Below are 53172 nucleotides of genomic sequence, written 5' to 3'. Positions count from 1 at the left end.
TGACTCCCCCATTCCTTTTCTTGAAAGGCCCAGCTGGGCCAGCAGAGTCTGAAGGCCTTTAGGGCATCATCCTCATCCTCCAGGAGGTGGGAGAAAAGGGGCTTGGGCTGCCCTTTCCCAGCGCACCCCCCTCCCCACCTCCGCCCGCCTCTCGCCTCCCTGGCTCAGAGGACTCCCGCCGGCTATCTAGGCCATGGGGGCGCCATCTGTCCCTGGCAAGATTATGGGAGATGAAACAAGAAAAGTCTTACCCAGAGATTAAATATTTAATAGATGTGTTTATTCTGTCGAGAAGGGTGTTCCTCCAAGCAAGAAGGGAGCAGGTCAGCTGGCCGGCCCTCGCCTTCTGGAGTGGGTGCGGATCTGGCCCTTTTCTGCCTCCCTTCGCCTCCAACAGGACAGATTCTGCCTTTAGCGCTCCTGGCAAGCTGGGCTGCGGAATCAACCAGCCACTGATTTCCTACCTAATCAGCTTGAAAACGTCATCTCCTCCGATTGGTGTCTAGGAGGGATGCAGGTTAGCACAGCCTGCTCAGGGATGGAACTCTGTGCACGCTCAGAAACCCTCTGTATGGGTGTACCCGCTGCGCAACAAAGCAGTGGAGGAGCCGGGGAAACATTCAGGACCAAGGGTTGCTCCGATTTAACGTGGACCCAGAGAGGCAATCCTGGCCCATTGTTGCAAGCGTGGTACTATATGTATTGTTAAATCTTTTGGTGGGAAAGTAAAGCCTTAGATATTTCAGCAAAAGCGTGAGGACCGCTCACTCCCCTCCCAAGGAGGTCGTTGGTTCAACGGTCGTTCCCAAAGCTGGCTTCCTGTTGCTTGAGCCCATTGCTGCGTGTCCAGCACTCCAGAATGAATGAGACGTACATAAGGCAGCACCTTATCTAGCACTTCAGATTTGGGGGGGGGGGGGTATAGAGACTTTTTGTCCGAACAGACTCTTGCTTTGAGCACAACCATCATCTCGTTATCCAGTCCATCTAAAGGTCTCCGGCAGATTTGCCACCAACGCTTGGAGATCCCCCAGGCCCATCTTCTATAAGCTATAAACACTCACCTCCTCCTCTTGTCTCCTTCCCTATTTCTTAGTACCTAATGTTCAACAACCTCAGAGGAGGCTTTCAAAACGATGTAGGCACATGTTGAAAAGTTTTCTCTTAAAGTTAGAGCGTTTACCTGGCTTGTACGAACCTTCGTTCCGACACAGGGTCAACTCTAGTGAGGAAGCTGCTTCCTGGTGCCCCGGCCAGCGTTTCCGGGAAGGCAAGAAGTTCAGGGATTTGCCTGCTGCTTGCAGTTGGCACTAGTGGGCACCAGAGCATCATTTCTGCAGCTGTAAAGAGGCTTGGCCGCAACCGAGGTGCCATCATTGGTTCAAGCCCATCCACCCTGCAACTGGGGCTGGGTGGGTAGGATGATTAAGGTTAATGAGACATGGAGGGATGCAGGCAGTGCATCTTGAGTCAGACCCCTGATCTATTGAGCCCTGTGTTATCAACTCCAAGCACCGGCCAAATTTCTCCAGCCTTTCAGGCAGGGTCCTTGGCCCACCTTCCTTCTTGTTGTTGTTTAGTCGTTAAGTCCTGTCCGACCCTTCGTGACCCCACAGACCACAGCATGCCAGGCCCTTCTGTCTTCCACTGCCCCCCGGCGTTGGGTCAAATTCATGTTGGTCGCAGAGAAAAGCCTTTCTTTCTCCCTCAAACTAGAACCCACAAGAACATCCAGGGGCACATTGAGGGTCATCTCCTCATCCCACAATCTTGTCCCCCCAAACCATCCCAAATTCCCAAAAGTCAATGCTTTCATTTTCAAGACACCGTTACCGAGAGCTCATTCCGGAGCAGCCGGAGTACTTGTAGACATTCCGTGCTCTCACTGCAGACCAGCCCATGACTGAGAACTGTGTTTGCAGCTGGCATGAAGTCCCTTGCCTGTCACCTACCTGTCTATCCACGGGAGGAAATAAAACAGTGGGCCTTGATTGGTGCGAACTGGAGACAAAGCCGGCCTCCACCAACCTCTTTTCCTGGGCTCTGGATGGAGAACAGAGAGAGTATCTCTGGGTAGACACAGAGTGGGTCTCGGCTACAGTGCCAGCATGCACCGGTGCGGAGGGGAGGGTTTCAGCATCTCCGCCTCTTGTTTGATCCTAGCCCCTGGGGACTTGTTCCCTTTGCCTCCAGCATCCTGCACACAGCCTGCCTCTGGGGTTTGGTACCTAGGCCCCATGCACGCGGCTGCAACACTCTGCGAGAAGCCACCACCTCGTTCCCAGACAGGCGCGTCGGCCCCTTTGGACTTGATCCGGCATGTCGGTCTCATGATGGCGGCGGCGGAGAAGCCCGGAGGCGAAACTCTGCACTGAGGCTGCCAGTTTCTGTCCGAGGGTTTCCCCTCTTGCTCCAGGCTCCTTTATCCCCAGAGGAGAGCGCCTGAGTTTGCAATTAAAGCTTTTCATCAGGATCCCTGGGGCCGAGCCAAGCTTCACAGGAGGAGGAGGGGAGAGAGAGAGAGAGAGAGAGAGAGAGAGAGAGAGAAGCCCTCCTGTCTCTTCAGAGCCAGAGTGAGCCGACCTGTTCTTCCACTCCTCCCTGGATGCATCTGGAATTTTTTGCTGCAGAGAGTCTGGCGGTGGGAAAACCCAGAGGGGAGAGACAGCCGGCAAGTTGGTCGGGTGGAGGAGAGAAGGCACTGGAACGTCACCTCCGGTTAAACAGTGAGATTGACCCATGAGACAAGAACCACCACCCTAAATAGGCTCCAAGATAAAGACATTTTTTAAAAAATAGATATTCTTTATTTGTTCACTCACTACAACTTCCAGAGTGCACGCGATTTGAATTCGTGGCCTCGAAGGCTGTAAGGAAAGGGGCAGGATCCGGGGAGGTCATCTCTTCCCTTCCGTGCTCCTTCGACGCAGCCTCCCTCCTGACCTCAGCATGGCTTGTGCAAGATCCGTGGCTCCCAAACTCGGTTAGCCCAGGTGTTCTCAGACGGCGACTCCCGGAAAGCCCGGCTGGCACAGCGGAGGGTGAAGGCGGCTCCCGGGAATCGCAGGCCAAGAACATCTGGGTGACCCGAGGTTGGGAGCCCCTGGGCTGGTTGCCTGATGGAGGTCTTTGCTCACCTCCACCGAGAGGCAGAGGTACTTTGACAGATCCCATTTAACACCCCCCCCTTTTTTTTTTAACTGCTGCCTGCGAGGCAGGGGTGAATGGTGGAGGTTCTCCAGCCCTTTCCGGAGGGCAAATCCCCTCCTCGTCCCAGCCAGCACAGCTAAGGGCGAGCCGCAGTCCGGCCACATCTGGAGCATGACTCTCAGGCCCTCCCTGTATGACCAGTCAGGCTCTTAAACCCCGTTTGTCTAGAAATGCAAACCCAGAGGTGGTTGTGTTTTCTCTGCCCGTGCCGGGGCAGCTCCCCACCTTTGCTTCAAAGTCCGCAAAGCAAGACAACTGGGCAACCCTCTCCCTCTCTCGCCTCTTCTCCCAGCTCCTTCCTTCCAGCCAAGATGCCAAATATAGTCCCTGGGCGCAACTAGAGAACAGGGTTTCCAGGTGCGCTGTGATTTCTCTTCTGCCGGCAGCTCCAGGAACCCACCACCAGCCTTGATTCCGCCGGGCACAGCAGGGCAGAGACAGGCAAACGAAAAGTAAAATTTCATTTCAGTTTGGAGGAGAGCTGGCCGGGACTGTGTTCCAGCGGCCTCACCAAGAGAAGGTTTGGCCCTTGTTTTGTCAACAAGGAGACGTTTCCTAGGGTGAGGGTGCAGAGAGTCCTTGACACACACACGCCTTGGGCACGCATGCCAAGTAAGGAAATTAGGGACCTACCCACCCTAACCCCCTCCGGCTCGTGGCTGCCTTGGTTGAATTAAAACGCCCTCCCTCTTAGACCTCTGTGTTGAGCAGGTGACTATTTTTATGGTGCTCTTGCCACTCTGCCTTACTTCCCTTTGAGAAGGACCAGCTGCTGGGGACGTCACCCAGCTCATCAACAACAGCCAAATGGCACGTCAGCCTCCATTTCTTTCTCCCCTCCCGGCCATCTGCGTCACTAAGAAGGAATCCCCAGAGGCTGGCCAGTTTGCCTCTCTCCAGCCCAGCCCCGTTCTGGGGGGTACAGAGGTTGCCAGATCCTGGGGTGCATTGCTGAGGTCTGAACTCGCTCTGGTCTCTGGCCAGAAGCATCATCTCAGGACAAGCATCCCTGGAAGAAAAGGGAAGGGGAAATCTTATCTGTGGATCTTATTTAACACTTGCACATCCTTTTTCTCTTGCTATCCACTGATCCTAGGGCACTGAGCATATCCTATTTGTTTCAGAGGTCACACCGGAAATCTGCGGGTCTGTCTCTCTGTCCGGCACACGCATGCATCCGCATACCTATTATTTTGCAACAGGTAAACCAAAACCCGCCCCCAGTCTCAGGGTTTGGCTCCGGAAGATGTGGGGACAAGAAGGTGTAGACCACTGGCCGTTTTCTGGGGGGCGGCTGCCCCAGGTGTCTATGAATGGCTCCATCACACCTTCCACCCCCTACAGCCCTTCGTCCTTAATCTCTGAACCCAGAGCTTCTGTCCTTGTGAGAAGCGAAGGAAAGCACTCTTTTTGCAAAAACAAAAACAAAAACAAAAACAAACAAAGCAAAGAGGATTTGGACGATAATTGAAACACTGCACAGGAATATATTGGACTTCTACCCTCCTCCTTTTGAGAAGATGGATTATGGATGGATGATTTAAAACTGAAGGAACGAGTGAAATAAAGCAATGATAACTCTGGTTTTCTCCAGCTTTCCTGCACGCCCGTCCCTCTCGCTGACCGCTTAGCCCATCTCCTCATTTGAGTCCTTCGTCTAGAATCCCACCCCTCACGTCAGAACGTGAAGAATTTTGCTTCCGGTCCTTTCTTGTCTCCACGCAAGGGCGGATTTTTTTTGTCTTTGTGGGCGCAGCGTTGCTTCGGCAAAACCCAGCTCTTGCCCATGAGCTGAAGGTACCGAGCTACGTTTTTCAGACCGTCCGGTCCTCCTTGCCATGAGCCAGCTACGCCGGGGTCTGCCTCTTCCTTGCCTCTCTGCCTGATCTCTCTGCTCCTTTTTCCCCCCTGGCTCTGGCAAGGAAACGGCCAGGCCCTTGCGCCGAGCCAGGCCTACTCCCGAGCAGGACCGCCGCCATTATTTCTGCCTCCGTGTATTGATGATGCCCTGCTGGATGGGGAAGGGAAGACAGACAAGGGAGCTTTCTGAGCCCCTGAATGGTTGCCGTGGAAACCGAAGGAAAAGGTTACCCCGGTCCCCATGGGAACGACTGTCGTCAGACATCTCTCCCCCTCCCCAAACCGGCTGCCAGAGCCCACCCCTCTTCCTCCATCCTGCCAATTGGAGGGGGGGGGGTCCCTTGACAGCCGGGAAGAAGCAGAGAGCAAGAGAAGGAGGCAGATTCCCGCATCAAAGGGGGGAGAGGGGAGTGGGGTGACCCTGGAGGTTTCAGCACGGAGGGGGGGCGTCCCTGGCAGCTTCCTCTCCCATCTCCAACCCAAAGGCCCGCTCTGGGAACTGGACAGTTTTGATGCACTTTCAACACTGCTGAGGTTAGGGGGTGTTGGACCCCCATGTAGTGCAAAATCTGTGTATGGCACTTACACTCCCACCCAAGACGTATCTAAAGCCCCGCTCAGAGGGGGAAATCGAGGCATGCACTCTTCTCCTCTTCCCTCCCCGATGGAGCAGTGACCTGCCTTGACCCCGCGTCAGCCTCCCGACATCCCCAATGCCTTCCCTGGCCATGCCAGGAGATGGGGGGGGGATGTATAGACTGCCACCCTCAGAGGGGGGGAACCCACCTCACCATCAACCACAGGGGCCTCGGTCAACCCGAGAGACCCCCGTTCTCAGGATACTTCCTGGAGACGAATGACATCCTGGTAATGTATTGGGTCTCTTTCCGTCTTGGCCTCCTGCCCTCGGGTCCCGGGTCCACGCCTTCCACCACTGGCACATCTCGCCCGCCCGCCCGCTCGAGGCTCTTCCCGGTGCTGCAGAGCCACCCGGGATGCGCTCTGCGCTCAGGGCTGCTGCTGAACATCCCTGGCGAATAAACCACATCTCGGTTAAACCAACAGGCCTTAAGCCTTTAATTCAGGTCCCCATCTTCCCTCCCAGGGGATCACTTCACAGCCAGGCATCCACCCACCTTTTAGACGCTAATTAGATTCTTCCCATCCCTTCCCTCTCTCTCACACACACACACACACAGACACACAAACACACACATATGGAAACGCCCATCATTTCTCGTCTGCCTCCTTTGGCTGGTGCAGTCCTTTGACCCAGAAAAGCCCTTCCTCTGAGCATCCTCTGTCGCCCCCAGTTAATGTCCTTTTGTCTAAATGCAAGGGGACACACGGGAGGAGGGGAGGAGCGGCAGCAGGGTGGCGCGCAACACCACTCAGACACAAAGCTCTCCTGGAAAGATCGCGTCTTTACCGGCACCCACTCCACTCTGCCAAGCCTAGGGAAAGAAGGACAGCCGGAGGCTGGCGAGATCCATCCTTCCGTCCGTGGGAAAACACAAGTGATAACAACATTGACAAGTTCAAACAGAGTTTATGCAGCTCTGGTTGAAACTGACCAGGCCTGGGAGAGGTGTTCTTACGAGGGAATGATAATAAAGCAGGAGTGAGTTTTTAGTGAAAGATGGAGAGGAAGGTCTTTGGAGGCCATATTAGTCTGGGGGCAACTACGCAGTGATTTTATCCCCCATCTTGATGTGCTGAGAGCACAGGAAAGCTCGATCTAATTTTAAGTGATCAGGTAACACGACGCTAATCTCCGACCAGACCCTTTCCATTCCTACCTCGGTGGTTCACCAGCTGGGGCTGCTTTTTAATTCTTATTACAAGTGGGAACGCTCCAATTTGGTTTGTGTGCTCATGGCTCTCGCTCCGAAGTCTTGGCGTTTCTGAACGAAAGGATAGGCTTCCAGCGTGAATGGAAAGATCGTTACCGCAGGGAATTGAGCCAATTTAGCCCGACCCGAACCAGTCCATCTTCCCTGTGCGGACAAGCCTTCTGTTCAAAAGTGAACGGAGGGTCTTTTTTCAAAGCTAAGACATTTTATTTGGCATCGGTAGCCCACGTCTTTGGAGGCAACTGAAGAAGTAGGCAGCTACTCATCAGGGCTTATAATAAACAAAATGTGTTAATCTTTCGGGTGTCTGAGGTCTCGTTTCAGTTTCCGGGGGGGGGGGTGGAATCTTGAGCAATCCCAAATTCAAGGCTGACAAACTTATTTCAGTGTGAGCCAAAGGGCCTGAAGTGCTGGACTGTGGGCTACGAAAGTTCACACAGAGATTCTTTATTAATGATCCACGGATCTGAGCATGGACAGGAGAGGGGGCCTCCTCACCCCAAACATTCAGGCGGAAGCGACCCTCCTCCTGGTCACGAGTCTCCTTCGGTCTGGAAGAAGGGAAGTTCACATCTGCATTCCATGATACCAGAACTTGGGGGCTCACCCTAGGATGGTGACCAAATCACAGCAAAGCCAAACCCAACATTCAAGTTTCAATGGGATTCCTGTCTATGCAGTGACGATGGCTATGAAGCGTACCTATTTTGTGAAATCAGGATTAGAGAGATGAATAGAGTAGAAGGCTGTCTCTCAACAGCTGTTACTCATGAGGGTTGCCTCCTGTCCAGAGGTCGTCCGTCTTTCAAAAGGCTCGAACCGGGAGCCTCCTTCAGGGTGGTGTGGCTCCTTTCTCAGGGAAGCTGTCTCTCTCTTGCTCACCTTACCTTTCGTTCACCCCGCCTAGCCCCGACGGGTCTCCTCCCTCGTCCTCACCTCTGCTCCGAACTCCAATCCAGCAACTTTTACTCAACCGCCTCTCCTCGGGTTTGTGGGGGAGACACAACTGCACCGGCTGACTCACTTCCCTTCTTTGCATTGTTCTGAGTGCGAAAAGAGGGGTCAGGCCTGGGTTTCACAAGGCTGGCCCCTCTGGCTTGCCCCTGGCTTCGTATAAGCGGGCCACCGCAGTGGTTCTGGATTTCAAGTCCCAGCATTCCTTCTCGCCTCTGTCTAGGGATGGAAGCCACCGTCCGAGCATTGCCTTCTCCTGCGACGTTAAGATGGGTGGGAATCCTGGCAACCTTTGGGACCCATGCTCCTCGTTTCTACTTCCTAGGGGTGGAAACGAGGTCCAATAAGTCATCCTGCTGCTTCCGGCACAGGCCAAAAGTGGTGCCACTAAAGCAAGGTGGAATTTGAGAGCTTTAGTCTGGGAAAAAAACACACATTTTCCCAGCCTTGCACCAAGAATGACGTTGAATACCTGTCTACTCTTGAGAACGGCGATCATGCCTCCCACCCCACCTCTGTCGACACTCTGTGCGTTGCAACATCATGACCTCGGCTTTGCCAAGCCCTGCCACGCCCGGGTCCTTGACTGACAGAGAGGTGGAGGTGGGTGCAAGGGAACAGGAGATGATGAAGACCTGGAGTGAGAAGAAACGTTTTCTCTCTGAAAGATATTGTGAAATGTTCTGCTCATAAGCGGAAGGATGACCTCTCCTTGTATACACAATGATTAAGGTCTGTTAGGAGTCAGCCTTCCACACGTCCCACCTAGGGATTTTTTGTTGTTTTTATGGACTACAAAACCCATGATTTCCCCATGCTGGGAGTTCTACCGGACTTGCACACACTTTGCAGACAACTAAATGTGACTCGCCTGGGAGGAAAGGCCTAAACCAGAAGGCTTTCAGGCTGAGCTAGGCCTAGCTCTGCCTGAACTTCCTCTTCCTGCCCCAGTACTAGCTGGGAGCTTCCTTTCTGAACAGGACGTTAGGTGGAGCTAGGCCCAGCTCAGCCTCAAAGTCTTCCCATTTAGGCCTTTTCAAAGTGTCTGTCTGTCAGGGACAATACCCAGAAGGGGGAACGGTGGGATTTGTAGTCTGAGAGAGAAAAAATTCCCCTCCCTAGCTCCACTGCATGGAGAAGCAGCATCGGCGCGTGATCTGCAAGGAATGTTGACAACCAAGCCGAGTTGGGCTCGCTTAGTACTTGGAAGAAGGACCTTCCTGCTTCATTCTGCTCCTCTGTTTTTAATTTGGAATCCTGGGAAGGGTTATCTTTAAATAAGTTTTATTTTCTCCTATTCCTGCACTGTCCCCAAATTGACTTTTAAGGTGTGTGCATTACTATTATTCCCCAGGGAAATTATTTCCTTTTCAAGATTTAGTAGTTCAGATCAGCATTAGCCCGCTGCAGCCCTGCCAGTACAAAGAGCCGAGGAGATGATCCTGGCAGGACTCAGTCTCTGGGATCTGCGTCAGACTCGGAGCATCAATGTGCCACAGTTTTTTCCCACGAGGGGTTTTCCCCATGGGTCGCTGCAGCCTCCCGAGCTGCCTTCTTAGTGGAGAAAGGCTGGGGTGCAGGATACAGTGGGAGCAGCCAACATACAAGACTGCCCAGTGCCTTTTGTCGGTGCTTGGATGCCAGTAAATGGCTTTGCCTCGGCTTCTTTCTGTCTTTTCTTCCCTTTGCCTCTTTTTGGATTGCTCGGGGGGGGGGGGGGAGAGAAAAGAACCAGTCCCTCGAAACTCTGCTGCCAACTGGTTTTCTCTGCCTCCTCCACCCCCTTACTTCCTCCTCGGCTGGGAGAATCTCTTTTTCCGCATTGAGCGGTTGACGGGCTTAACCCTCGGAGTCGGCCGGGAGTGAATCCTGAGGCTATGGGGCCTGGCACTGAGCATGGCTCTCTCACGGCTCCCGAGCTTCCTTTGCAAAGCCTTTTCAGAGTCGTCCAGGCCACCGGGAGCTCCTGTGGGGAACTCTTTGCGCCGTGCATTTTCCCTGGGCTGCGCTCTGCGCACACCCTCGGTCTCCCACGGGCAGAGAGGGGCTGTACAATCCGCAGGCAACCCATTCACCCATCTTGGTGGGATGGTTTGTCCCATAACGGAGGGACTTGATGTGGAACAATTCTCACCAAGGAACACACATAGCTCATCAAAAGGGGTTTTGTGTGTCTGCGTGTCTGTGTGCGCGCGCGCTCTCCTCCTGTCTTTTCTAGCTCTGTGTGCAGATTAGAACTCTTAGGCGTTTCACTTCCTGCTTCTTTTTGCTCCTCTGTTTTTAATTAGCTTCAGAATCCTGGAGGTCAGCACTCAGGGTGTCTAAATAAATATATTTAGAGATCTTCTCCTGTTCCTGAGATTGGAAGGGGCTATTTCTGGACAACTCTTCCCAGAATGTCAAATAACATGACTGCAGTGATGATGACAGTTTGGGAACCTCAAAGGTCATCTTTAAAACTACTGAATACCACGATTCATTCCCCCCCCCACGCACGCCAGATTTTTAGCTTCTTTGTGGTTTGAGACTACAGTGACCATCTTCCCCCAGCCACCCCAGCCACTAGAGGGCACCAGGGGACAATAGGCTATATGGGGGACAAGAGGAGGTGCGCTCTCCAGGTCTCACGGAAAGGTTGCGCAAAGGAAATCAACCCAAAAGCCTCCCGACACACACACACACACACACACACACACACACACACACACACACACACACACACACACACACACACACACACACACACACACACACACACACACACACACACACACACACACACACACACACACACACACACACACACACACACACACACACACACACAGGTTTTAATTGTTCTCACAAGTGGGGAGAAAAACAGCCGGGCTGCAGATCAGGAGAGCGAAGACTGACCGACCGACGGGGTTTCCTTCTTCCCACCCACCGGCTCCCGGCCGCGGTTTGTGCTCCCAGGTTGTAACCCATCCTGCCCGGGCGCAGAGGCCATGCACTTCAAGCTTTGTGTGGCTGTGATCCTGAGTTGACAAATCTCTTTGTCTCTGGAAGACTTGTGTGTGTGTGTGTGTGTGTGTGTGTGTGTGTGTGTGTGTGTGTGTGTGTGTGTGTGTGTGTGTGTGTGTGTGTGTGTGTGTGTGTGTGTGTGTGTGTGTGTGTGTTCCCAGTTTTCATGCTCCCGGTGCGCTGATCTGTGCGCCTGACTCAGGCCCAGAAAGGCCATCCTCATCAGGCAGGAGCAGCAATTACTGAAATGAGATTTTTTTAAAAAACACACACAGACAAAAAAAAAGAGAGGCTTAACGAGCGAATGACTCCGCGGTTTCTGCACACCTCACAGGGAGAGCGCTGCCCCCCCCCCTCGCCTTGACAAACCTGTCTGACTGGAGACCAAAAACATAAAATAAAAGAAGGATGGGTTGCAAATCCTGGTGTGCCACAATCCATGGCGTAGCAGAGGAGTCGTTCATCGTAGGACCAGGATGCTCGGCCTTTCCTTATTATTTCTTTATTTATTTCGACTTCTCTACGGCCCATCCGGCTACAAGGCCCGAGTGGCCTTCAGAATGAAAATCACAGCATACAACCGCAAGTAACCGAAACGACATCAGCACATTTGCAACCCATGGCGTCCAGCATGCACGCGCACACATATGCGCAGCCAGCCAGCCGGGTAATTTCTCAGCTCTGCCAGCCGGGAGGCCAACAAGCTGTCCAGGAAAAGGTTCAAGGAGGCAATGGACAGGATGATGGCTACAGCCAGGGGCCTCCTGGTCTCACTGGGGCTCACGTCTGCAGTGGGCAGGTGGCTGGGGGGGAAATGTGTGTGTGTAATTGTCTGTGTGCGTGGACTCATCGCTGAGGCTGGGCGCATCCTCCTGTGCAGCGGAGCAAAGAGAGGAATGTCTGGAACCAGACGTGGTGGGAAGAAGATCGCCACGGAGAGGAGAGAAGAAAGAGAGAGAGAGATTGAACCAGCAATGCTTAGCAGCAGCAGCCGCGACAGCCAGAGAAGCGCACGGGGGGGGGGGGGTTAGACCTGCCCTGCCCCCAGCCTCGTTGATATTCTGCGCAGGAAGGGCTGGAGTTGCAAAACGCCATGGTTATGCATGGCTGGGGACATGGCGGCCGGCACGTGGGCCTCGATTCTCCTCCACAACTCGGTTCTTTCTCTCTCTTTCTCTCCCCTGCACACCTGCTTTTCATGCCAAAAGTGGGCTGTCAAGAAATGTCCAGTTACAGCGATGTATTTGATGCTGCTCCTCAAAAAATCGGGGACATTTCCCTTGCTCCCCCCCTTTTTTTATTTGCCCAATTCCAGCTAGTTTAAGAAGCTGCAGAGGTGGGGGGGGAAGCAGTTTGATGGGGGCGTAGCTTTCTGAATCCCCCCTCCCGCGCACCCGCGCGCCAGGGCTGAAGCCCTCTAGGCATTCTGCCATCCAATATAAAATAACTTTTCCTATCCATGGGAAAGGGTCGGTGGCAGCTAGGGCTGAGAGAGGTGCCCTTCCAGAGCATCCAGAGAGCTGCCTTTTGCCCATCTCGGCTGTAAAAAGACAAAGTTTAATCTGTTGTTGTTCCAGGGTGTCGGACCACCCCTCTCTGAAGGACAGTGAGGGGTTGGAGAGCACCTCCTGCCAAAACCCACCTCTCGTCGCCGTCCCTTCTCTCGCTGGCTGGCTGGCTGGCTTCCTGATTGTTTGGGCCCTGGCCCCCATGGAGGACCGCTTGCTCCCTCCAGGATCTTCTACATTACATCCCCTCCTTGCACCCCCACCCAACCTCTTTCCTTTGGCTTCCCCTCCCTCCCACCCTTCTCCTGCCACCTGCTTCAGCCGACTTGAGTGTCCCTGCTCGACTTGAATGTCATGGTTCATCTTCCTCTGGACCCGGCTTCTTTGTTGGCCGGGGCTTTGGATCCAGACTTGTTCCTTTCTCCTCCCCAACCTTCTTTGGTCCAGCCCTACAAATAAAGCTTAAGCATCCCCAGGCAAAAAGGTCTTCATTGCTCAGGGCCGTGGACCTCCGGCACCCCCCCAAGGGATGGGGAGGCAGCTGTTCTGAGAACATCAAGGGCTGCTCTTTGGCATGGCGTGGTGCATTCTCCTTCCCTGAGACTTCAGGCTCCTTCTGGGGTCAGGAATGTGACTTCCTAGTCCCCCGAGGTGCTCACTTCAAAGGCTCTTCCATCCCTATGCAGACAAGGAAGGAGCAAGGAACGGCACACGCCTCTCACACCCGCGCGCACACACCGACACACTGGCCCCAGAGGGGCAGAATCTCAGATGGGTCAGGGATAGAAATATACACCGCCTCCCAGAGACAGAAAAGCAGGCGCACAGCGCTGGCAAGGTGAGAAAGAAAGAAAGAAAGAAAGAAAGAAAGAAAGAAAGAAAGAAAGAAAGAAAGAAAGAAGAGAGGGAGGGAGGGAGGAAAAGGAAGCAAGGAAGAATTGGGATATTACCACTTATTTCCCTTACATTAATCAATAGATTCAACTCCAGATTTTAATTCCTTCTGAACTCCTCCGTATCTCGGGTGCAGACTCCACTCTCACCTGATGGGTGGAGAATACCTGCATCTGGACCCCATATTTCCCTCAGAAGGGCTAGCCCCACCAGAAATCTGAGTTCTGCATCGTTTTGCTCCCTTTTCTGCAACTGCTTTTCTCAGCTTTGATTTCTGAACCCCTTCCCTGTGTCTTCCCCCCCCACTGGTTCAAAAGGCCTGTCTTCTGCAGATGCTCAGAGGCACTGTTGTCTTCGACCTATACATTTCAAAGCTAAACCATGGCTTTGGAAACAGGCCGCTTGAGCTGAGCCGTCCCATAAAGGAACGCGTCCCCTACCACGGCTCATGCGATACAGGGTATGGGGTGCTTTGTCATAAAGAGGAAACCAGACCGTTTTCTTCCTTGATTTCAACAGAGGGGTTTCCCCCTTCTCTTCTGCCAGGAGCTGCTCGGTTTCCTTTTCCCGGGCTTTCCCTTGAACTGCTCAACTATTTTTACCAAAAAAAGTTCCGGTTCTGCCTGGCCTTGCTGCCGGCGGTGCGGCTTCCACCCTTCCGCCTGCTTGCCAAGGCCCTCTGGGGAATCTCCCTCTCCCCCACTTTCTGTTTCACGGTGAAGCTTTAAAGGCCCCCCGTGTGTTGTGTAAGCCATGCGGTTGTGTGGCTCAGCTGTCCACCGTGGCTTTTTGCTGCGCTGGCAAAAGGAGAACCAGGAAGCGTTGGCTCTTTCCCGGCAGAACGTGGGTTCCTGTTGACAGAAACCCGGGGGGAAGCCGGGAGGAAAGGAGAACAGAGCCATGGGGCTTGAGAAAGAACCAAAGTGAGCATGAGTAGTTCAGTGGGTCAGGTCTCTGGCCGTGGAGCCGGAGGTTGGGAGTTCGATTCCCCCACTGGGCATCTCCCGGGAGAAAAGCCAGCCTGGGCAGCCTTGGGCATGCTGCACAGTCCCAAGATGTCCTCAGAAGAAGGGAATGGGAAACCATGTGGCTTTCCTCTGGAGAAGCCACCGGGGATGGAAAAGGAAACAGACCATCGTCGGCTGCTCCGGGCCATCTGCTGGGGTCTCTATAATCCCATGGATTAGTGGCTGAGCGGCAGGAGCCGGTTGGCTGCAGGTAACCGGCAAGGGAAGGTTAGGGACCTCCGACTGCAACCAATTACGGCTAATCTTGCACCTGTGTCTGACCCAAGGGGAGAAAAGGGGGAGCCAAGCCTAGTGGGGAGAGCCTGGTCCTCAGGCCGCTTGGGTGACACAAGGTGGCTCCGAGGAAGTGCCCGTAGCAGTCAGACTTGGGACTAAAAACTTAGATGGGGGACGTGGACCAGCATCCCTGTCTTTCCTCCATAAGCGGCAGTTGCTAGGAAGTGGCTTCATGATGTAGAACTTCTCTGCAGGGTCCTTAGCTGGAAATCCAAAAAACAGAGGAGCAGGGGGAAGCAGCCTCTGCTTCGCTTGCGAACGGTACCCTCCAGGTCTCTAGGTATTTGGAAATAAAGAGAAAGAAGCAGAAACTGCTGTGTTGAAGAAGACAGAGAGAGAAACACCCAGAGAGAGAAAGATGATTAAGGAGTTCTGTAAGCTAAGACATTTCAGGGGGCTGGTGGCTCTCCTGAGATGATGTGGAATCGGTGGTCCCGCTTTTCTACTGGAAGATGTGAAGGCACCTTCATAAATTCGGTCCTTTTAAGGAGAAAGGTGGGGTAAAAATGTTTTAAACAAATAAGTACACACTCCATCCGTTTATATCCAGAGGAACGTCACAAAAGGCTAATCGTCCATCACACGAATGCTCAGAAGGAGGGAGCGTTTGTTGTTGGGCATGTCTCTGTGGAGGGGCTTGTGGGCCAAGGAGCCATCAAGAATGAAAAACTCTTACTAAATAATAAATTAAGAAACCATGAGCCCACTGCGACTTCCTCCCCGAGGAAAACTGGATCTGGAAACTGGAAAGTCTCCCAGCTTAGGAGAAGTGGGTTGAAAGTAGAAACACACAAACAAACACATGCATGCAGACACACTGACTTAATGTTCAGATCCGTGCTGTCCTCAGCTCAGCTGCTACCTGGGCGGAGGGTCTTTGGGCCAGACCAGAGGGACTATAGCTTTTCAGAGAAGGCCAGACCTTTGAGGCAGGAGCTATTTCTGCCAGGGGGGCAGGCAAGGCTTTTAAAGACAAGCGGGTCACAGCCTGGATCTCTTGACTTGACTGGGAAGCCAGGAGCTGAGCGGTCCCTCCAGAACTGGGAGCAGGCAAGCAAGCAAACAAGCAGGGAAATGATGTTTCCTCAAACCTCCCTTTTTGTGGTCAATTACATCCTGGCTCGGTAGGTACGCTCACTCGCTGTCTTTTCCTTAGGGCAAGGGGACGGAAGGCAAGCAAGCCTGTCTGTTGACCAGCATCTATCTATACGGGTGTGCATGGTGGGCACACAGGTGCAGAGGTCTGGCTGGGGTGGATTTGGGGCCTTTGGTTTTCCCTTGGGATTGATCCCCGGAGAATCAGACTCCGTTTCTTTCTCTTTTTTTGGAAACCACTATTTCCAATTTATTTTATTGTACACCTTTGGTGAGCACCCCAGATTTAACCCAGGGGGCTCCACTCGTGCGTTCAACCGAACGGAAGGCTTGATCAGCTGAGACCTGTAGCCCATGAAAAGGGTTTTTTGAAGATGATTTGTTATTTAGCCAATCCAGATTTGGAGGGTCCCCTCTGTTTTTGAATGGAGCCCCCCAGCTCCTGGTGAATCAGATCTGCAGCTTTGGGCGGCTTCTTCTCGACCTTTCCTTCTTCTCTCCTTAATGTTCGGGTTGCCCACGGACAGGCCTGGGTGGGGGGGCATCTAAGCAGAGATGGGCTATTTTTTGTTTTTATGGACTACATGTCCCAGAATGACCCAAGAAGAGTGGCAAGTAACCTTGCCCTTTTCTGTGTCTCAGCTGGACCCTCGCAAGATTACTGTGTGGAACCTCCTTTGAAAACAGAACAGATATTGCAGCTGGGGTAGAATGCGAGAAGGGATGCCTCTGGATGAGGCCTGGGACTTGCAGGATATTTTTTTAAATTTTATTTTATTGCTGGGCTACCCTTCTCCCAATCACACAACCCAAGGCAGGCCACAAATTGTTACAAATGTTTTTAGAACCTTTTAAAAAGAGCCGTGGTTTCCACCTGCGGAGAACCGCCGCTCATGGTGGCTCACGCCTAGGACCTTCTCTCCTCTGTCGCAGGAGGCCACGGACCCCTTCTCCCCCTCGGGTCCTCCCGGAGATGCCATGGAAGAGGCTGGTCAGCCTCCACCCAGCTTCCTACTCCAGCCACCGTGGCCTGCAGGACTACTGGGTGAGCCCCCAGAGGCGTTATCCGGCCGGCAGTACGTGGCAGTCTCCAAGGAGGAAGCTGCTGGTCCTCCCCGGGAGCACCGGCGTGTCCGAAGTGGAGTCCACTCACTGGCCGAGCGCAGGTCAATACAGGCACAACCTCATGTGAGTAAAACTCTTAAGGGTGGCAGCGAGAGCCTCCCCAGGGTGGGATGGTGGGGGGTGGACGAGGAGGCCACGGGGCGTTTGGGAGAACCGGGGAGGGCAGCTCTGTTCTTACCGGGCTTTTTGCCCCTGTTTTTCGATGACACTTGAAGCTTCCTCTCCTTGGTCTTGGTGGGAAACCATTAGGCTTCAGATTACATCCCACTTCAAAGTCAGACGTGTTCAGTTGGAGTTGTCGGGGCCAAGAAGGATAAGTTGACTCATAGAAAGCCTGAACCATCGATCCTTCGGGCTCCGTCTTACCAACTCCGCTGTTGTGATGTGTCGCCAGATCACCTCCAATGTATGAAGGAGTGATCTCCAAAATGCCCTGTCCTCAACAGCTCCTTCAGCTCCATGACACTCACCCACCCCCTAAGCAGTCTAGCTGAGGAAGCGTCCTTCTTTGGTTGACCAAAAAAAAATCCTACAATTCCCCTTCTAGGTGGCCTTGTTGGTCAGAGGAGGGGGATGCTGGTAGTTGTAGTCACAGAAATGAATATTCCCCTGGTCTCAGAACGAGCAGTCTGGGAAAAGGTTGCAGAAGGAAGAGTTTATAAGGCTGTAAATTTCAATGGGTTAAGTCTCTGATTGTGAAGCTGGACATTGGGAGTTCGATTCCCCACTGTTCCTCCTAGGAGAAGAGCCAGCCTGTGTGGCCTTGGGCAAGCTGCATGTTGAACCCAGGATGCCCCCAGAAGAAGGAGCTGGCTGGCTAGCTCAGTGGCTTAGGTCTATGGCTGTAGAGCCAGAGGTTGGGAGTTCGATTCCCCCACTGGGCATCTCCTGGGAGAAGAGCCAGCCTGGGTAGCCTTGGGCCAGCTGCATAGTTCCTGGGCACCCCCAAAAGAAGGGGATGGGAAACTACTTCTGTACTTGAAAAATCCTGAAAAGGGACACCATAAATCAGAGTTGACTTGGTGCCACAATTATTCTTCAAAAACACCAAGCGCAGTCAATCAAAATTATAAAAACATTGACTGGTATTATATAACCCACAGAGATTTTAACCAAAAACCTAAGTTCCTGTTAAATATTGGCACAGTATGTACGCTGTTCCTAATATTGCAATTTTTTTGTAGCTCTGATGGTGTTATTGCTGAGATATGCAACTGCTTATAATATTGTGTGAAATTTCTTGATACAGCATTGTTCCCAAAGCCCCGATGACTAGGGGGACCACTAAAGTGTGTTTCATCCACAAGCGAGACGTTTCAATTGCCAGGTCTCCGTATTTTGTTTTTCCAGTTCTTTATCTTCAGCTCTGGCATCTCCTGGAATTACAAATGTCCATTATCCAGACATTTGCTCATTCTATCACTATTATGTCTGGTGTGTTACGTTCAAGGTGTCTGTCTTTTGGATCCAGAAATCCCACAAGATCTTGATTTCCTCGTTTTCTGACACCTTCTCTAGCTGACGTTCCGATGGGTTTTTGAAGGCTGGCAAGTTAGATTTTTTTTGCACAATGACCAGTGCACTAACTTTGCCACTCTGTCATGTCTAATTCTGTAATCTGTTTGTGCAATCTTTGGACATTCGCAGGCGAGGTGTGACACAGTTTCATCTTTTTCTCGGCAGAGTCGACATTTGCTGTTAGCACTAATTCCTTGGATCTTAGCTTGCCTCACGTTGGTTTGGATACGCTTGTTCTTGTGCAGCAAAAATCAAGCCTTCAGTTTCTTTCTTAAGGGTCTCTGGTTTTTATTATATTATTATTATCATTATTAAAGGACAAGTGAGAGAAGGGGCTTGAGGGAATCCAAGGAAAGGCTGTTCCAAGTGCAAACTGTTGCCCAGCAAATGACACCCATACATCACACACACACAGAGAGAGAGAGAGAGAGAGAGAGAGAGAGAGAGGCTGCCAGCTACCCCAAGGAAAGAGCAAATTCCATCTTCACAGTTGCTAGGTAACCGCATCCTGCCTCCCGCAGGCCCCTCAGCCAATGGGTGCTTGTTCAGGTGATGTCATGCTCTTTGCCCACACATCATTGGCTGGGTCCTGAGCTCTCCTTTTCATCTTCTGCCAGAGGATGCTGGCGAGTTACCTGGGAGAAGTCCAGCCCTCCCACCAAAGAGAAGGGCCGGTATCTCCCGAAAGGTCACGATTCCCAGACATCCCGGATCCTCCGCAGACAGAAAGATTCCTCAGGCCCGGTCCATCTCCACGGGAGAGGCTGTGGCCCTGCGGCTGCATCTCCTGCCCAGGTGCTGCTACCTGTGGACGGAGAACCTTCAAGGTTCTTTATCTTTAAACCCAGCTGGCAGGCAGTTCCAGGAAACAGAAGAAGGCACTTTCCGAAATGCCACCAGCCGCTTGCCACACGTCCGAGAGCTCCCTCTCCTTCTCTCTCTCTCTCTTCCCCTTTCTCTTCTCCCCTTCTTCTCCCACCCCAGGGACAGAAGAGGTTAAAGAGGCTGACCATTCAGGAGAGGCACCCAGGCGAGGAGTTTTCCCAAGCCCTTTGACACCTAAAAGGAAAATGATCTAATAATAAAGCCAGAAACAGGTGGCCGGCCCGCCTGACGTTTGGCCAGGGCGGGGAGGGACCCAAATAAAGCCAATGGGGGGGGGAACCCTCCTTGTCAGTCCCTCCTTTGGCCCCTGCTGTGTGTTTTTTCGGCTCCTTCCTGCCCCTTATTCCACCCTCTCCATCCCTCCTGCCCTCCCCTCCTTCTGCTGTTGTCTTATTTTAGACTCCCCTCTTTGCTCCCTCCCCACCCTCGGCCCTGTAACAGGAGCCTCCTCGGGCTTTTCCTGCAGCCGCCGGCCTGCTTTCAGATCCCCAGTGGATTTGCTTTCGCCGTCTGTCCCCTCCTTCCGCTGAGCCTCGAGAAGCTGCCAGGGCTAGAAAGAGAATGGGGCTGGAAGGAGGTCTGGGGGAGACGGCGGTTGGGGGGGAGAGACAGCTAGAAAGGGCCCCCTGGAGAACCCGGTGCCACAGGGTGGCCACTCTCACATTGCCAAAATAAAGTCTGTGTCCAGCCACATGCTCCACTCTATACCGGCTGCTGTTAAGTGGCTTCCAACTTACGTCCCTCCCCCATAAGAGACCTTCAAGAAGTGGTTGATCATTCCTACCCACCAGTGAGTCTCTGTGCTTGAGCGGGGATTTGAACCCAGGTCCCAGTGTCCTACTCTGACTCTCTGAGTGGGTTGGAGTCTCCAGTTGCAAGACTCGCTCTCAAGTCGGACTTAAGCTGCACCAGTGATTTGGCTTGGATTCAACTTGGTGGGGTTTTTTTCCCAGTACGTGATTTGGAGTTGACTCAGAACCCACTGGGGAGGGGATGCTTTTTAATAGGGACCCGGAGGTAATAGACTTGGAAAACAGCACAAAGTGGGGGACACGCTTTTGAGAAAAAAAAACCCACCTTTTCTGATTCCTTGGCTGAGAGAATGTGCTTGGCCAGTTAGGGGGGTGATCAGGGTATGGGTGGACGTGGGAGGGAAATGCGCTTGCCAACTGAAATTCTGGAATGGCTCAGTGGCGCATGCGGCTAGGTTGACGCCAATAGAGCGAAGCCATGATCCCCCTGATGCCCGGCTCGTGCGCACCTGTTTGCCTTTCTCAGACACTGCCTGCTGTGCATAGTTGCGCAGCCATGCTTGGGGGCCCCACTGTGTTGTCTCTCTCTCTCTCTCACACACACACACACACACATACACAAGGCTGCAATGCCGTGGACTCTCCACACCCTAAGAAGAAAGCGAGACCTGGAACAGGAGCGACGGCTAGCCGCCATGTCGGCTACGAAAACAGCACCCAAGCAAAAAGTGTGCGGCAGGGAGAGCAGATGGCTCTTTTGCCGAATGACGGGCCCCCGGCTCAAGGAGAGGAGCAGATGGACTTGAGTGGGAGACGCGTAAATAGAGAGGGAACTTGGCTAAGCTAAGCCAGCTCCTGGCGTTCCCTATAAATACTTAACAACCTCCCAGCTTTCTCCTGTTACGAAACCCGAAATCGTTAAACGGCCTTCAGCTCCTTCCGCGACAGGAAGAAGAAGAGCCGGGGTTCGTTTTCTTTGTAGGGTGGAGTTCACCTTTATGGTTCATTTTTTTGTTGGGGGGGGAAGCAACTTTTCTGGGTTGTTGCTGTCGTTGCTATGCTTCTACTGACTATTTCAGGAGCAGAGTTTCTCATTTCAACAGTCGGGGAACCGAGAGATTTTAGGAGGGTGGCTTGGTGGGGTTTATAAAGGCATGCCCTTGGATGTATTCAAGGTTAAATGGGATTTGGGGGGAACAAACCCCTCCATGGGCCAATGCCTGGTCCTGGGTGAATGCTCATTTCCAGAGACCCATGACACCTGCTAAGCTGGGACTCGGTCAAGTTGAGTCGCCTTTGGCAGGAGAGAGAGGACCCAGAAGTTGGGAGTTCGATTCCGCCCCATGGGGCTTCCTTGACAGGGGCTGGACTGGATGATCCAGAGAGGATCCCTTCCAGCTCTGCCGCTCTAAGAGGACGATGATGACGACGACATGGTCAACAAACAGGCAGGCCCACTGCCTGGCTTCGGAGACAAGGGGCAGAGCTCACAAGCCGTTTGGGTGGGGTGGGGAGAAAAAAGGCCCCTATGGACAGCCACCCTCCTGGGCAGAACTGTAGCCGTGGGCTGGGATCCCAAGCCAGTCGGAGACGGGAAGGGAAACCCAGTTGTGCTATGCTTTAAACGCAAAACATACAATGTGCTAAACCACCTAATATGCTTAATATCTTGCAGAGGCAGCTTCCCCACCAAGGGGGGTGTGCTGGGTTTTGAATAAGAAAACCACAGCGACAAAAGCAGGGGTGGGGAATCCAGTTCGTTCCCACAACCCGTGGACCTTGTCTGTGTGTTGGCCACACGTGTCTGTCTCGTTCTCGCCCCCCCCCTCCGGTGCCCTTGCGTCAGCCGCTCTGCGTTGGCAGCTGAGGACTCAACCCGCTAACCTACATTCTTCTTCGTCACTTTCCCCGGAATCAGTGGTTTCTCAATCGCCGCTGAAATGTAACTGTCGCTTTTGATATCAAAAGAGCTTTGAAAGGAAGAGCCAGCCTTCAGCTTCACCTGCCCATGCTACAGCTGTTTTTTTTTTAAAACAAAGGTCATTGTATGGAGATTTTTTAGCAATCCATGATTGAGGTCAAGACTGGGGTCACCCACTGCCCCACTTGTGTTTACAAACAAACAGACAGACACAAAGGCTTTCCTTAAATTTTCTTGTCGGCCATGTCAAGGGGGAATCGCAGGATTCCAAGGGTCATTTGGTCTACCCCACTGCCTGCGGTGGCCGGGAGAAAGACAGAAGATGACATGACACAGAAATCAGTCGGATGAGTAAGGGGATATTGGAGAGTGCCCCTTTTTTTCACTGGGTTGAGAATTTTTTTGGTAAATCTTCTTTTAAAAAAATATTATGGAATTCCATCTTTTATACATCTACTAAATATGCACATTTTGGCAAGGCTGGGAACCATGCCTGACTGCTTCCAGGAAAGTTGCAGGTAAAAAAATCTGGTTCAGAATGGAAACTCTTGTCCCGGCTGCTTTTTGCAGAGAAATCATAGAATTATAGAAAAGTGAAGTTGGAAGGGGAACGTTACGGCCATCAAGTCCAACTCCCTGCTCGTGCAGGAATACAAATTAAAGGATATCTGTCAGTTTTCCTCAAAGGCCCTCCAGGGTTGGAGCGCTCGCTGCCTCTCGAGGTCATTGATTTTGTTGTCGTACCGCTCTAACAGTTAGGAGATTTTCCTGAGATTCAACTGAAATCTGGCTTCCTGTCACTTGAGCCCATTCTTGCGTGTCCTGCACTCTGAGATGATGGGGAACAGAACTCGAAAAATGCATGGAAGGCTTGGGGATTCTGGGCATTGTAGTCCACAAGAGAAACACTGCCAACCTCTAGCACAATGGTTCCCAACCATGGGTCCTCAGATGTTCTTGGACTACAAAGCCCAGAAATCCTGGCCAGCACAGATGGTGGTGAAGGCTTCTGGGAGTTGAAGTCCAAGACCATCTGGGAGTCACTTCTGTAGGACAGTGGAAAGATCTAGATCCGGACTAGCGCTGAGCCAGTGTGAGGAGACCCAAGGGGGAATAAGTCTTTTCATCTCTTCTCCCCTCACTCCTCTTCCCCTGCTCCTGTTTTTAGAAAGCCGGGGTCATGCCTGAGCTAAAATGGAAGTGAATCAGGTCCAAGGATTATGGATATAAATAAGTCTTCCACACACACACTTCCCCACCTCTTTGGCAGCCCACACCTTTTTTCTTCATCCTCCAAGCACTGACTCAGCCCTGCCCGGGTGGTGACCTGCCAAAGTAAACACGGCCAACCTGTTCCATCCTTTTGAGGCAAAGATCAGGATCAGGCCAGGTGCTTGTAGCACAGAGAGAGAAATAAATATTCCTGTATGTGTAAAGTCCCAGGCACCAAAACCAACAGGCAGCCCAAAGCCTCTCCGTACACAGTTTGTGCTGACACTTTAAACCGACCGGATTAGAACGGTCCATTTTCCTAATCTATATCTTTGTTTAATTTACTGGCCGATGCCCCATTCATGAACTCCGCCAGGCCCCGTCCTCAACAGACCCTGCTCAGCTTTTGGAAACTTAAGGTTGTGGCTTCCTTGAAGGAGTCGATCCATCTCGCGTCAGATCTTCCTCTTTTCCTACAGACTTCAACTTTCCTCGGGATAATCTACTTTTCCAACGAATCTCCTCGCAAGGTGCCCAAAATATGACTACATCATTTCACTCATTTGAGCTTCTAGTGAAAGTTCAGGCTTGATTTGATGTGGGAAACCCCTGCTTTCGCACTATGGGGCAGTACGCCCGTTGAATAAATAAACAAACAAAACTACAGAGCCGTTACAGAATTTACACTGCGGTGGAAATTGTGTCCAAAAAGCAATTCTGCCAGTGCAGCTGTGGGCCACCTGGGCCATTGCCTTTATTTCACCACCGAGTTAAAACCTAGCCATCCAGCCCAACCTTTGAGACCTACTGGGATTAAGGCTCAGATTTTGTTACTTTTGGATGGCATTTTCCCCCTCATTTGTCTTAAAATGCTTGTTTTAAAATGACCTTGCAGCTTCTGCCCAGCCCCTAGATGTGTTTACACAGGACGTTAAAAAAAAAACCTTTCAATAAATCACATCTATAAACTATGCCTCTTTCTTCCCCACCCCTCTCCTTTTCAGATGGAAATACCGCTGGCAGTACCTGAACTATCATTACCTGGGCAAGAGGCCACATCGTTTCCTGTCGCTGAACTTCTGAGCTAAATCCCCAAAGATGATGCAGGTAGGTAGAAGAAAGCTCTGCCTTCAGTTGCAACAACCCCCTGGGGGGGGGGGGAACAGATGGCAGCAGGAAAATCTCTGGGGTAAATGGCTTGCAAGAACCAGGAGGGCGAAGGTGATAAAGCTGCGGGGAAGGTCCTGGGCTCCTACAGCCTGCCCCTGTATCCGTACATAGTGACAGAGCCGTCTGTCTGTCTGTCTGCTCATCTCCCTTCTCTGAAAAGTCCCACCTGTATTAATGACCGAAATTCTCTCGTTGCCTAACCAGATATAATAATACCCCAGCTTGGTTTTGTTGGCTTTTTTTAAAAAAAAAGTGCGGTGATTGTTTGATCCTTTTTAGCCATTTGCATGCTCACTGTTTTTAGCTTTAAAGATGGTCTTTTCACGGCTTGCACCAGACGACAAACAGTCCAAAACATCATGTCTCTGCATACCCTTGGTTAGTTAGTTCGGACAGAGAATTAGCTTACAACACCCTTTGGTTTCAGCGAGTAAGGAAAGCTGATATGTACAGAATTCGGAACTTCTGTATGCAGAAATTTGGGCATAGAGGATGTTCACTGTGTACAGAAATGTTCTGGTTTATTCTTCCCGTTATTTCTACACCAGCTGGCCTGACTTGACTCCAGGAAGGGGTGCGCAGGGTGACCTCATGGAAAAAGTCCCAGAAACTTCCTCACGTGTCAACCCCAAGTAAGAGTTTAGTCAGCCCAAAGGCTGAACCGAGAAGGGAAGTGGGTTCTCTTTAAGGAACCCTCGAACCCTCGTTGCTTGAAATGGGAATCCCAGCATCTAAGTGACGTCACCGACCCCACAAGGGTGTAAGGGAAAAGGGCCTGCTCCACAGGAAGCTGTGCTGAGATGCCTCCAGCCCACAGGAAACCATGCGGTGTGTCATCACTGGGTATTTGTAAATTTACTGTGGATCTGTCAGAAGGAGGAGGAAGGAGAGATGAGAGGGAGGAAAAGGCTGTTGAAGTGGAAGTGAAGTTGAAAAGGCACCTTATCCAACTGGTTAGAAAACCAGGCTCCCCTGTACATACGTGGCCTCTTCACCAGAGGTGCCCATTCGGAGCAGGTCCCTGGAGTTTCAGATTGGTTAGCAAGGATTAGGGGAAAACCTCTTTAACATTCTGATTATTCTCCCTGAGTCCCATCTCCCATTTCTAAGCCTAAAGATAGGCAATGTGAGTCCAGGCTCAAAGGAGTACAGCTTGGAAATTGTTATTTCTGGACTATTACACCCATGATCCCCAGCCAGCATGGGGGAAAGGATCCTCCCTGCCCCATCCCAGCCTATGAGCTTATCTTTGCCTTTGACCCATCCAAAAGTCTCTTTCATGATTCAGGGTGTGATCGTGCTGGCAATTTGAATCAATTCCTGTTCCAACTTTTTTTATATTAGATTCAAGCCAAGTGGCATATAAATCAGTAGCCGTATTCACTTTGAAATGAAATCAATTTATTCCTGGTAGTTAAAACTAGTTTTGGTGGCTAAACTGGTGAAATTGACTCATTTCCTTTCTGTTTATGGAGCATGTTTCGATAAATTTTTGTAAAATGATACAGTAGTAAAGCAATAGCTTCATCAGACAAAAATTTTTTTTTTGCAGTCATATTGCATTAAGCGATGCATCGCTAAACATTTCTATAAGAAATGTCTTTAAAAATAGGGGAGAGAAAACCACAGTGCAAATACCACCTGATATTCAACAGGGGCACAAAGTAAATCGACAGCACCATCCACAAGTATCAAACCAAATTGAATTAAATCGATTTACAAGTGAGGTGTTTTTAAAAAGCCCCTGCTGGCCAGTTGGAGGGGGGGAAAACGTGCTTTGCAGCCCAAGTAAAACTGATTTCAACCATGCATCATGGTAACACAATTTTATAAACCAATTTAAATAAGTTTAACTCAATTTAACTATAGTTCTTATATCCACGGAGACCACACCCTTGTTCACTATGGTAGCTGAAGTTCTGGGTTATGATTTCTGCAATTATGCAATTATGGTCATTACAGGACTCAAAGAATAACGAACCACATCATGAAGAATGTAAATGTTGTAAATGAAAGGGTGTTTGTTATTATGGTCACCGTAGCTGGAGGTTCGACAGGGTAGCTGAGTAGCTGTAGCTCAGTGGGTTGGAACAGAAGCCAGGTGTCTGAGTCCCCACAGGGCCTCGTGGGAAAGGGACCATCTAAGATTGTCCACGGTGTGTGTGAGACCGACTGGGCAGCTTCTGTTCCCTGCCGCGTCTAAAGTCTTGGTTGAAGCGCACGGTGATGCCAGAGGATCCCCCAGAAGGAGGGACTGCTGAAACATTTCTGAATACTACTTTAGACCTAGAAAACCCCAGGACAGAATCAACTTGGTAGCAAATTATATTATCGTCATTGTAGCTGTTGCCGTTGCTGTCCTCGTCTGCAAGGGCCTTGAACTTGATCCCAGGTTTATCGCTTGTCTGCGCATGAATCAAAACCCGGTGCAACAGTTAACACCCACAGCACGTTAGGGGCTGTGCGCGTTGCAGGCAATGTCAGCCTGGAGTGCGTCCATTTTTGAAACCATAAAATCCATGTTGCTTTGGGAACCTACAGGGAGGAGAAGTGAGTTGCCAAGCACAGGGTGAGCAAAGATGTGGTGCTTCCCATGGGGTTACCACAACCTTTCTCGTAGGAAACGCATGGGAGGAACTCTGCAGCCAGGCAAAAGCAACCTCTTTCTTTCAAAGGAAACGGCTTGACACCGCCTAGGCGAGAGCCGTGCTCTGGCACCGAAGAGCCGATCTTTTACCCCTCGCCTCTGGTTCCGCTCCCCTTGCCCTCAGTTTGCCTCGGAGCAAACGAGGGAGTCTCTCGGAGGTCACTGCCACGCTGTTTGCCCATGTGGGAACAGCTGTCAGGATCCACACGCTGGCTGGTGCGGCCGATGAATGGCTCCATTATGCTCGACCGTGCTCCCTTCCCCTTCCCACCCCCAGCCCTGCGCCGTTTTACCACACTGTTATTTCACAGCGCACCACGCGACTGACTATCAGTATGTGCGGTTATTTCTCGCTTGCGGCTGCACCTGTTGCTGGGAGGGCCAGCCGAAGGAGGGAGGGAAGGAGCAGGGGCTGGGGCTAGTGCATTGGGGGGCCATGCCCACAGCCACACGTGGAGCCTGACTCTGTGGCCAGGCCACCTTCCCTGTGGACAGATGGGCTAGAGTTTCAAAAGTTCCTTCCTTCCTTCCTTCCTTCCTTCCTTGGAAGATGTAGGACCCACGTGATCTGGCTTCGAATCTCTGTTTGTCCATGGAAAAGTGCTACACTTTCCCCAGCTATCCGGACTGAAGCCCACACCCGAGGCCAAGGCCCACCAGAGAAGGAGAGAGTTTGGTGTCTCAATGTCATGTTGTTTTAAAGCCGGGGACCCCCTCCTCCCTGCTCCCAACGGGTGCCCAGGCGCGCTGGTTCAGCACAAAGATGTTTGCATTGCCCAGGCGCAATAGTCAGCATGCCAAAAAGGCAGGAACGAGGGGAGGGATCTCGGTGGAGAGCGGGCGGTGGCATGCACTTAGAGGTGAGCACTATGCGCAACAAGCGCACTGTGCTGTGAGTGCCAGCGCCATACGTTCTCGTGAGCTGTCTCATGACACAAGCTCAGGCTGCATCGGCCAAGCCCCTGCCACTCACTCCCCCTGAAAACGCCCCATCATCACCTCCAGGAGGCCATCCATGCGCCCTGCCAGCCCTGCAAAGCCTGGACCATCTCCCCAGATTGTCAAGAAGGGGGTGCAGAAGGCAGGCCTTCCTCAGAATGGCTGCCACGGCTGCACCCCTTTTGCCACCTGCTCAGCCACCGAAAACGTCTTCCGCCTCACTCTGAGTTGCTGTGTGACCGGTTGACCAGTTTTTTTAACCTGGGATTTCCGGTCCTTTCCCTACCATCACTGCAGATCACATTTTTTAAAAAAGCAGGGTGTGTGTGTGTGTGTGTTTTGAACCTTCCTTTCCCTGTGGCTATGCTGGTCAGCGTGGACCGCAGTTGTGCTAGGTCCTGTCTGCCGGGAAGCAACCGAGGCCGGTTTGATCATCGCCACCTTCACCAGGGAGAGGGTCTCTGAAACAGCCCATCTCTAGAGCTGTTTGTTCATCAGTCGCTTGATTCTGCAGTCCCGCCCTTCTGCGATTCCCGCATTTGCTGTGGGCCAGGCTGGATGACCCGCGGATCCCTTTCAACTCTGTGATTCTGTGATTCTCATTTCCTCCCACGGAAGCTGCCTGGGTTCAGTGCCAAGCCAGGATTCCCCAGTTCATCACCCTCCACCCTTGACTCTCCCTCTCTCTCTCACACACACACACACTAACACCTACAACCGGGAGCACCCGGGTGGCGCAGAAAGATAAGAGCCCGCTAGCCCTCTTGCCCGTTTCTCACAGCCACTTCCTGTCTCCCATCTCTGCGCTGATTCCCAGGCCTTCCTGCTGCTGACCCGGGGATTTTTCAAGTTGCTTTCCTCGCTTCTTCCTTCCCGTCTTCATTTCCTGCCTGCAAACGTCCTGTGCCAAGGCATCGCTTTGATTTATTCACCACTTCCTCTGCTTTCTCCTCTTCGGAGCATGGCTTGCGCATTTCCAGGGCCTTCAATGGGGGGGTTCCTCCTCTCTCCTGCCCTCGGCCTGTCTTTGGCCCGTCCAACGCATTCGACTCTCCAGGATGGAGGGTGCAGGGATGAGAAACAGATTCCTTCTGGAGGGGCTGATTCTGACCCCCTTTGCCCGTGTCCACAGAAGAGCCCAGCCACGGAGAAGGACTTGGCTAGCAGGAGCCCCCCCCATGTTCTCCCATCCCTAACCCCACCCACCGAGGTTCCTCTCTCCTCACTTTCGTCACATTCCTCTTTGCATTCCGGAATATATTTGCACTCCCATCTGTCCTCGTTCAATTTAAGCTTCATACCCTCCCCAGAAGCATCCTGGAAAACCGGGGAGGATTATGTCCAGGGTTCTCGGAAACAGAGCAAGAGGAGGCAAATACTTCACCACGAAGTGGCTTATACACTTTGCATTCATTCTTTGCCAAATTGTTTAAACAGCCTTTTTAAAAAATACTGCAAAAGAAGCATTTCTGGATCATTGTTTTTGTTGTTCTGTGCCTCATCAGGTCGCCTCCAACTTAGGGTGACTCCATGAATGAGGGATCTCCAAAATGCCCCGTCCTCCACTGTTCTGCTCAGCTCTTGTGAAATCAAGCCCGTGGTTTCCTTTCGGAAGTCAATTCATCTCGTATTTGGTCTTCCTCTTTTCCTCCTGTTCTCCGCCTTTTCTGGCATCATTGTCTTTTCCATAGAATCCTGCTTTCTCATGGTGTGCCCAAAAACCAGATTTTCATTATTCTTTCCTCCAGAGATTGTTCAGGCTTGAGTTGATCTGGGACCCACCCTGTGATGAGAAAGGGCCTTCTCTTGAGGAAATGCAAAATAATTTTTTTTTCCTCCCCTATCTTGGAAGCCCGCCAAATGTGGTCTGTGTGAACGGTGTTACCTCTTTAGTCATTGTCCTTTAACAAATTACATGTGCTTCAGCCTGGTCTGCGGAAGATAACATTGCCATTGTGTCTTTAATGTGTTTCCTTTAATGTGTTAGAACTAATCACATTTTTAAAGCATTTATTGCAAACCCACCGCCCTGTTCCTCCGCAGATCTTCCACAAGCTAAATTGCTTCTTCCTTTTGTTCTTGAAGTTCTTCTATGCTTTATTGTCAACGACTGAAAGACGCATTTTCCACCAACTTTCAGATATAAATGTGGTTCTTTTAAAAAAAACTACCCAGATTGTTTAGAAAGTGAATGGATTTATTCTTGAATATATCGGCGGGGGCAGAATTTGGATCTGCAGATTTTGGAATAAAAGGGGTTGATAGTTTTCCCACGAGAGTAAGACATGTACTGTATGTGTCACCGCTCTTTCTCTGGACAGCCTTATCTAGCCTATGGTGAGTAAAACTTTAGGCTCAGAAGGCCGCTACCAATATCAAGATTCTGCTTGATCTGCCCACAATAACTCTCTTATTATGCCATCATGCATCACTTGGCACCAGCCTCATGACTATTAATCCAGGGTACGCCCGCCTCCCTGGTGCTGCCATCAAGGCTTCAGTGCCTTGTTCCGAAACTATGTGCAGTGTTAAGACTGCTCAGAATACTGTGGATGATGACTGAGACAGGCTGACAGGCTTGCACAGTTCTCGTTGCCAGTAAACCTTACAAAAATACTAAAAAAGCCATTTCGTATTATTATTCCCATGTGACAAATGTTGGAACAGGGGGGCCCAGCAGGACATGAGAGCAGCTTTGCATTGAGAGAGGAAGCTCTCGGATTACTAAAAGATAAAGGCATTGCCCCACTGCAGATCGGGGAAATTTTTCCACCCTTTCCAGCACAACAATCTTTCTTTTACTTTCAAATCTCTTTTACCAGAAATCAGAAGCTTAGTTTAGACTGTAACTTCCAGGATTCCATAAACAGCAAAACTCGTGGGAGTTATAGTCCCCCCCCAAAAAAAAACCCACACCCTTTTCTCCTCTCTGTAATTTACAGTTGCTGGCTGGGGCTGATGGGAGCGGTAGTCCAAGAACATCTAACACACACACACCCCCGCCTGCCAGTTGTATACACCGGATGTCTCTCTCCTAAAGATACAGGAGGGTTGCAATGTGGAACATGGGAAAGGCCTCCATAAAAATAAAAAAAAGGCCACAATGGAGAAACCTCAGGCTGCAGAATTTGATCTATTCACACATGCAAGTAAGGCACGATCCGCGAGAGAAGAAGGAGGATTTGCACCCTTGTTTCATCCCACGTTTAAAAGAAGAAGTAGCGTGAGCTCGGCCTAAGAGCTTTAACATGGGGGGGAAGTGGAGAATATGCAGAATTCTGGTTTCTGGAAATCCCAAGAAATTTCTGGAATTCAAAAAGTCCCGTATTCTCCAGGGAATGCCCGAAAGGCAGCGAGATTTGGGAGCTGCACACCTTAACTGCCTGACAGGTAAGGACGAAAATGTATGGGTTGCAAACCATCCTTTTTAATAAAGGAAAAGTTCTTAACCCTCGTGGTATCAAGAGGCGTGCTTAGAAATGTGGAGCAAAATCAGAAGTCAGAAAAGAGTCTGGGGAAAAAAGGTTCCCAGTGACTGGAATAAGGAAGGGGCGTCACAATATTCCCACACCCCCCCCAAAAAAATGTATTCAGAGATCCTGTTTTTGTTCTAAGAAGACCAGGGACAGACGGAACAAGGCCAACGTTGGGAGTTTTGAAATGCAAAATGGATTAAGCAAAATTGGCAAAAATAGGCAGGTGGACTCAACTGTATGAATATTATTCAACCCCTTGGCAAAGAATTTGGGTTTCTGGAGAGCAGTTTTGTTGATGTGTAGAAAGTGCATGGGAACACATTCTCTGAGCTCTGCACCTCCCACATCTGCTCTGCACCTCCCACCTCCCCACCTCCTTCTGATCATTCCATTCAGGTGTTAAAAGGAAGTCAACCTTTTTTGTTTGTTTGTTCGTTTGTTTCATGGTCAGAAGTGCTTGGGAACACATCCTTCAAGCTCTGCACCTCCCAGACCTGCTCTGCATCTCCCATATCCCCTCCTTGTGATCTTGCAGTTGAGGTGTTAAAACAACGTCAACCTTTTTTGTTGTTCTTGCATAGTCAAAAAGCACCTGGAAATGCATCCTTTGGACTCTGCACCTCCCAGACCCGCTCTGCATCTCCCGCATCCCATTCCTTTATATGATTTGTGGTTCCAGACTTCTGCTTGAGTTGGTCAGCTCAGCTGGTCTCAAATCTGCCAAGCTGGCTTTTATTATGTCAACACTGGTTCCATCTGTACGCCAAGCAGGGACTGCCTGAGATGAGATCCTGGCTCATTGGCGGGGTGTGTGTGTGTGACTCACCCTGCAAGCTTGCAAAGGCAAAGGGAAGCCAGTGCAGACACGCCTGGAAGAAGCAGAAGGCAGTGCAGTAGCTCACGTCCGGAAAGGGGACTCATGCCAAGGCAATGTTTGGCACATCCCCGCTGGGGGATGATGAGCGTGTTTGTGGGTCAGCCCCACCAACCCCTCTCTTGGCCTAAAGGAAAGCGGAGTGGGCGGGTGGGCGTCAGCTTCCTCCCTCAGGCTCTGCCACCCAGATCGGAAGCTGATCCTCACGGCTTTCCTGTTCTCCCTCCGGCACCTCTCGCAGCGGGTTTTGGCCTCGAGACTATGAATGAGAGGAAACGGAATGGGGTGCAGGATTCCGAAGGGAGGATGGATGACTCAAGAGGGAGGCCTTGCCCGTGACGTTTCTACGGGCCTCATGTCACCAGCCCTGAACTCGCCAACCATCATTTACGAAAGCAGAGCTGAGTGAGTGGAGTTCCCAGCCATGCCCACTCTTTCCGGGGATGTGTGCCCAGCTTGGGGAGGTTAACAAAAAAATCAACAGCAGCAGCAGCAGCAGCAGCAGCAAAATCTCCGGTGGCACCTCGATTTGTCCGATGCTTTGACCGTCCGCAGCCCGAGTCTTCAGCCTGGATTTCACGACGTGGACTGCCGTCCACAGACACTTCCACCAAATCAAATGTGCAAGATTTTCAGGTGTCAGGAACTCCAGTGTTTCTGTAGCAACATTACGGTCATTTGCACAGATCTGAAACATAAAGCAGAAGGCACAAAATATTTCCTCCCCCCCAACTTTACAAAAAGCTTTCGTTTATTTTTAGCCATTCTGTTATCAATTGGAAGGAAAAAAATGTTCGAGGAGACAGGTTGAAAGCGGCCCTGAGAGGTCTGAGCTCAGCAGAAGGGGCTCTCTGGGTCCTTTTTCAGAAGAAAGGCGGATTGGAAATATTTTAAATGAATAAATACATCTTCGAAAGAAGGCTAGGGGAAACAGCGCTCTCCTGTTTGCGGAGCGACACAGAAGCATTGGAAGAAGCACCGCGGACAGGATGTGGTGAATAGTTACACCTCCCCTGCGAAGTAGGCCAGGGTTAGTTTTATATTTCAGACTAGGAGAGGTTTACGAAATAAAGCTCTTTATTTCAGCTCTTTCCAGTCCAGCAGCCCTGCAGGGGGACAGGCTGGGATCCACTTTCTGTCTCCCCCGGTGAGTTTATTCTGAACTCAAGTGCTGCAGTGGGTCACTCCCTCACCAGGACTTTAAAACGTCATATCCTGCCTGCTGACAAAAGAGTCAATATTGGTGTAGATCCTAGGTGATAAAACTCAAAGAAAAAGGGTGAGGTGGGAAGGTTCTGTTGACAAACACTTTAGCAACACGCTTAGCATCCTGGAGTGAACGGTGGCCCCACCAGGTGCTGAGAGATCCCCCGCCCACAAAACCATGAGAACCACTTAAGAAAATAGGATTACTGAACCCATTTCAAACCAGCATCCTTTCTGCTTTTTTGCTGTCTCCCTCTCTCTTTATTTTCAAACAGGACCAGCTCTGCTAACTGGGGTGCCCGGAATAAAAAAATGCTCTACCGAATGTACACAGATTGTAAGCCACTTCATAACGGAGAAGTGCACTAAAGGAGAAATGATAATTCATATAGATGTTGTATTCAAGGGCTGGAGCTGGGCTCTGATTTCCATGGGGCTTCCCCCCCACACACACACACACAGCCTTAATGCATCTTTTAATAGAAAAGCTTCACTGTGTATTTATATGCGCTGACTTCCCCGAGGCTGTAGCCAGAGAGCGATGCATTCTGGAAAAACTGCCGAAATGCACACGCTGTTTAAACACATCCCCCCCCAAAGGCCTGCCTTCAAATATCCAACTGAGCCCCCCCCCACAGAGGAGCATCCATGTTCTCGTATGCACATATACACACATGTACGGATCCGTGCGTTCACTGAGCAACAAACAACACCGATTTTTCGAGATATGCAGGAATTGTGTTAAGGCCATCCTGAAAGACGTCCGGGTGCAGAGAGACAGGGCGGTGGCGCATGCCTCCTTGGAGGCATGGGTGCATCCTTGCACATGAGTTCTCTCTCTCCCCCCCCTCGCAGCTCCTAGCTGGGCCCCTCCCGCTCAGCATGGCCACATTTCTCCAGGACAAAGGAAATGTCTCAGGCCGTTCCAAGCAGAACAGCTGCCGGTGGCTCGCTCAATTCCCCATTCATCCCTGGCCTCAGCCGGCTTAAAGGGACCGAGGCCTCTTTCTTCGCCAAGCGGCCACCCTCCCTCTCTAGGCCTTTGCACGGGGGGGCCTGGCTTGTGCTGGCCTGCACCCAGTGCAACAGAGCTAAACGGAGATTGATCGAAGGGTGGTGAATCCACGTTCCATGTCTTTCCTCCAGGAATTCATTATTCACCTATTAAAATGTTATTTGGGCGCGGTGCAAGCTAGCAAGCCAACAGGTGAAAGCTTTCGGGTCTAAATCCGCTCGCCAATCCCAGCGAGAGCAATCTTGCTGAGTCAGTTGCTGAAGCAACAAAAAACAAATTTGTTCAAGGGGGGGGTTTTGTCTCTCTTCGAACTGGGATGGCGAAGTGTTGTTTCCAGCATAACATTTGCTAGGTGGTTTGTTATGTTGGGCCAAATGGAGAGAGATATGGCAAGAATCCAGGTCCCCATGGGAACTGAACTTATATATGGGATACCCAGTGTGGTGCAGTGGATGGGGTGATGGGCTACGACTCGGGAGGCCCGGGTTCGAATCCTGGCTCTGCCACAGAAACTCTGACTTGACGGCACAGAACAGCAACCGTGTGGGAACTGATGGGGTGTGTTTTTTTCCCGTTTCAGCCTCGAGTGGATCCCAGACGAACCAGCTGCTGGATTCCCGTCAAGTGTTCACCTGGATTCGGTGCTTCCTTGGATTCCGGGTGCAAATTGCTCCTGCGTGCACAGATGCTTCTCGCTTGCCGGCTCTCCTCTCGCTGGTGGCGCCGGCTGTGCTTCACTCTCTCCTTCTAGTAAAATGGTTGGAAGTGCTTCCGTCTTCGTTGCTTCCTCTCCCCCCGAGTAGTGGCAAGATGAGGAGACCCAGTGGGCTTGGTTGTCCCCAGGGAGGCCAAGGCTGGATTTGTGGTGACAGGGTTTATTTCTACACAAATACACAGGCCGGGGTGTGGCAGGAGGGGCACCACATAGACCTGTGGGCGCTGCCTTTCCTGGGTTGCGGTCCTCTCTGCCACCAGCCTGGACGCCTTGCTTTGTGTCTCATTTCAGAAGCGAAGCGAAGGCAAGGTGGATTCATTCTTCTTGAGTGAAAATCCCACAGGGAACACCGGGTATCTCCAGCAAGGCTTGGCTTCGAAAGGACCCTGCCTTGAGCTTTCGAGGGCAGCCGCGCCGGCTACTCAGATGGACCGAGGAGGGTCTGGGTCGGCAGGGGTCAGCTGCCTCTGTCCCTACGATCAGAACAGCCCCAGAAACACACACATACCCCCTGCCCCCCCCCCAAAGGCCAAGCCTTGCAACCAATTCTCTGCGAACCCTTCTCCAAAGATTTCTCCAGGGTCAAATCAGTGCGACATGTCCCCCTCTTTTGACATCAAGAAGGGATTCAACTGGTCATGCTGGAGTGTTTGGGGGGTGGGGGGGAGAGCATAATCCACCCAGAGGTTCCCCTAATCCAGGTCTTGTGGAAGCAGTTTTTCTAAAGCCCTTTTGTCTTCTTTAACATGCTGTGTTAATGTGCCATAGAAGCCCATACAGGCTGTGTGTGCGGGCACCTCCTTATTTCATGCATTCGTCCATTACAGTACTGTCATAGCCCATGTTTCTTCCACCAAGCTGAAGGCTGTGTACGTGGGGCGTCCTGCAACAACCCTGTGAGGTTGGCCGGGTTTAAGACTGTTTCAAGGTTGCCCAGTGAGTTTCGTAGCCTCGTACAGATTAGAACCCAGATCTCACAAGTCCCAGTCCAACCAGTGCCACATCGATCTTTATTGGACTAGTAGATGGTGGTGGTGGTGGTGATGGCAATGATGACAATTTCATTTAAATCTCATAGTTCTACCAATTTTAAGGGCCCAAGGCAGCCGAAAAAAGGGGAGGGGGAAGTGGGCAGATATATAGATTATAAAATTAGAAAATTTGCAATTAAAAAGACCATTGACTTAAAGCAATTTTAAAACAGCACAAACACCCCCAGATACACAGACCAAACCAAGGAAGGGTAATACTTTTTAAAATTATTTTTATTTTTTTAAGGAAAAAAAGAGGAAATTATTGCATCCTCTCTCATGCACATTTAGGCTAGTAAAACTTTTTGGTAAGTCGGTGTTTTGCACACCCATAATTGTGAGCACAAACACAACCAGGCAGGGGGCCATGTATTCAGGATTAACAATAAAGACCCCCATGAATCCTCAAAGGGGGCAGCTTGTGGTCCAAGCATTGAGTGCATCTGACCCCCCCCCCGAAATGGGGGAGGGAAGCACACTTCCTGTTCAGATCACGCGCTGCCCGGGCCCGCCAGACTAGCAAATTTTATTCTGGCCGAGGCGGATTCAGAGTTGAGTTTATTCTGCCCGATACACCAAAGTGTCCTTCTGAACTGCAGGAACCACAAGGGTTAGGGCTGAAGAATAATCAGTAAGAAAATCAGAGGGAAATTAAAACCAAAAAAAAAATGTTTTTGCTAACCCTACAAATATTCTGGCACTGGTCAAATTGACCCCTCTCACGTAACGAGAATCTGTTGTCCTGATTCAGGCCACAGGAAAGACAATTAAACCGCCTGACGAACGGTCACTCAGCACCTTCACAATGAGTCCTTCTTGTTCCTCGTTCAATAACAGCTGCTTAAAGTCACCAACCGTCCTTTCCTTGGGCAAGTCCAGGATCCGTCCTTGAGCTGCAAAGGGCAAGCAGGAAAAGAGCCGGTCCAGAAGATAATCCAGACACGCCGCAGGGAAAGCTGTAATTGGTCACCACAAAGTGGTCCAGAAATCGGCGTGGTCCTGTGGCAGGAACAGGAAGCAAAACAGAAGTCAAACACCGGGGAGAGAGATGATGGTGGGTTTCAGAAGCCAGGGATTATCTGAGGTCAAAGGGGGTCAGCCAGGGTCATCAGCAGGGAACAAGAAGCTACAGCGGGATAGGTTTGCACCGGGCGGGTGCTTGGACAACCTGGTCTCCTAAAATCCATCCAGGCCAACGGGTTAGCGAGTTTGCGGAGAAAACCATCTCCCTGAGAGTGGCTGTCCTTCCACCTCAAGTTGGGGTCAAGTGTGAAAGCGACAGGAGGCAACTTAGAGGGCTGAAATGCTCTTCCGCTGTTTGTTGTTGTTGTTGTTTTGCTTTTGTGGTTCGGCGGTGTGTGTTTTTCCCTCCCTTTCTTTCTCATCTCAGGTTTGTGTCTGTTTGCCCTTTTGCAAAGAAAGAGGCCCGTTTGCCCTCTACAGAAGATAGAAGGGCATCGCTGGCAGATGGCGACATAGCGGATGAGCAAGCGGGCGGACGGAGGACCCTCTCTTGCGTTGCGGATAACATCATTTGATCCTGTAGTGGTCGGTCTGCCAGAGTAGACAGGGGATAGAATGAAGGCCGGCATCTGGTCTTGTGGCAGAACAGGGGTCTGGCATCTGCATTCTGGTTACATTGCTCGTTCCCTGGTTTAGGTTGGGAGCAGAGAGAGCCTGTCCATGGTAGACAGCTACCACCCGAAGCTTGTGGGAAGGATGCGTGGTCGTCCAGGTAGGTTTATAGTCCATGGATGATATGCCAGAGGGTGTTTTTTTTTTTTTTTTTTAGCTAAGAGTTGGGGATGACAACAAATAGCATGTTCTCACATGTCTCTCTTAGGTTAGTTCTGTAGTAAGTTATTCCTTGGTAACCAGCCTAGCTTTGTCAATTTATTAGAGAGAGAGAGATGCCTGATGCACAGACATCCATATGACTTGAGTTTTGATCCAATATGCCTAAACACCATAATTTTCCCCTAGCGATGGACTGCAGAAAAATAAGATTTTGTGGTGTGCTCTAAGTGCTCACCGGAGACAAATAAAATGAAATCAGTTAAAGAAACAAACTAAGACATGTGTCATTGTATATCCCTTGTATTTTATCAAGATCTTTCCTGTAACATCCTCTCATCACTTATCCTTCTGCGAGCACCAAGCCAACAAAAGCTAAATACCTGTGTCACAACATCTTGAACTCGTGTGCCTCCATCAGAACCTCAAGTTACACAAATGTGTGGAATTCTGTGGGTTTTTTGTTTGTCTGTCTGTTTGTTTGTATTTGTCTCAAGATCCCAGATTCAGTTTGACTTTGACTTTGTCTTTGTCTTTCCTATATGGAATACTAATCAGCTGAGCAGTTAATTAAACTATATTGCATTTTTTAAAAACCATCAGTTGCATGGGAAGGATGTCCTGCTCTTTACGGGTATTTCCAAAAAAGTAATTATATCTGTCTTCATAGCAATACCTTTAAAGAGCCTGAAGCATTTCCACCCTCTATGACTCCATCTGGGGACCAGAATCCTATTGGTATTAACATAAAGTTCATGTAATTTGCTAACAGCAGCTAATTAACAAGGTACTTGGTCATGCACAAGCGAATTGCAATCTGGCAATTAGCCACAGGAACCTACACAAATTTTACCCAAACACCAACAGGATTCGGGCCAGTGTGGTTTTTTTTCCGTAGTAATTAGTGCAAACAACAAAGATATACATAGTTTTATGTTTATGGCATCAGTTAACTTGTTTTTCTTAAGTATCTGTTCCCATCTGGTAGCGTTTGGAAGCAATATCAAAGCAAGGGAAGAGGGGGAATTAAATAGGAAAGAAGACCCCCCAAATTGTGGCTTTCCACCAGCGGCTGTATTAAATCTGTATTGGCCGACTCACTTAAAGCCATCTAGCGCATCTTCGGAATGCACTCTTAACCTTCAGACTTGGCTGTAAATGCCGTGCGTGGTTTGTTGGCTGCGGCCACATCCGCAGCTCCCTGTGGCGAGCCAAGGCGGCCGCGTCACTTCCTTCCTCCCACCACTCACGGGAAGCAAACGTGACGATGACGAAGTTGGGGAGAGCGGGGAAGGTTCTTGGAGCGTCTCGTGCCATGTGTGAAAGAGAGGTGGGCCTTTAAGGTCCTCCATGGGTGGCGGATGTTTGTCAAGTGCATTAAATTCTCAGAGGTGTCACAATGAAATAAGGAACCTTGCCAAGATCCACAAGTGGCAATCCACAAGCAATCCGCAAATCATCCACCAGTGGGATGATAAAGTGTGACTGTTGTGCGCTTTTAGACAGACCTACAGCTCAGGAGGGGAACTTTTTGGCTTTGAAAAAAATGCCATGTTTTAAAACTCTGCATAAATCCCTCCAGGCTTCTTATTATTTTTTTTAAATCTGCACAGGGACCATGTCTGTGAACTGTGAAATACCAAGATCAGAGGAGAGGGTCTCTGAGCGTGTGCAAAATCCCGTATCCGGTTCATACACATCAGGAGCTAATGGGACAAAGACTTTCCCCTTGCTACAGTCCAAAAATTACTTCCTTGCCATCTGCACCTTCTGCACCAAGATTCCTTCAGACAGCCAGGCAATATTGCTGTTGCTTTCTGTTTTTCCATCCATAAACATAGACCCCCAATTGATGTTATTGTTGTTTTAAAGACACAAACGTCTGTGGCCACAGAAGTCTTCAAAGTGGTACAGAACATCCCTGGTGTTCTTTTGGGCAGAAAAAAAAACCCCAAATCGTTTTTTTTTACTTATGGGGGAAGAAAAGATTTTTCTTGTCCCCTGTTTGGGAAAAGGATGGGGTGACCCAGGAAACAGATGATAAACTATTTGGATAAACTATTTACAAGTTGGATCCCACAACATTGTGGGGGGGGGGCGGAATCGACTGAGGGAGCAGGCTGTGTTCTGGATGGGAGCTACCTTCGCACTCCCTCCTGTTGTGTGCGCATTAGCGCATGGTGTGCACTGTACACACAGAGCAGGCGTCCGTGGTGCTGAGACCCCTCTTCTGTTTCTGACAGACCTTGCCTCCCAGTTCCAGCCAGGCTAAATGTTATCATAACGGGCAGAGCCTTGGGGCGCCCGGACCCCGGGCTTTCTGTGGCTATGACTGCCTTCAGAACAGCAGCCAGCGCTGAAAGATTCATTACACTTGAGTGTTTTTCGGGCCTCCTTTTTTGGTTGGCTGTGAGGTGTCTTTTAAACCTGGGTACCAACCTCCAGCCACTTCCACCTGACGCCAGGGCGCATGGCTCAATGGAAAGCTGTGTGCGTTTAGCCTGCCTCCGTCCGAACTACACACTCGGGGAGAACTCAGGAAACTGAGGAAAAAGAAGACAGCGACAGACAGAAAGCCACTTGTGCAAATAATAGGAATTTAGGACACGAGACGTGGGATGTGGTGGTGCTGCGGGTTAAACCCCAGAAGCCCCTGTGCTGCAAGGTCGGAAGACCAGCAGTCGTAAGATCGAATCCACACGACGGAGGGAGCTCCCATCGCTTGTCCCTGCTCCTGCCCACCTAGCCGTTCGAAAGCATGTAAAAATGCAAATAGATAAATAGGTACCACCTCGGTGGGAAGGTAATAGCGTTTCGTGTTGAGTTGCGCTGGCCACGTGACCACAGAAACTGTCTTCGGACAAAGTGTTTGCTCTACGGCTTGGAGACAGGGATGGGCATCGCGCCCTAGAGTCGGACACAACTAGGCTAAATTTCAAGGGGAATCTTTACCTTTACCTAGGACATGAGAAATTTTTACGCAGCAGGTCACAGACAGTAGCAAATTATTTAGATGCGGCATCGCTAAGGCTGTCTGCGCAAGTTTTAGCCCTAACACTTTGGGTTTGGAGATAAGCTGGTCTGGCCACCCTGTCACCTCGTGAGTTTCAAGGCGCTCCTGGTGAGCTCAACCTGGACATCCCCGCTTCCTTATTTTGCTCGCCTTTGTTTAAACGTTCTGTCCACCCTTCATCACTGAGCATCAGAGTCTCTCTGCACCCAAATATCTAAGAGTGTCTGTAAGGCTGCCGGAGACAGTAGAGCATTTCCTCCTTCGGCATGGTTCCACCAAGGCGCCTGTGTTTGTCGTCACGGGTGACCTGCCTTCGTACTTTGTACCCTTTGTGACTCAAGCACACTCTGCACTGAAGAAATTAAGGAAACCGTTTAATGAGGAGTTAGCAGAGGGTGGGGGGGGGGCTCCAGACGTTCTGCGCTGCACCTCCCACCCTGCCTAGACCATGGCAAATGATTTGGGAGCCATCGTTGTCCAAGAACGTCCAAAAAGCTCCCCATTGCCCAAAATCTTTCTGGGACGAGTTGTGAGGTTGCTACAAGCAATATAACCGGTACTGCAGAGTTATGGCAACGCATCCTAGAGCAAGGATTAGGAAAGGAGCTAACGAGCAAAAACCTTCAAACGAATCAGCTCTTCTGTTTCTTAGCATGTGTCTCTTTTCTAGCAAAGGAAGATTGGCCGTCCTTCAAAGACTTCCTGTTTTGATCCCAGGCTGGCACTTCAGCAAAAAAACGATCCGTAGGATAATAAAAGGTTGTAATGCCCACTAGGCATTGAAGACCTGTTTCTAGGGATTAACGCCCGGCTCCATATTTTCATAATTAGAATAATGAAAATGAAGCGACCGGGCCCCCTATGATTATGCTCCGGTTGTGCTACTGTCAGAGCCATGCTCTGTGTTTAGTTCTTCTGTAACAGAGGGTGGCGAGACAGGCAGGCCATCCTGTGATCGGCTGGAAAGAGGCAAGCCTTTGGGGAAAATATGGGGGGACCCCACGTCCTTGTTTATTGCAGGGAAATGACCCGATGCAAGACATGTTTGCAAAATCTGCTGAGTAAACAGGGAGGAAAACGCCTTTTGAGCTCTCCACAGTAGCCTTGAAGCCTTACGACCGGCTGATGGTTGTGCAGATCGGACCGCCCTGAATGGCACAGGCGCCGGGGCATTTTAAAACGTTGGCAACCAACCGTAACAGCTGCGATTCACATAGGTTGACGTGTCGTGTCTGTTTTGCCATTTTTGGCACCCATGGGCATTCCCACACCGTAAAGGGGTGAGCTGGCCAAAGCGTAAGGTCCACCATCAGCATCTGCATGATCAGCAGCAATGGCGGCTGCAGGAGGATGTCCGCATCGGATTCGAGGGAACGCATCCCTGGCGGGGGTCCCTTCCTGCCAGCCGCAGCTCGAGGAAGGAAGGGAGAAGAGCAGGCCGCTGCTTTCCAACCCGGGGTTGCCATGACAACTGCGCTGAAGCAAGGCGCTCAGCTGAGAGGAAGGAAGGGCCCCTTTGTGTGGCCTTGACCGTCCCTGAGGTGTTGGCCTCCAAAATAAAAAAAATGGAAGAAGGGAGGTCAAAACAGGCAGGGCAAACATAGGGGCGTGGGCCTTCTGTCTAGGAGCAATGCAAATAGGGTGGGTCGGAGGGGGGGTGGCAGCCATTCCCCCCCCCCAAACCCACCCAGGTCGGACTAGTCTTGCAGAGCAAATGTGCCAGGCGAGGAAGGCAGCAAGGGAATTGAATAGGAATCTGGGTCTTACAGAGACGGCTATGGAAAGAAGTGGGTATTGGTATAAATTTCAGGGGCACACATAGGCACGCACACCCCCTTAGTGGTCTGGAGCCGCCCCGCGGGCTTTGGCGAGCCACGCTGCACAGGAGGAGAATGGCACAGAGCGAGAGAGACGACGCTTGCCACTCCCGGGTCTTGGATCTGCACCTTGACTGGGGAGAAGGGGATGGCCTGGATGCGCCTGTGCCCGCTTGCCCGGATTATTCGGCATTGAGCACCAGAGCGCTGAGTCCGTGCCTGTTGAAGACAAGCAATAACCACTCTGGGAGTCTTTAGAAAGGCAAGGGGGGTGGTGGGCTTTATTAGGAAAGCCCATTGATGGGTAGAACAGGAAGAAAAATATCCAAACAAATTTGCAGAAGCCCCTAGGAATGGCACCCCCCGTGAAAATCTGTTTGCCTTGTCTAGCTGAAGAGAGAAACAAGTAGGAATTTATCTCGGAGAAGGAAGGCGACAGAAGGGTGCCTAGGAGTCCAGAAAAGTCCAGATCTAGAAAAGACTCTGAAGCCACATTCAAGCTCTCTGTCTACTTTGCTCCAAAGTTATTTCCCACTCGAGCTTAATTTCAACCACCTAAAAGACACGAAAAGAGCAGGGGCCGGAGGGAAAGTTGGCAAAATCAATCCCAGGAGGTGCCCAGCGCCACACGAGGACTGAGCCCAGCATTTCGCCTGAGAACTGCAGCCTTGATATTACTCCTTGTTTGAAAGAATCCTCTGTAGGCTTGCCTGATGAAGGACAGAAAGTGGTCATTCAGGGTGGTGATGATGTTTCAGCTGGGAAGGCCAGAATTCAAATCTGACCTCTCAGAAAGGTGGCCATAGAGGACATTCCTCCATTTAAAGATCTGCGTGATCCTTTCCAGGCCCGAGTTAAAATTAAAGAACCAAATAGGGAGAGATCAGGGACTTTAAGGTTGGTCATCCACAGCTAGCAAGCCATGGATAGCAGATGGCCGGACCCTGTCTTGCCCAGTCGGATGAGAGGCGATGTCATTCTGTATAAATCATAAAAACCATGTCTAATTTCCCATCTGTCCATATCTATTCGCACATGCGATTTTACGCTGGTCGGTATCGTTCTTTGTCCTCCTTTTTCGTGGGGTTTAAGTGCCCACCTTATCTGTCAGCTCCTGACTCGCCAGGCGGCCTTCGGCAAGCTGCTCTCCTTGAGCATCCCTTCTCAAACTCTCATTATGTGGTTCATAATAATAGCCTACCTTGCAAAGTTGTTTTAACGTGGCTCTATCAGGAACAAATAAAGAACACACAGATTTTGGTTGGGTAACCAGTGTGGCGTAGTAGATGGAGTGACAGCCTAGAAGGCAGAAGTCCTGGGTTCTAATTCCGACTCTGCCATGGGCAAGGGGTGGAACCAGTAAAACCACGTCTCTGATGTCTCACTTGGCCTGAAAGCCCTGTTAGGGTTGCTCTCAGCTGGTTCCAACTTAACAGAGAGAGAGATGATGATGATGATGATGATGATGATGATGATGATGATGATGATGATGATGATGATGATGATGATGATGGTGGCGGTGGTGGTGGTGGTGGCCAGATCTGCACTACATCCTCTGCCGGAGCAATTCAAACTCGGACCATTCTGCCTCGGCTACATGGTCAGCTTCGGGTGCCAATTATCTGAGAAGGCAGCGCCTGCTCCGTCTGTTCCCCAAAAGCCAAATCTGTCATAACCACAAATGCCAATTAGCACCAATTAAGGTGGTGGAGTCTGTCAGGTGGACCCCTGCCCGGTAAGAACTGGGCAGCTACTAGGCACCTCCAAGTTTCCTGCTGGCCTTTCGGCGTTCAACCAGATGGCAGTCACTCATGGCTGCTGCCAGGCCGTTCCGAATAAAAAAGGGGAAGCCGAACGCCTGGGATTTCTCTTGCCTTTGGCCTTAAGTCAAAACAGCGACGTCTCATCCTACTAGGGATGCTTGTTAAAATCATTCATCAATTGCACATATTATTCATACCTGGGGAGCTCTCTCTTTTTTCAGGAAAGACGGTTGGGGATCCCTTTGGATACGAGAGATGGCTTTCTGGTAGACTGAACATAAACTATGATGATGGAATTGGCCTCTCTCCTTAGACGGTCCTTCCTTGAGCGAGCTCTCAACTGCTGGTAGCTATAAGCTGGGGAATATTTACACACACACACACACACACACACACACACACACACACACACACACACACACACACACACACACACACACACACACACACACACACACACACACACACACACCCCTTGCCGCTTGACAGCTGGTTAAAGGAAACAGAAGTTGCTGGTGAGTAACCAGAACAGGAGAGAGAAGCCCGCCTTTTGCAGGTGGGTGTCAAGGGGTAGCCTTGGAACTGTCAAGGACTCCGTGTTTTCTTGGGGGAATGTAAGCTATTTTTGCCGGCTCCTGGCTTGACTCTTCCCACCACAGATCCCTGGGGTTTTCTTATCTGTCAGTGAAGTACTGTAAGGCCATATCCAGATGGAGTACTCGTTCCTGTAAAAACACCAGACTCTGGGCCGATGTTACCCGTATTTCTCTGAACGCTATGAATGCCGGTTGAATCAGACATTCTGAAAATCCCTTGATCCAGAGTGTGGCAAAAGGATGAGCAGGATGGAACCTTTTGCTGGGACCCAGTCCCAACCTTTTGCTGGGACTCAGCTCGGTCGCATGCTGCTCCCAGCATGGGGCATGTCCGGTTTGATCCGTTTTAAAAGGTAGACTGAGAGATTTAGGTAGTTATCTGTGTAAGATGTCAGCCCCCCCTCCCAAGCTGGGGCTTCATGGTATTTTAATGCTTTTCTTGATCGATACCTTTGTATCTATACAATTTGTGTTTTAATCTCTGTGTGTATGTTTACTTGTTTGCCAAACTCCAGGAAGTTGTGGTTTGTTTGTTTTCAAAGCTTCTCCAGGAAGTTAAAAAAGTTTGCTTACGGGCGGAAAGAATACAAACTAGCAATGTTGCAAAAGGGCGATTTAAAAGTAAGATAAAAGGAGTGGTCGCTGAAATATTGCACCCTGGAATGCTTGGGTTATGTTACGTTTGCTCCCCGAAGTCACAGCAAATATTTTGAAATGGATACAGATCAGGGAAAGTGTTGCATCCGGGCCGCAACCTGATAGTATGTTTTATGCCTTGAGTCAGGATTTGTGTTGGGTGAAGCCGTGGAAGAAGCGATGCTGAGGAAGAGGAAGGGCGGCGTCTCCCTGGTAGGCCAGAGGGGACCCTCTGCTCCTCTGGGGGCCTCGTGGAGGAGGCCAGCCCTAAAGAAGCCCCATCCGGAGCCTCCTGCTCCACTGGGGGGGGGGGGCAGAGCCGTGGCTATAAATACAGAGCCAGTGCGCTGTGACCCTGGCAATGAGATTGCAGAGAGAGAGGAGGGGAAACCCAGTCTGGTCCTAGGTGGGAGGGAGGGAGGGAGAGACAGAGAGAGAGAGAGAAAGTGAACATGGCCTCATTCAAGCCTCTGTTGACAGACAAGGCCTGATCAAGAACAGGCTTGCCCTTTGCAAGCCATTTCCCTGCATTTCAACGCATCCGCTTTTGTGCTGCAACCTTGCAACCTCCACAAAGGGGAAGGGAAAAGAGGCGCTCAACGTGGCTCCATATGGCCATGCAGGAGGCCCACAACCATGTCAAAAACAGGATGGGGATTTTGCTGAAAGCATCCCCGGTGGGTCCAAACCCCCCTCCTCTTAATTAGGGGCAGGGGCAGCTTTCCTTTCCTCTCCTTTTCCTTTTTTCTTTCCTTTTCTTCCCCAGGCCTCCGACCCTGGTCATTCCTGATCCCTCCAAGGGCCCGGCATCCTGTTGTTCCTGTCCAGTTGCTGACACTACAGTTCTGGCCAGAGACCTACAGAATTTAAATACCCAAGTCGGAGGGGGGGGGCCAAACGATCCCTACTGTGCGTAAATGTAAAAGGAGCACCTTGGACATTAAGACCGCATGTGCGCCAGGGGTACGCCGAAGGTAGAATACATTTTTTAATGTCTTCTAGCAAAAGGAAACCATAAATATTCAATAAATAAAATAAATAAAACTACCAATAAATTCACTTTAAATAAAGAAAATCACAATGATCAACCCTGTGCTACCCCCTCCCCAAAAATTTGGGACTTGCTATCTTTTTTTTTTTCACCTTTCTAGCAGGAATCAGCTCAGATCTTGCAAACCTGGAACCTGCCCATGCCAAAGCGGTCCTACCCGCCAGATCACAGGCTGCTGAAGCTGATTGCATTTGGGCAACAGCTTGCAGGGAGAAGATGCTAACGTAATTATAAGCAAATTAGCAAAAGCTGTCTTGGTTTCTAGAGCAGCGCAGAAATGGCTGGTGCAGAAGGACTGAATAAAGGATGTGAAAGTATGAAGAGCCTTCAGCAAAGCACCTTGGAAAGGATCTCTAGTGTAAGACAGACAGTTCTGTTGGGTATCTTCCAGTTTCCATCTATGAAAAGCCAGCAAGGGTGTGAATCAGCCCCGCTGGTTGGACTGTGTTTATTTATTATCCTTATTATTTATTATCCTTCTTTCCAAGTTCCCCACACCCAGAAGCACACAGGGCAACTCAGAACAATAAAATATGAGATTAACTGGTAGCGGAAGCATAAGCACCAATCGATGAAAATTCTCTGTGCAATAAAGGAAGAAGTGCATCACATGCCAGTTAAAACTGATTTCAACTTCAAGCCCAGAAACCTGTATGTAGAGCAGCTTTGTTTATTAGCAGAAGGAAACATGAGGACCGATGGGAGCAGCCACCAAGGAGGCCCCGTCTGGCCACACGCATGCTAGTAAGACGGGGGAAAAGATCTTGCAAGACCATCCCAGAACCCAGGCAGCCTCTTACGGGGTGGGGAAGGAGAAACACCACTGAATATCAGCTAGGGAGAACAAGCGCAGGAGAATCCTCTCGCATGTGGAGACGTCCTGCATAAACCTGCTCAGGCATCCGGAGAGCCATTGTAGGAAGAGGATCCAGGAGGAGAGGCCCACCTGGTCTGACGCAGCATAGCCACGTTTATCCTGGTCAGGAATGGCTAAAGGCATGATGGAGGGAAACCCTAATCCGTTAGAGCGCGATCGGACAGTGAGAAAGGATGGCGTCGGGCCGGACCGTGAAGGATCACTTTTGGGGGGAATGATTTTTCCTTATAGTGATCCTTCCATCCAGGCAGAGATTGCTCTGTCCCAGTTCCAAAAACTCATAGCCCCTGAAGCTGGACCACAAATGTCCAGCATGCACTCAGAGCAGGGTCCGGCTGGTTCGTGATTTTCTGGGCATCCTGTGATCATGGGGAGATAGCTAGGCCACCCTGGACCCACATCACCAGCAGTGCAAAAATGTGAGCCATTTCCTGCCTCCTCACACCTTTCCTTTATCAACATCTTTTTTGGAAACCTTATTGTTTTTTTTAGGGGCTGACTCAAAGCCTGGCCCATATTTCTGCATTGCATCAGGGAAGAGACCACTGACTGGGGGGTTAAGAATCCAATCAAGATTGTGCTTGAATAAAGCAGACTCCTGATACGATTTATGCCCCAAGGATCTTACAATCTAATCATCTGGAAAGGCAGCAAGGCAGGGCAAAGGTAAACAGATAAATAAACAATGAGAGAGGAAGAGGAGAGGAAACCAAGATCAATGAGCAAAGTATTAGGAGTGTATCTATGTATTTACAGCAATGAATCTTCGTGGAAAGCATGCTGCTGCTTCTCTCTCTTTTTTGAGCAAAACTGTATGCCGTTGGAGATTGGCGTGGACATTATTCATGCAAATGATTTGCAAACTAGGGCCCCGGGGAAGAGCTGCTGGTTTTCACGTCAATGCATAAAAAGTACATTTTATCCCCATTTTAGAACGCAGTGACACGTGCTCTTCTCCGATGGCTCACCGGATACGTGCGAAGCATGGCTAGAGCACACCATAATGTGAGCTGTGGATACAGAACCTCATCATCACTCATTCTTCCAGTGCATCGCAGGGGGGCGGCTTCTAAAACCACTCTTTTGTCCTTTTTTAGTTTGTGTGTTGGGGGGGGTTAGGACATGCATCTTTGTGTTCTCCTCAGAAGGACGCGAGGACCTGAAAGCAGTCTTGCATAGGAACATTTTGCTGCCCAAGAAATTTTGCTGCCTGAGTCAAGGGGTGCCGCTGACCCTTCCATGCGCAAAAGGATTCCACGGAAGCGTTCCCTGACACCTCTGGAGGCAGCAGCTTTACACAAGGCACGCAGTATATGCCGTTCTTTCCTCCAGCACCGTTCTGCCGCCTCCCAGCCTCTGACGCCTGAGGCAACTGCTTCCGTTTGCCTTATAAATGGGCCGGCCCTTGCACTGACAAAACTGGGTGGCCAACTGGACACCTCAAGACGTGCCACGCTTTGGAGGCAACGCCCATCATCTGTGGTCTGGCAGCAATGCAGCCTCCATGCTCGCCTCAGAGATATCGCTCGGTTGGCCTCTCCTCTTATTTATTTGAAGCCGTCTGATCTACGGGCCATGTCCTGAGTCTTGTGGCGGTGAGTTCCCTGAGTTAATCACACCCTTCTGTCTCAAAGACCTTCATTGTTTGGCCAAACCCGAAAGCGATGGGGCCGAAGGTGTTCTTCTCCTCCGGCAGCCTCCACCTCCTCCGTTCTTTGTAATCTTTAACTCAGGGGACAATTTAGTTACAGTACCCAACAAAAGAAATAAAGATAACATTGTTCTCTCCAGAGGAACAACAGCAAAATGACCCTGTGCGCTTGGCGAAGAGGGAGCCGCGCCAGGCGTGGGTGGCTTTAACCCTTGGAGGGCTGGCTTGGGTAACAGAAAGGACTCCTGGGACAGAGGCCGTCCTCTTATCACTCCGCGGCATGGGTCTCGAGAGGCGGCCGATGGCCACCCAGGGCTCTTGCGTAGGTAAAGAGCGCTAGATTCTGCCTGAAGGCTGGCCTGACTTCGTTGTGCATACTTCATCATCATCTTGGAACTGCAGAGCTGGAAGGGACCCTCTGGATCATCATCTCCGGCCCCTCCCAGAGAGGCACAGTGAGGAATCAAACTCCCAGCCTCCAGCTCTCCACTAAAACACTGAGCTATCCAGCAGTTCTTAATCTGATACCATAATGATATTTTAATTACCAGTAGAGCGAATTATCTGCATTCATGGCTTTTGCCATGCGAGACACATTCATGGATGGGGGGGAGGGTTTAGACGGAGCTTCCATATTCAGCAGCAGTCTAGCTTTGCAGCCGCAGGGGGGGGGGGCATTAAAAAGCAATGTTTGCAAAGGCAACTTTTTACAGTACTAGGACCTGGTCGAGAGACGCAACATTGGGACAGGCGGGCGTCCTTCCTCTCTGTTTTCCTTCCTGCCGTCTCTTCCCGCCACCCCCCGCCGCGGCCTTGCCACATGGCGGCCCTCGCAGAAAGCCTTCCATGCGCAGCCGCAGCGCATGAATGACAGGCGGTGTCCAGTTTATTAAAAAGCAGCGGAGAGAAATGAGGTCATCGCACAAGCTGGGCCGGGGAGGGTGCTGTCTAGGAAAGTGGCCACTCTCGGCCGATCCTCTCCCCGACGCCAAGTGGCAGGGGGAGACCCACCGGGAGTCCGGCTGCATGGGGGGGGCGACAAGCAGGAGCAGGGCCTGGAGCCAGAGGAAAACCACCAGGAGCCCAGTGGTGCTCCCCCCCCGGGCAACGCTCTGGGCCAGTGAAAGGGGGAGCAGAGGAAGGGGGGTATCTGGGATCTCTGGGGAACCCCCTCCTCTTGGCTAAGCAAGCGAGGGACAGGAAGAGCTGGTCGCTGGACCCAGGCGGTGCCCATGGAGCGTCTGAGCTTTTTGCAGGGTGGGCAAGAGAGGACGAGAGAGAGAGAGAGAGAGAGAGACTCCGTGGAAAGTCAAAAGGAGGCCACGCATGCAGGCAGAGACATGCGCCTCTGACAGAATGGGGCCACGGGTGTTTCGGGAGGTGGCTACGCATGTAGGTTTGCACCTTCCGATGTGAGCCTTGTTTTTAAAAAGGGGAGAGAAAGGGAGAGGTTCCATTTCTTCCATTCCGATCTCCCCAAAATGGCCAGGAATCGTGCCCACAAGCCTCTCCCGTGGCTTTAAGTCCCTTAGAAAGGCCCCTGCGAGGTAGACCACAGTGGGGGAGAATGATTTGCCATAAGCAGCTCCCCAAGACGGCTAAGAAGCGAGAGGCTTGTGCCAGGATAAAGGCTAACCAACGCATGGCCGGATAAGCCCAGGGTGGGGTGCTTGTGGCCTTCCAGAAGCTGATGGACTCCTGCTCCCATCGGCCATGCTGGCAGGGGCTGATGGGACCCGGAATCCAGGAATAGGCAGTTTGCCAAAGGACACACACACCCTTCCTGCCATCCCTCTTCGTGAAGCTGTGGGCACGTGTGTGTGTGTGTTTGTGTGTGTGTGTGTGTGTGTGTGTGTGTCAGAGGCATGTGTGCATAAGAGTGAGCGAGAAGCGGGCAGACGGGCAGAGGCCAGCGCCCACGGGAGGGAAAGAGGGAGACGCTGGGCATTGACAGAGCTGTGCATGCCTGCATTTAATCAAGGGAGCAAATTTGCAGCCGGAGACCCCCAGATAGGACGGAGTGGCCGCCAGGAGCCAAGCGAGGCCTGGGAGGGAGTGGGTCCCTGGGCGAGCAGGGGGCTGGGCGAGCGAGGCGGGCCGCCTGGGCGAGCCCTCCTAGGCTGGGAGTCCGCCCGGTCTGCATTTTCCCCGAGGAACAAGGTTAGTGGGTCACTTGAGCGCTGGAGGGGTTCCTCGCGCTCAGCTGCTTTCCTGCCAAGCGGCCGGGGCAAAAAAATAAATAAAGGCTCCTTCACCACCCGCGGATGGCCTGCCTGAGGAAGAGGCAGGGAGGGAGGGAGTGGGAGTGGGGGGAGAGTTGGCGTCACCCCACCAAGCAGTGTGACGGGAACACCAGCCGGCTCGCCTGCGCCGTCCGGTTGGACCCTGCCATGCACGACTCTGGGCAGTTTACAGCAATAAACACACACAAACAATCAAATTAAAATAAAAACACACACAGACAATAACCCTAAACTCAAAGCGGCATAAATAATCGCTTGCAAGCAGAACGAGAAGAGGGATATGGGGGGAAATGCCTCTTTCCTGCAATGGGTGGGCAGGCCCTCGCCTGAATTCCCCGCCTGCTCAATTCCCAGCAGCACTGACTGTGGGTTTGCAATAGCTACAAGCAGCTCCCCCCCTCCCCGGGTCCCTCCCGTGGGCTTCTGCACCTTCCTCGCCTCCAACTACAACCAGCTCTAGCTGCTGCTGGGGAGGAGAAGTGGGCCTCTGGGCATGCACAGAGTTACCTTTTCTCTGAAATGATCTCACACCTTCCGCTTTAGAACGGAATGGCTTCCAGAGCATTTTTCTCGCTGCTGATTAATTCAAGGTAAAATGCAGATGGGCCCCATGGCATAAAAGACAGAGATTTGTTGTGTCATTAATCGGTTGTACATTTATTGCCGGACGTTTGCATGGAGTTGCATGTGCTTGATTCGCTTGAATCCCATAATCCACCCAAAAAGGAACAGAGGTGCGACATCAATATATCTGTCTGCCCTAATGTTTGTGGCTGACATATTAATTATGTTAATTAGTGCATGGGACGGGCATCGCATTGAGATGTCTCACCTCGGACCCAGTAATTGCAATAATAATGGAGTGTCCGGGTGAGGCTGCAGCCATGAGATCAGGAAAGGAGGTGACACCAGAGATCAAGGCTAAGGTTCTGCATGCTCTTTTATTCCCCGACACCGAAGAAAACCAGCAGGGGGAAAAAACTGATCCATTTGAAATATGGTGCTTGGAGGAGAACCCTCCTGGACTGCCAGAAAGACATAATAAGTGGGTTCTAAACTAAATAAAACCTTTCTAGAAGCACAAGATGGTGAAGATGAGGCTCTTGTGCTTTGGACATATCATGAGAAGACAAAACTCACTGGAAAAGATGAAAACACTAGGAAACGTTGAAGCTGATAGGAGAAGAGGAAGATCTAATATGAGATGCATTAATTTCATTAAGGAAGCCACGGGTGACCTCAACAGGGCTGTTGACAACAGGACCTTGTGGAGGTCACTAATTCATAGAGCTGCCGAAAGTTGGGAAGGATGAAGAACGTCTTCGCGCGACGACCCCAAGAAGAGAGGAAAGTTACTTATTTTGGACTGCCGTTCTGAAATAAACCAAGCAGCCTGGTGTCCCTCCCAGCTGATGATGTATTCTGCCAGGTGGAATTTTTTAAAAAAAGTAACTTCTGCTGTCTCTGCAGATATCCTGGGGGTTGTACTCTCCGACACCCCCAGCAAAAAACAAACCGAAAAAAACCCCCACACAGGGGCTTGGAATTTGGTACCAAAGATATA

At 50.9% G+C, this 53172-nt stretch overlaps 1 long non-coding RNA gene across 1 annotated transcript; it reads left to right on the top strand.

Annotated features, from left to right (window-relative positions):
- The first annotated feature begins 20598 nt into the window (after nucleotides 1-20598).
- Nucleotides 20599-35191, top strand: LOC140701958 (uncharacterized). The gene is made up of 3 exons (XR_012080983.2): nucleotides 20599-20926; nucleotides 24099-24201; nucleotides 35002-35191. It is a non-coding gene; the product is annotated as an uncharacterized LOC140701958 (long non-coding RNA).
- Nucleotides 35192-53172: the final 17981 nt, after the last annotated feature.

This window comes from Pogona vitticeps, chromosome 9 (genome assembly GCF_051106095.1).
Source record: "Pogona vitticeps strain Pit_001003342236 chromosome 9, PviZW2.1, whole genome shotgun sequence".
Lineage (NCBI taxonomy): Eukaryota > Metazoa > Chordata > Lepidosauria > Squamata > Agamidae > Pogona > Pogona vitticeps.
Note: the sequence above shows the minus strand (reverse complement) of the source record. Positions and strands in the feature narration are given on the sequence as shown.